The 72,089-nt window shown below is 38.4% G+C and overlaps 2 protein-coding genes and 4 long non-coding RNA genes across 10 annotated transcripts; 3 read left to right on the top strand and 3 right to left on the bottom strand.

Moving 5' to 3' along the window:
• Positions 3,615-6,278, top strand: LOC109713451. Its single transcript, XR_002217104.1, has 5 exons — positions 3,615-4,402; positions 4,505-4,750; positions 4,830-4,885; positions 5,055-5,104; positions 5,968-6,278. It is a non-coding gene; the product is annotated as an uncharacterized LOC109713451 (long non-coding RNA).
• Positions 8,374-14,182, top strand: LOC109713242 (uncharacterized PE-PGRS family protein PE_PGRS54-like). The gene is made up of 3 exons (XM_020237241.1): positions 8,374-8,457; positions 12,235-13,016; positions 14,029-14,182. The coding sequence occupies exons 1-3, from the start codon at positions 8,374-8,376 to the stop codon at positions 14,180-14,182; spliced, it is 1,020 nt and encodes a 339-aa protein (XP_020092830.1).
• Positions 32,755-35,118, bottom strand: LOC109712310 (60S acidic ribosomal protein P1-like). The gene is made up of 4 exons (XM_020235803.1): positions 34,947-35,118; positions 34,665-34,788; positions 34,474-34,571; positions 32,755-33,031 (listed from the first exon to the last, which is right to left on the bottom strand). Exons 1-4 carry the CDS (start codon positions 35,016-35,018, stop codon positions 32,978-32,980), a joined length of 348 nt encoding a protein of 115 aa, XP_020091392.1. The 5' UTR covers positions 35,019-35,118; the 3' UTR covers positions 32,755-32,977.
• Positions 40,970-50,644, bottom strand: LOC109712485. The gene is made up of 3 exons (XR_002216859.1): positions 50,608-50,644; positions 50,427-50,491; positions 40,970-40,987 (listed from the first exon to the last, which is right to left on the bottom strand). It is a non-coding gene; the product is annotated as an uncharacterized LOC109712485 (long non-coding RNA).
• Positions 42,809-43,750, bottom strand: LOC109712484. Of its 3 annotated transcripts, none has more exons than XR_002216856.1 (5): positions 43,459-43,750; positions 43,298-43,381; positions 43,153-43,219; positions 42,988-43,062; positions 42,809-42,872 (listed from the first exon to the last, which is right to left on the bottom strand). It is a non-coding gene; the product is annotated as an uncharacterized LOC109712484 (long non-coding RNA). The 3 variants fall into 3 exon arrangements; XR_002216857.1 differs by having other exon boundaries at positions 43,153-43,222; XR_002216858.1 differs by having other exon boundaries at positions 42,816-42,869.
• Positions 44,923-52,884, top strand: LOC109712483. Of its 3 annotated transcripts, none has more exons than XR_002216855.1 (7): positions 44,923-45,158; positions 45,232-45,329; positions 45,415-45,511; positions 45,594-45,636; positions 45,758-45,884; positions 45,973-46,033; positions 52,704-52,884. It is a non-coding gene; the product is annotated as an uncharacterized LOC109712483 (long non-coding RNA). The 3 variants fall into 3 exon arrangements; XR_002216854.1 differs by lacking the exon at positions 45,594-45,636 and adding an exon at positions 50,124-50,228; XR_002216853.1 differs by lacking the exon at positions 45,594-45,636.

Genomic DNA, 72,089 nt, shown 5'->3' on the forward strand with positions numbered 1-72,089 from the left:
TATTGTGAGGCATGAACATGATAATGTTAGTTGTATAAAATATATGATGATATATATATCTGTTGGATATTTGTTGGACTAACATGTTGCAGTGCCTCCTCGGACCTATCGGTCGAGCTTTTTCGTTGGGTGGCCGTATCCATTGGGAACCATGGAGTTGGTTCTCACCCCACGTTATTTTGGGGTGTTACAGGTTCGCACGTGAGTGACGCGGCGGCGGTGCGAGGAAAGGGCGTACCTCCATAGATAGCGCCGTACCCCAAAGACCAGAGATAGTGGTACCCTGAGTCGGCATAGCTTAGGGGTAGAGGGAAAGGACAAAGAACAAACTTGTAATAATCTTGCGATCATTGATTGTATTTGGAAGTAAATGTAATGTAATAATGCAAGTGCGATGTAAAAATGAATCTAACAGGAATCCTTGTAATAACATAGGATGTGTTATGTTGTTTGATACCTTTCTTATGCAATCATTGTATGAATACTGTTCCTGTTTGGAACCTCTTGTATTGTACTAATTGCGACGCCTAGGACGTACAGGGAGACTCTATCCGTTCGGCGGTCTGTCGGCGTGCCCGAACCTGACCAAATAGGCGGGGCTCGGGGTGTGACAAAAGGTTTCCTGGGTATCGACCGTACTGGCAGCATCAAGCCAGGCCGAGACCAGAACCGGAGTTCGAAGGAATGACTGAGGGAGACATAGAATTCCTTGGTCGAAGATTGGTTAACGAGTTCGGCATTCAGCCCTGGTCGAGACCTTGGGAGGGAAGAGAAATCTTAAAAAATCATTTAAGAACAGTGAAGGTACCGGCAAATGTGCCGGTAGACAAGTGGCACGAAGTTGAAGTAAAACCATCGGCCAGATAGCAAGGGCCGATATTAACAAAGACACAAAAACACCGGCAGCAGAGGATGCAAGCCGAGGCGAGGCAACAGTACGACGAAGCGAATGGATAAAGCTAAATGTGTGGAGACTGAAAGTTTTGAGGAGCCCAAGGATCTATCTAGATTGTATCTATCACCTAGAGGGGGGTGAATAGGTGAAAGGCCAAAAAAACCACAAATCTCGATGCAATAAAAATAAATGCGGAAAATAAAAAGCACACCGAGATTTACGTGGGAAAACTCCAAACTCGGAGTAAAAAACCCACGGGACCAACACGCGATAACAATCCACTAAGAATAAAAGATTACAAGGTGATTTACCGAATCCACGGACTCAAACCTCTCTTCTATCTTCTCCGGATCTCGCGCACACCAACGGGTTGTCCACGCCCCACGTCCGAATCCACGAACGCCACGTCCCGAATCCACGAAACGTCACCACTTCGAATCCACGAAGCCTCGATCACGTCGAATCCACGACGCCCACTCGAATCCACGAGCTCACGATCCGAATCCACGAACCGTCTTCGTTCACGCCGAATCCACGACGCCGTTCATGAAGAGCATCATGTGTATGGTGATCCTTCGCTTAGGAGTATCGTAGAAAACCAGGGAATAGAACTCCAAGCGAAGCGGAGATCAAATCGACATATTAATATCAAATTTCAATATCTCGATTTGATCTAAAAGAGGCTTTTTGTAGAAAATAGGTTTAAGATGAAATCCGAGCCTCTAGGGTTTCTCAAACATGTATTCTTATGATGCTTGATGTGTTAGAGAAGCCCAATAGCTTATTTATAGACTTTAGAATCAATTGGAGTCGAATTAGAAAGTTTCTTTCCAAAAACAGCACCTTGTACCGGAACAAGGAATGTTGTCCAGGGTACACCAGACGGAAGATTTTTCTGCGAAGCTGCTGTACCCTGGACAGGCTGTTGCTTGTTCCGGAACAGGGCTTGTACCGGTACAGCATGAGCTTGTACCGGAACAACCATCAAACTTCTGCGCGAACGTTGATGGCTGTACCCTGGACAGAAAAGCCTTGTACCGGTACAGCAATGCAATTTTCGCTGAAAATGCATTGTTTTGGATTTTACAAACTCTTAGAAACTTTCTAATTAATTACAACTTGAAAACATGATTCTAAGAACTATAATTAAGTATGAATCACCATAAACAAGATTTAAAGATTACCTACGCATCGTGATTCGTGTTTTGCATCCTTTCCAATTCTTCGAAGTCTTGGATTCTTCCATCTTCAATACTCCGATCCGAACTTCTTCAAGACTCCGACTCGACCCACGAAACTTGCCAACACATAGGACCTAACAGAGACGGCCTAATGAACCACCACACTCTTTTCGCCCGATGCGAAACGACCACGAGGCAGGTGGCTCATCGCCTGTCCCTTGGTTAAAATCGAAGATTGAACGGCCGGTTTTGGCTGAGCCGAAGGAGAAGATGACTAGGATGGAGTTAGAGGGCAAGATAGCCTCCCTCGAGACAATCATTAAACGAGAGAGATGGCCTCCTAAGGAGAGGGAGGTACGGATGGAAAGCGATTCCTCGGCCGAGACGGCTAAGGAGTCTGAAGAAAAAAAACAAAGGATTCAAGAAAAATCGGTTGATGAAGGACCGGCCGATGTCAACATGGTTTATATCTGGCGCAGTCCTTTAAAGCAGAGTATATTGAGTATGAGGAGATGGAGGAAGAAGTTGGGCTCAATGTGGCCCAATTACAACTAGAGGATGCCAAACCGGCCGATGTGGTGGTTTTTGAGAAACCATCGGCCATACAGACGAGGTTCGTGAGGCCTTTGTTTATTCGGGCCTTAATCGAAGGTCGGCCAGTAGGCCGAGTCATGGTGGATGGCGGAGCGATAGTCAACGTCATGCCCACTTCATTCTTCAAGAAGTTGGGTAAGGATGAAGACGAATTGAAGTCCACTGATACAATTATGACCGATTTCACTAGTAGCGATCAACAATGTACAAATTTATCTTATTTATAATTTATTTATAATTTTTTATAAATACACTAATTGGCAACCTTTTAGAGCCCTACCTTTATTTTGGGGGATGTGGGACCCACCCACATACAAATTTTTAAAATTAATTGCACATTGGTCCCTAAGCTTTCCGCTAATTTTATTTTGGTCCCTAATCTTTCTTTTTACAATCAATTTAGATCACTTGATTTAATCTTTATTATTATTATTATATAAAGATAAATTGTGAATCCTAAAGAAGGCCGCCCCTTATTTTGGAGGGCTGTGGGGCCCACAATAATTTTTTTAAGAATTAATCGCACATTGGTCCCAAACTTTTCACTATTTTTTTTGTCCTTAATCTTTCTTTTGCAATAAAGTTTCTAAATCTCTTGATTTCATCGCAATAAGAATGAACCTAAAATTAATTGCACATTGGTCCCTAAGTTTTTTGCCATTTTTATTTCGGTTCCTTTTTTTTTTACAATCAAAATTTTAAATCTCTTGATTTAATCTTTATTGTTATTATTATCAATAAAAACTTATGAAAGGGCAACCCTAATGGAGCCCTCCCCGCATTTCGCGCTCTCCGCGCTCTCGTCTACGGCGCTGCGCCCACCTCGAGCCCTCCCTCCCGCCCGACGCTCCCTCCCACCCACGCTCTCCTTTCTTCCTCTTTGTCTTCGTTGGGATGGTCCACTCTAACTTTGTCGTCCTCTCCGCCTTCGCTGCGGTGGTCGCTGTCCTCCCTCGGGAACGCAGCCGTCTCCCCGTACGGCACGGCGTTCCCCCCCTCGCTTTCCCTTCGTCCTCTCTGCGCAGCCGCGACGCCGTGCGGTATTGCGCCTCCTTTACTTCTGTCGCCCGTCAGCCCTATCCCGTCCGACTTTCCATACAATCGGGGTGGTGGCGTTGTGCTGTTGGTGGTGTGGGCTGCGTCTTTTCCTCCGCCGCACGTGTTCGGCTGTACAGTCCGGCGTGGCTCCTCCCTGTGGTTTGTGGTCAGCAGGCATTAATTAGCATTAATGCAAGGTATATATCACAGCTTTTTTTTTTCCCCCTATCTTGTTGTCCTCCGTGATCGCAGCCCGCCTCCCGTAGGGCATGGCGCTTGCGTGCTCTCTGTGTCTCTCTCTCCCTCCTGTGTGTGGTTTCCTGTGGGGCTTCCATGTGGCTGCTCATCTTTGTTCCTCTGTGCTCTCTCTCCCTGATTTCTCCTCTCTTACTGTGATCTGCTTCCTTTTCCTCTCTCTGGTTATTATAAATACTAAAAGGGCTGGTTGTCTGCACATTTCTAATTCCCCCTGATTTTGAACCCCCTGTTTTTTGAACGCTGTTGCTCTGTCGTTCTTGCCCTGTGGTGCTTTTGAGCGTTGCAGCTGATCGATAGGTAAAAACAAGCATTCGGATGCTTCGTGATTTCCTTCCCCCCTCTTTTTTTTTGCCCTCCTATAGTTACTCTTTTACGTTTTCTCCTGCATGTTGGTGTGTTTGATTTTGTGCGGGTTTGCACGTCTGTGGCTCTTAAGGTATTCTGTCAAATTTTTCTCCTATTTATTCGGTCTGGTATTTGATTTTGTGTGTGTTTAATTTTTTTCCCATTTTTCTTGCTTTGCTATTTCGCGATGCAGTCATGGCAGCCGTAGTTGTGCAAATTTGTTTCCGAGATTTCTTGTGCATTGTCTGCTAGCGATTCTCTGTGGCAGCGCCTGTGTACGAAATTCCGATTGAAAATGAGGGGTTGCTTAGCATCTACGTTGAAGTCGAGGTCCCTAAAGGAGAGACTGTTATGGAGGCAATCCATTGCTGGGGCATTCCTCGCTCTACTGTCGATGAGACAGAGGAGAATGCCGCATGTCGCTCCGTTGCGAGATTAAGTGATGAGTTTGGTTTTGAGCTGAAATTCTTTTTTATTTTGGTATGCCCTATACTGATTGTTTTACCTTTTCATGCCAGGGCTGCTGATAATGAAGTATGCGGAGCATCTTGGTTTTCATTTTACTGAATAAATGGTTAGTTGGTTTGATAGTATATGTGGGCAAAGCTTTGTGGTTCACTTGGTTATTTTGTTGATCTAATATAAAACCTAATCCCCTTTTGAAGAGTATTTCCATCTTGGTTTCCTAATTGAATATCACTCCAGTTTTTGGCTTGTATAATTCTTTGTGTTTGATTAATTAGGTTCTTTTTCTTCTACAAATTCAGATCGTCTGCCCAAATTTGTTCACGAGGTATTGAACTATAATTCTACAAATTCATATAATTCTTTTTCTCTGTTCAATATTTTTTTCTCCCCCCTAATTTTTTCAATTTTAAGCAACGATTGTAAAATAGCTTCTGTTTATCAATCCTTTTTTTATGAATTAAACTACACAATTTCCATTATGTTGTTTAGTGATTAGCTGATTGGTCTTTTTTTTCCGTAGTAATTTCTGTTAATCTTTATAAAATTTTTCTCACTATATATCTTTTGATTAGGCCTAAAATATTGGACAAATCTCTTTTATATATATATATATATACGTATAATAAAATATATATTATACGTAGCTAATATGGCTACTGTGCTATTAAAGAGCACAACAGTCCTTATGCTCCTAATTTTAACCATCTATCAAATTTGTGAGTCTTAGGTGAAAGGAGAAGAGTAATGAGAGAGAAATTGGATTTCTTAATTTCTCTTCTCTTTGAATTTATCTCCAATTTCTCTTCTCCCTTTCATCCTAACCACCCATCAAATTTGATGGGCGGTTAATAATTTAGGAGCACAAGGGCTGCTGTACTCCTAATAACACAGTAGCCATATCTCTCTCTCTCTCTTCTCTCTCTCTCTCCTCTCTCCTCCTCTCTCTCTATATTAATTTATATATATATATATATATATATATATATATATATATATATATCATAGCAATTTCTAGGTTTAATTTGTATAAGACATTGTATACTTTGCTTTTGTTTTGAATGTGGACTTTACAGAGTTACCTCTAAACATCTTATGTTTAACAAATTTGTTTCTTCAGGCTTTGTACATATAATTTATTTCCTACCTTCTCTTTTGGTTTAATCTCTGATCTCTCTTTTGTTTCTGCAGATTTTAAGGAAAATCTTCTTCCGATTAAGCCTTGAGAAATGCGTGCCTCACGAAATGCTCAGTTTCTCAAATCTTTTTTTTTCCCTAAGCATAGTTGACTTTATATGAGTAGTATGTGCTTTAATTATTCATAAATTCTATCTGAAAAAATTAGATGACAAGGTAGCTGGATGACTGTCTATCAACCGCTGTAGGCCTTAATCTTTTGTTAGGATTTGGTTGGAAAAGATGGAGGTATATGAGTTCTATAGCCTACCAAGTATTAATCCGTTTTTCTAGCTGTTTAATTCTATTGTTTATTGTTTTGCTAATCCACCATTTGGTTCATAGTAATTTCTGATTGATTTCTGCCTGATTATTCTCATTGTAAATCTTTTGATTTGGACTAAAATATTTGAACAATCTGTATGATATACTTTGTAGCAAGGCTTAGGTCTGGATTGTATTAATTTTTTTATACTTTGTTTTTCTTTTGAATGTGTATTTCACAAGGTTTATCTCTAAACATCTGATGTTTAACTTATGGGTGTTCATGTCATTTATAGCATACTGTTTTTTTTTTAGTGTTCGTTCTTATTATTTTATTGCTATGAAAAGTTTTCAATGTAATCTTATGTCCATCTTTGTACCCATTTGACCTGCAACTTTATTTATTAATTTATTTTTTTTTTTTGAGAGATAAGTAGCACGCTACTCGCTTCGTTTATTTCATTTAGAAATAAACTTAGCTGAAAATGTGAATCAACTAGGATTCGAACTTGGGTCTCGGGTACCAACCACCAAGCCCTTTGCCACTTGCTCTAGGGACGGTCAGTTTTGACCTGCAACTTTAGTTAATACATTCTGTATTTTACAGCATTTTTCTTAAGTTAAGGATATGTAATCTTACTTAAGATACTTAACAAGATACTTAGTAAGATGATATCGAGTAAAAGTTAAAGAGAAATGCGTGATTGACGTATATGATACGATAGATGTAAATTGAACTCCAAAACCTCTTTAATCTGAGAGGATTGTGATCTGACTCAATATTATTCAAAATGCTGAATATAAATATTTAAAAAATACTGACTTTTTGATACTCTGAATTTTTGAGATAAACGGCTATTTCAAATTAACATAGTATCAGAACAGACGATCTTGAGTTTTAGGTCCTGTTACTGATTGGCTTTATTACATTCTTTAACACAAAGAATTAGTTTTAATAGATAAGTTAGCTTGGATAGCTATATAGCAATTGCTGTAGCTATTCATCTTCTATAGGGGTCTGGATCAAAGAGGAGAGTATTGTTAAAGATAATGCTAATGAGATTAGGATTAGATTATTTGATATTATCTATTATTATATTCGGTTATTATTAAGATATATTCGGTTATTTAGATTATGGTTAAGATGAAGTCGAATTAGATTAGGATTCTATGTAATTAGTTATAAATAGATAGGCTGGGATTATTTGGTTAACGAAGCCGGGAGTTGCCATAATTAATTAGTGCTCGCCGAAGATTGCATATGGTGATGAGTTATTTTCTTCAATAAAGTTATTTTTAGTTTTGCTTCTAGGACAATGTACCAGATTCTTTGATTTGTCTTCTTCCTCTCTTGTCTTTTCTATTTTATTTTTTGTGGAGATCTCTATATACCATAACAAGTATATAGAACGTATTTGTTGGTGGCCCACCACCGTAACAAGTGGTATCAGAACCTGAATTTCGAGAGGAGAAGGAGTTGATGGCGTTTAACAGCGCTAATGGAGTTGCACAAGGATTCCCGATATTCAAGGGGGACAATTATGATTTTTGATGCATGAAGATGTGGACATTGCTGTGATCCCAAGATTTATGGGATTTTGTCGAAAAAGGATGCAAGGAAACAACCGGAGAGAATCTGAAAAAAGATGCAAAGGCGCTTCTCTTTATTCAACAATTAGTTGACGATTCGATATTTTCCCACATTGCCGGCGCTACTAAATTGAAGGAAGCATGGGATATATTACAGAAGAAATACCAAGGTAACGAAAAGGTATTTAGAGTTAAAATTCAAACTTTAAAAGAAGATTTAAAGCTTCTTTTATGCAAGAAAATGAAAATATTCATACCTTTTATTCTAAAGTTATGGAATTAGTTATCTTGAAGCGTACCTATGGTGAACAGATTACTGATCAAACAGTAGTTGAAAAAATTTTAAGAAGTTTAACGAAAAAATATGGTGATGTTGTTTCTGCTATAGAAGAGGCAAAAGATTTATCTAATTTATCTTGTAGCGAACTTCTTGGTTCTCTTTTAGCACATGAAGAATGAAAAATAGAACAGTAAATTTTTCTGAGCATGGCTTTCAAAGTGAATCGAAAAGCGGTGAAAAAGACGGTGCAGATTCTTCTAATTATCAAGCTTTAGCATACGGTGGCCATGGTAGAGGTCGTGGTCGTGGCCAGGGCAGAGGCCGTGGAGGTAGATCAGGTGATTTCAACAATAGAAACGATGAAAGATCTGGTAATCAAAATCAGAGAACCTATGGAGGTAACGATCAATCCCGTAATCTAAAAAATATTCAATGCTATTATTGTAAAAAATTTGGCCATATCGAGCGCTTTTGTCGATAGAAACAATAAAATACAAATTTTGCTTATGAAAAGAACGAAAACGATAATATACTTTTTGCATGTCGTTCATTAGAAAAAACTGCTAACAATATTTGGTATGTCGATAGTGATTGTAGCAGTCACATGACAAAAAAAGAAGAGAACTTTATTAATTTGGACAAATCAGTTAAAGGCCACGTGACGATGGGTGACGGCTATGTTTATGACGTGCACGGAAGAGGTACAATTGCGATAAATATTTCTGGAATGCAAAAAGTAAATAATGTCTTATATGTTCCAGGATTGAATTCCAATTTTTTTAGTGTGGGTCAATTTTTGAAGGAAGGTCATTCGCTTATTTTTGAAGATTCTAAGTGCACAATTTATGAAGATAAAGATAAAAAGAATTTGCTTTTTGAAGTTCCGATGACAGAAAATAAAGTTTTTCTTGTTCATGTTGCAATGAAAGTAGTGCTAGATGATGATTGGTTATGACACTATCGATATGTCACGCACCGGGATCCCTTTTTAGTTTAAAGTATAGCGGAAAAGCGTCTGAAATTTTTTTTTTTTTTGAAAACCTGACCCCAAGGTATGCCAGATCCGCCACAAATACAGGAGATCCACTGTTCGCACGGACAGAGTCTCCCCTATATTTGCACGGCGTCGCACAAGTACAAGAGTTCAAACATGATACAACCACAACCAGATGAACATACACATAACCAATAGTTATACATTCATACACCATTCACCACAGATTCATATTTTTACATTCAATATTTAAAAATAAATCCACATCTATCAGTTAAAATGTTTTCAACCACAGAAACAGGTTTTGGAATACTAAGATGCAAAATCCACAGAAAATCTTTTGAAAACTGTTCTCGACACAGGAACTTTTATCTTTTTAAAACGCTATCACGAGGGGTAGAAAACCTTTTATTTTACAAAATTCACAAACCAGTTTATTACATTCATGAAAACCCATATTTTCAAATGTAATAAAAATACTGAACCATATAAACACTCTAAGCTATATATCAACAAAAATAAAAAGGGTAAGAGCTAAACCGAACAACCTGGGTCGCAAGATCTATCAACCGCTACGTACGTATCTCGCGTCTCGTCCCAATACACATCGCCTGCGATACCTGAAAAATGGTGGGGGAGGTGAGAACATGTAAACATGTCCCTCCCAGTGGGTACCGCAAGCCGAAGAAGGCGAGGAGTACTCACCGGATCAGGAAGAGCTATACAACAACACGGGTTAGTGGAAATACAATAGGAACAATAGTAAACAAAAGAGATGTATAAGGTAATGAGCAGATATACTAAATACAGTAGCAACAAACTGAAAGAAAGTAAGAACTAGACTGAATAACAGCTACCGCTACTGTAACTGGAACCGAAAGCATGCATGAATATCTACTATAGCAGCAAAACAACTATAAAGTAAGAACTGTAAGTATGCATGCGACGACTGCTACTATAGACATATGCGTCAACCGGTCAAGAAGTCCAAAGGTACCCAATCTGAAACCAATGCTCTCTTGGTCAGCACCGCAGACCTCAAGCCAGTGCCACTACTACTCTCCAGTGCATATAACCTCTCTAGGGCTCACGGGTTGTCACCATTCAACCACTTTTCCGGAAAAGAACACTCTTTGCGGTGGATCAGACCGCCAGTGTTCGTGAAATGCGACGAGTATCGGGCGATCAATGCGATATGCTCAATAATCAACCGTCGGCAACCAGCCGACAATCCTGCCCCTAGGGCCCATCGACCGCATAGGTCGTCAACTGTAAGGAAGCACAAGAACCGACCACTCAGGTCAACTAGGATGGAACAACATCGACATCCTCTCAAACATATGCAAATACTGCTCAATGAACCACAAGGACTGACCACTCAGATCAACTAGGATATGAAGCTCGACCAATCATGTCACAAGTATAGGATATGAAACTCGACCAATCACGTCACAAGTATAGGATGTGAAACTCGACCAATCATGTCACAAGTATACGATATGAAACTCGACCAATCACGTCACAAGTATAGGATGTGAAACTCAACCAATCATGTCACAAGTGTAGGATATGAATAAAGTATAATCATCCGTCGGCAACTAACCGACAATCCCACCCCTCAGGGTATATCGACCTCAACGGTCATCAGACAACAAAGGTTGAGGAACTCACCGAATAGGTCACAAATACTGAATACTAGAATCGACCGACTAGATCGCTAATCTCACAGATAATTACAGAATCGCTCTACTATAAATATGAAACAGGGTATACAGAATAGCTAAGTAGAGCAACAAGGAAACATGGTATCACATACAGATAGACTATACTCCTACACATGATACTAAGCATGGAAACATCTGAGTAGAGTATAATCAAACAACGTGGGTGAAATGTAAACAATATAGGTGTAAAGCTCAACATATAACATAAGCATGGATAATAACAAAAGAGCAAGGGTAAGAAACCATCACCGAGCGTGCACCACTGTACCAACGTCGGATCGAAGTACCCACCTGTATGAATGTCGCGCCTGTCTCCTAACTGCAAAAGAATGTCAACCGGACCTATAGAGGGTCCACCAGGTTAGCATCTAACCCACAACTAATAACCACAGTATCCACACCCCACAAACAATTCACGAAGATTGGTTTCCCCATACCGATTACCATAACTCGCCGGAAGTCCCGAAAACCACACTGGGACTCCGTCGGGACCACTGAATTGTCTCGAAACGCACCGACTCATACTACGAGTCACCTGCTGCCCCAAAACATTCCAATTTGGATGTTTTGGCAGCAAACACAAGATAACACCACTACACAATTATCGTTTACGACAATTATCGTGGATAATTTGTATGAATGCCGCCGGTTCCGAAAGTAGGCTATTTCGACACCGGAATCCACGTCGCCACCCTCATCACCCAACCCACAATGTGATGAGGTGGACCAGCCAACAAGGCCTCAGCGACCACACACAAGACAACCACAACCACGTCAGAAAGAAATCGAATACCGAAACACGCATTCTTTCGGCGAATTTCGCCGAAAAAGCACCGAAATCGACTCTTCGATTTCGCAAAAGCTACGGATCATGGACAATCAGTCCAGAGGTCAAACACACTACACACACTGTCCACAGTGGCCTAGGGGCACAATTTCACAAAGGTCCCTCTAATTACATAAAAATCCTATCATTTATGCTAATTTGAGCGATCAAGCTGGCTCGGTTCACGCAAACCGAGGACTTTCAAGTCCGCAGAGACAGTACTGCAGGTCTCGAGTGTACCGGAGGCCGGTGCTGACGATCCAAGCACACACGGCTCGCTTGTGAAGCGCAGGCGGGAAGCAACCGAAGGTTCAGCGAACAGTACGCGCCCACGGAAAACGCACCCGAACAGGGTAACCGGACACTGCTGATCCAAGGTAAGGTGAGCACTGTGATCCGACACTGACCAGCGATCACCGTGCTCCACCCGGCAGGATCGGAATAGCTCGGATCGCCGAAAACGCACGCACAAACACAGAAGAACAGCCAAAAAGGCTCCACAGGGGTCGACACCGCAAAAACAGTGGAACGGGGCCTTCCGACGGAAACCAAGGTAGCACGATGACCAAGCAACTTGCCAGGATCATCGTGCTCCCTTCCGTAGAGGTCGGAGAGGCTCGGGACAGCTCGGAACAGTAAACAACCCACAAACAGCCCTATTTCGGGCTTGGCCGGAGCAAGCTTGCTCGGCCGGCTTCCGGGCCACGGGCGCGCGCGCGGGCTAGGATTGAGTGTGGGGGAGGGAAGGAACAAGGTGCTCACCTTAGGTGGCGACGAGGGGAGCGCGCGGGCGACGGCAGAATCAACCAGCCCGCCCAGGTTCGGCTCAGGTCCAGTGGGCACGCCACTTCCGGCGGCGGCCGGGGCACCTCGGGCCGACGGCGAGGGTCGCTCGAGGTCGGAGGGTGAGGAGGGAGGAGCCGCCAGCCGCGAGGCGCGGCAATCCGCGGCTCGGGCGGCGGCCACCGAGCTTGGTCGGTCAGAGACCGGGGCACTCGGGGCCGCCCACGGCGCGCACGCAGCCGGGCGACCTCTCCGACGGGGTGGGGGTGCCGGAGGTCGAGACGGAGGCCACAAGGTGGGAAAAGGGTGGCTGGCGCCCATAGGTTGGAGCTACCGAGCAGACCTGGAGCGGCTGCAGGATGGCCGCAGCGGCGGCAGCAGCCCGCAGGGGCGGCGGCAGTCGGCGAGGAGGGATGCCGGGTCTCCGGGGAAGACGGCGGGAGCCGTCTCAGGCGGCGGCGGCGCACGGGCTGCTGCTGGAACTCGGCTCGGCCGAGCCTTGTCCCAGGCGGCAGAAATCGGCCTGGGCGGCAGCGGCGGCGCTAGGCGACGATGGCGGTCGGCGGGGATGCTCGCCGGAGCACGGGGTGACACCGGCGGAGGGTCTGGAGGTGGCGGCAGTCTCGGGCTTCCTCACAACCCGAGAGAAGAGAGAGAGAGAGAGAGAGAGAAAGAGAAAGAAGGTGGCTCCGGCGGCGGCTGGCCGGCCGGGGCTCAGTCGGCGGCGGCCGGGGGCGTGCGCAGCAGGTGCAGGGAAACGTGAGGGAGCGGTTAAGGAAGAGGAGGGGACCATGGGTTAGGGTTTCCCGGAAAACCCTAGAAGCCTTTAAATACAATAGGCGATAAATCGCGCAAAAGTCCCTCCAAACTCGATATTTCGTTCCGAGACTCTCACAGCACAAGTAAAGTGCACGGATACCCCTCCACGTGCGATCTCACGTGAAACGTATATAAAATATTACGACTTTTGCGAATTTCCCGATTTTCCACTCTCGACCCCTTAGCGAACATTTCGCGTTTCCCGAAAATCCGTCCATCGGATTTTCGATCCGACAGCGCCATCGCGTTCAGCACGACGGAGACAACAAAGCTGTGATTTCGCTTCACCTCGATCAACCACGGATTCACGACACAATCCAATCTTCTTTCCAACATAAGAAAATAACACCTAAATACATATAAAACATGTATTTTTGGATTTTCTCGAAATCCGTGCGTCAAACTCAAAATCCGACAACGCCATTGGTTCCAGAATAGCTGAACTGGTCGAAACGAGCTATTGGATCGCTATGAACGGAGTCCGATACACGTAGAAAGCCAACTCTACTCCGTGGCTTCACCGAAAAACCGGAGTTACTATTCACTTAAGTGAAAACTAATAATCGCGTAACTTCTCTGTTTTAGCTCATTTTCTCCTGAAACTTGACGAGTGCTTATGTAATTAAATTACACACATAAACATCATCAACAGAGAGTTTAGTTGCACTGTAAAAAAAATCTCAGTCCTTACACGATATGGTCACTTGAGTTTTAAGGGACGTAATCTATTATATAAAAAGAATATGGTGGTTGATGCTTTGCCTTTGGTGCATAATAATGGTTCTATATGTGAAAGTTATGTGCTAGGAAAGCATCATAGGGACTCTTTTCCGAGAAAAAGCAATTGGAGAGCCAAAGAACCATTAGAATTGATACATGCAGATGTATGTGGACCAAATGCAGACACCGTCGTTCAGCAACAATTACTATTTTGTAGTTTTCGTGGATGATTATAGCCGAATGACTTGGGTTTATTTTATCAAAAATAAATTCGAAGCTTTTGATGTCTTTCAGAAATTTAAAAATTTGGTTGAGAACGAATCCAGTTATTATATTAGGACCCTCCGTACAGATCGAGGGGGGGGATTTATTTCTAACAAGTTTGAAAATTTTTGTAAGGCTAACGGTATCCACAGGCAGTTGACAATCAATTACACACCTCAGCAGAACGGTATTACAGAGCGCAAAAATTGAAGTTTAGTCGAGATGGCAAAAAGCATGTTGAAAGCGAAAAATCTTCCGAACAATTTTTGGGCAGAAGCGGTATCTACTGCAGCATACATTCTCAATAGAAGTCCAACTTTCACGCTGGAGAATATTGCACCTTATGAAGCATGGACTGGCTGGAAACCGAAGGTAAAACACTTTAAAATTTTTGGATCGGTTTCTTTTGTTCATATCCCATCACAAAATAGGCAAAAATTGGATGATAATAGTCAGAAGTGTATTTTTGTTGGGTATAGCGAAAGAAGTAAAGCCTATCGATTTTATAATCATGCTACTAACTCTTTAATTATAAGTCGTGATGCTATATTTGATGAACAAAAAGCTTGGGGTTGGAGCGCAAAAGTGCAGGATAATCCACTTCTGATATTCGAAGATGAAACTGCAACCGAAAATAGAAACAATGGTGAAAGTATGACAAGTACGGAAACAACACCACAAGCTTCACCGCGAATTTCACCAGAAACATCTCTAGAGACGACGCTAAGAAAAGTAAGATCACTTAGTGAAATATACGAACAGTGCATGTATTCACAATGTGGAGAATCGCGAAACTTCGAAAAGGCGGCAAAATCTAATGATTGGTGTAAGGCTATGAATAAAGAAAATGCAGCGTTAAGGAAAAATAATATCTATGAGTTTGATTAATTGCCTATAGATAAAGAAGTTGTTGGATTTAAGTGGATATAGAAGGCAAAAAGGATATTGAGAGATTTGAAAGGAACAAAAGACCACCGGTTGTGGTATACTAACCCTAACGATTTTTATTTTGGTTGTTTTAATAGTGATTGGACAGGTTCAGTTGGTGATCGAAAAAGTACGAGAAGGGTTCGAGTTGATACACTACGCAACCGAGGAGCAGATGGCCGATATTTTCACAAAGCCACTACCATTGGAGAAATTCATATTTTGCCAAGAGAAGATCGGTGTGAATAATATTAGCATTATGGGGGAGTGTTAAAGATAATGCTAATGAGATTAGGATTAGATTATTTGATATTATCTATTATTATATTCGGTTATTGTTAACATATATTCGGTTATTTAGATTATGGTTAAGATGAAGTCGAATCAGATTAGGATTCTATGTAATTAGTTATAAATAGATAGGCCGGGATTATTTGGTTAACGAAGCCGGGAGTCGCCATAATTAATTAGCACTCGCCGAAGGTTGCATATGGTGATGAGTTATTTTCTTCAATAAAGTTATTTTTAGTTTTGTTTCTATGACAACATACCAGATTCTTTGATTTATCTTCTTCCTCTCTTGTCTTTTCTATTTTATTTTTTTTGGAGATCTCTATATACCATAACAAGTATATAGAATGTATTTGTTGGTGGCGCACCGCCATAACAAGTATGAGCTCTTCAGCCTCCCAAATAATAGTGTTGCTATTTGAGCCTTTATTTGCTTATATTGCTTAGTGATTAGTTGATTGGCAATTTTTTCTATAGTAATTTCTGATTGGTCTTTGTAAGATTCTTCTAATTATATATCTTTCGATTAGGACTAAAACGTTGGAACAATCTCTATGATATATTTCATAGCAATTTCTGGGTTTAATTTGTATAAATTTTGTTTTGTTTGAATGTGATTTTGTAAAGCTCACCTCTAAACTTCTTATGTTTAACAAATCTTTTTTTTTTTTTTTTTTGACAGATAGGCAGCACGCTACCCGCTTCGTTTATTTCATTTAGAAATAAACTTAGCTTGAAATATGAATCAACTAGGATTCGAACTTGGGTCTCGGGTACCAACCATCAAGTCCTTTGCCACTTGCTCTAGGGACGGTCGGTTGTTTAACAAATCTGTTGCTTTAGGCTTTATACATACAATCTTTTGGCCACCTTGTCTTCTCATTTATTCTCTAATCTTTTTTTTCATTGCTATAGATTTTAAAGAAAACCTTCTTCCAATTAGGCCTCTCCTAATACGTGCCTTGCGAAAAGTTTAGTTTCTTGAACCTTTTCTTTTTCATTCTTAGTTGATTTTCTGTGACTATGTATGTGATCTAATTCGTTTCTTTTTTCTTTTTTCTCACTGACTTTCTCTTTTTTGTCTTCGTTCTCGTTATCGAGCTTTGTATACTTAACGAGTATTTTGCTTTTAGTTGTCTTTATGTTGTGCTATTCTTTGGCCTCTTATTTTACCAAATATTTTGGTCCTTCTTGCTGGCTCATAGGTTTGCTTACCTTTTCAATATATCTGTTCCGTTCTCGATACTTTGTCTTTCTACTTTAAAACAATTAGTCTCCACACTACTTTTGCTATGTAATGTAAGGCAATGATGACACAAGGGACTTTGTGATCCATAAGGTTTGTAATTTTAAAGCTCTTATTCTCTATTTTTTTTGAGAGAGATAGGTAGCACGCTACCCGCTTCGTTTATTTCATTTAGAAATAAACTTAGCTTGAAATATGAATCAACTAGGATTCGAACTTTGGTCTCGGGTACCAACCATCAAGTCCTTTGCCACTTGCTCTAGGGACGGTCGGTTGTTTAACAAATCTGTTGCTTTAGGCTTTATACATACAATCTTTTGGCCACCTTGTCTTCTCATTTATTCTCTAATCTTTTTTTTCATTGCTATAGATTTTAAAGAAAACCTTCTTCCAATTAGGCCTCTCCTAATACGTGCCTTGCGAAAAGTTTAGTTTCTTGAACCTTTTCTTTTTCATTCTTAGTTGATTTTCTGTGACTATGTATGTGATCTAATTCGTTTCTTTTTTCTTTTTTCTCACTGACTTTCTCTTTTTTGTCTTCGTTCTCGTTATCGAGCTTTGTATACTTAACGAGTATTTTGCTTTTAGTTGTCTTTATGTTGTGCTATTCTTTGGCCTCTTATTTTACCAAATATTTTGGTCCTTCTTGCTGGCTCATAGGTTTGCTTACCTTTTCAATATATCTGTTCCGTTCTCGATACTTTGTCTTTCTACTTTAAAACAATTAGTCTCCACACTACTTTTGCTATGTAATGTAAGGCAATGATGACACAAGGGACTTTGTGATCCATAAGGTTTGTAATTTTAAAGCTCTTATTCTCTATTTTTTTTGAGAGAGATAGGTAGCACGCTACCCGCTTCGTTTATTTCATTTAGAAATAAACTTAGCTTGAAATATGAATCAACTAGGATTCGAACTTTGGTCTCGGGTACCAACCATCAAGTCCTTTGCCACTTGCTCTAGGGACGGTCGGTTGTTTAACAAATCTGTTGCTTTAGGCTTTATACATACAATCTTTTGGCCACCTTGTCTTCTCATTTATTCTCTAATCTTTTTTTTCATTGCTATAGATTTTAAAGAAAACCTTCTTCCAATTAGGCCTCTCCTAATACGTGCCTTGCGAAAAGTTTAGTTTCTTGAACCTTTTCTTTTTCATTCTTAGTTGATTTTCTGTGACTATGTATGTGATCTAATTCGTTTCTTTTTTCTTTTTTCTCACTGACTTTCTCTTTTTTGTCTTCGTTCTCGTTATCGAGCTTTGTATACTTAACGAGTATTTTGCTTTTAGTTGTCTTTATGTTGTGCTATTCTTTGGCCTCTTATTTTACCAAATATTTTGGTCCTTCTTGCTGGCTCATAGGTTTGCTTACCTTTTCAATATATCTGTTCCGTTCTCGATACTTTGTCTTTCTACTTTAAAACAATTAGTCTCCACACTACTTTTGCTATGTAATGTAAGGCAATGATGACACAAGGGACTTTGTGATCCATAAGGTTTGTAATTTTAAAGCTCTTATTCTCTATTTTTTTTGAGAGAGATAGGTAGCACGCTACCCGCTTCGTTTATTTCATTTAGAAATAAACTTAGCTTGAAATATGAATCAACTAGGATTCGAACTTTGGTCTCGGGTACCAACCATCAAGTCCTTTGCCACTTGCTCTAGGGACGGTCGGTTGTTTAACAAATCTGTTGCTTTAGGCTTTATACATACAATCTTTTGGCCACCTTGTCTTCTCATTTATTCTCTAATCTTTTTTTTCATTGCTATAGATTTTAAAGAAAACCTTCTTCCAATTAGGCCTCTCCTAATACGTGCCTTGCGAAAAGTTTAGTTTCTTGAACCTTTTCTTTTTCATTCTTAGTTGATTTTCTGTGACTATGTATGTGATCTAATTCGTTTCTTTTTTCTTTTTTCTCACTGACTTTCTCTTTTTTGTCTTCGTTCTCGTTATCGAGCTTTGTATACTTAACGAGTATTTTGCTTTTAGTTGTCTTTATGTTGTGCTATTCTTTGGCCTCTTATTTTACCAAATATTTTGGTCCTTCTTGCTGGCTCATAGGTTTGCTTACCTTTTCAATATATCTGTTCCGTTCTCGATACTTTGTCTTTCTACTTTAAAACAATTAGTCTCCACACTACTTTTGCTATGTAATGTAAGGCAATGATGACACAAGGGACTTTGTGATCCATAAGGTTTGTAATTTTAAAGCTCTTATTCTCTATTTTTTTTGAGAGAGATAGGTAGCACGCTACCCGCTTCGTTTATTTCATTTAGAAATAAACTTAGCTTGAAATATGAATCAACTAGGATTCGAACTTTGGTCTCGGGTACCAACCATCAAGTCCTTTGCCACTTGCTCTAGGGACGGTCGGTTGTTTAACAAATCTGTTGCTTTAGGCTTTATACATACAATCTTTTGGCCACCTTGTCTTCTCATTTATTCTCTAATCTTTTTTTTCATTGCTATAGATTTTAAAGAAAACCTTCTTCCAATTAGGCCTCTCCTAATACGTGCCTTGCGAAAAGTTTAGTTTCTTGAACCTTTTCTTTTTCATTCTTAGTTGATTTTCTGTGACTATGTATGTGATCTAATTCGTTTCTTTTTTCTTTTTTCTCACTGACTTTCTCTTTTTTGTCTTCGTTCTCGTTATCGAGCTTTGTATACTTAACGAGTATTTTGCTTTTAGTTGTCTTTATGTTGTGCTATTCTTTGGCCTCTTATTTTACCAAATATTTTGGTCCTTCTTGCTGGCTCATAGGTTTGCTTACCTTTTCAATATATCTGTTCCGTTCTCGATACTTTGTCTTTCTACTTTAAAACAATTAGTCTCCACACTACTTTTGCTATGTAATGTAAGGCAATGATGACACAAGGGACTTTGTGATCCATAAGGTTTGTAATTTTAAAGCTCTTATTCTCTATTTTTTTTGAGAGAGATAGGTAGCACGCTACCCGCTTCGTTTATTTCATTTAGAAATAAACTTAGCTTGAAATATGAATCAACTAGGATTCGAACTTTGGTCTCGGGTACCAACCATCAAGTCCTTTGCCACTTGCTCTAGGGACGGTCGGTTGTTTAACAAATCTGTTGCTTTAGGCTTTATACATACAATCTTTTGGCCACCTTGTCTTCTCATTTATTCTCTAATCTTTTTTTTCATTGCTATAGATTTTAAAGAAAACCTTCTTCCAATTAGGCCTCTCCTAATACGTGCCTTGCGAAAAGTTTAGTTTCTTGAACCTTTTCTTTTTCATTCTTAGTTGATTTTCTGTGACTATGTATGTGATCTAATTCGTTTCTTTTTTCTTTTTTCTCACTGACTTTCTCTTTTTTGTCTTCGTTCTCGTTATCGAGCTTTGTATACTTAACGAGTATTTTGCTTTTAGTTGTCTTTATGTTGTGCTATTCTTTGGCCTCTTATTTTACCAAATATTTTGGTCCTTCTTGCTGGCTCATAGGTTTGCTTACCTTTTCAATATATCTGTTCCGTTCTCGATACTTTGTCTTTCTACTTTAAAACAATTAGTCTCCACACTACTTTTGCTATGTAATGTAAGGCAATGATGACACAAGGGACTTTGTGATCCATAAGGTTTGTAATTTTAAAGCTCTTATTCTCTATTTTTTTTGAGAGAGATAGGTAGCACGCTACCCGCTTCGTTTATTTCATTTAGAAATAAACTTAGCTTGAAATATGAATCAACTAGGATTCGAACTTTGGTCTCGGGTACCAACCATCAAGTCCTTTGCCACTTGCTCTAGGGACGGTCGGTTGTTTAACAAATCTGTTGCTTTAGGCTTTATACATACAATCTTTTGGCCACCTTGTCTTCTCATTTATTCTCTAATCTTTTTTTTCATTGCTATAGATTTTAAAGAAAACCTTCTTCCAATTAGGCCTCTCCTAATACGTGCCTTGCGAAAAGTTTAGTTTCTTGAACCTTTTCTTTTTCATTCTTAGTTGATTTTCTGTGACTATGTATGTGATCTAATTCGTTTCTTTTTTCTTTTTTCTCACTGACTTTCTCTTTTTTGTCTTCGTTCTCGTTATCGAGCTTTGTATACTTAACGAGTATTTTGCTTTTAGTTGTCTTTATGTTGTGCTATTCTTTGGCCTCTTATTTTACCAAATATTTTGGTCCTTCTTGCTGGCTCATAGGTTTGCTTACCTTTTCAATATATCTGTTCCGTTCTCGATACTTTGTCTTTCTACTTTAAAACAATTAGTCTCCACACTACTTTTGCTATGTAATGTAAGGCAATGATGACACAAGGGACTTTGTGATCCATAAGGTTTGTAATTTTAAAGCTCTTATTCTCTATTTTTTTTGAGAGAGATAGGTAGCACGCTACCCGCTTCGTTTATTTCATTTAGAAATAAACTTAGCTTGAAATATGAATCAACTAGGATTCGAACTTTGGTCTCGGGTACCAACCATCAAGTCCTTTGCCACTTGCTCTAGGGACGGTCGGTTGTTTAACAAATCTGTTGCTTTAGGCTTTATACATACAATCTTTTGGCCACCTTGTCTTCTCATTTATTCTCTAATCTTTTTTTTCATTGCTATAGATTTTAAAGAAAACCTTCTTCCAATTAGGCCTCTCCTAATACGTGCCTTGCGAAAAGTTTAGTTTCTTGAACCTTTTCTTTTTCATTCTTAGTTGATTTTCTGTGACTATGTATGTGATCTAATTCGTTTCTTTTTTCTTTTTTCTCACTGACTTTCTCTTTTTTGTCTTCGTTCTCGTTATCGAGCTTTGTATACTTAACGAGTATTTTGCTTTTAGTTGTCTTTATGTTGTGCTATTCTTTGGCCTCTTATTTTACCAAATATTTTGGTCCTTCTTGCTGGCTCATAGGTTTGCTTACCTTTTCAATATATCTGTTCCGTTCTCGATACTTTGTCTTTCTACTTTAAAACAATTAGTCTCCACACTACTTTTGCTATGTAATGTAAGGCAATGATGACACAAGGGACTTTGTGATCCATAAGGTTTGTAATTTTAAAGCTCTTATTCTCTATTTTTTTTGAGAGAGATAGGTAGCACGCTACCCGCTTCGTTTATTTCATTTAGAAATAAACTTAGCTTGAAATATGAATCAACTAGGATTCGAACTTTGGTCTCGGGTACCAACCATCAAGTCCTTTGCCACTTGCTCTAGGGACGGTCGGTTGTTTAACAAATCTGTTGCTTTAGGCTTTATACATACAATCTTTTGGCCACCTTGTCTTCTCATTTATTCTCTAATCTTTTTTTTCATTGCTATAGATTTTAAAGAAAACCTTCTTCCAATTAGGCCTCTCCTAATACGTGCCTTGCGAAAAGTTTAGTTTCTTGAACCTTTTCTTTTTCATTCTTAGTTGATTTTCTGTGACTATGTATGTGATCTAATTCGTTTCTTTTTTCTTTTTTCTCACTGACTTTCTCTTTTTTGTCTTCGTTCTCGTTATCGAGCTTTGTATACTTAACGAGTATTTTGCTTTTAGTTGTCTTTATGTTGTGCTATTCTTTGGCCTCTTATTTTACCAAATATTTTGGTCCTTCTTGCTGGCTCATAGGTTTGCTTACCTTTTCAATATATCTGTTCCGTTCTCGATACTTTGTCTTTCTACTTTAAAACAATTAGTCTCCACACTACTTTTGCTATGTAATGTAAGGCAATGATGACACAAGGGACTTTGTGATCCATAAGGTTTGTAATTTTAAAGCTCTTATTCTCTATTTTTTTTGAGAGAGATAGGTAGCACGCTACCCGCTTCGTTTATTTCATTTAGAAATAAACTTAGCTTGAAATATGAATCAACTAGGATTCGAACTTTGGTCTCGGGTACCAACCATCAAGTCCTTTGCCACTTGCTCTAGGGACGGTCGGTTGTTTAACAAATCTGTTGCTTTAGGCTTTATACATACAATCTTTTGGCCACCTTGTCTTCTCATTTATTCTCTAATCTTTTTTTTCATTGCTATAGATTTTAAAGAAAACCTTCTTCCAATTAGGCCTCTCCTAATACGTGCCTTGCGAAAAGTTTAGTTTCTTGAACCTTTTCTTTTTCATTCTTAGTTGATTTTCTGTGACTATGTATGTGATCTAATTCGTTTCTTTTTTCTTTTTTCTCACTGACTTTCTCTTTTTTGTCTTCGTTCTCGTTATCGAGCTTTGTATACTTAACGAGTATTTTGCTTTTAGTTGTCTTTATGTTGTGCTATTCTTTGGCCTCTTATTTTACCAAATATTTTGGTCCTTCTTGCTGGCTCATAGGTTTGCTTACCTTTTCAATATATCTGTTCCGTTCTCGATACTTTGTCTTTCTACTTTAAAACAATTAGTCTCCACACTACTTTTGCTATGTAATGTAAGGCAATGATGACACAAGGGACTTTGTGATCCATAAGGTTTGTAATTTTAAAGCTCTTATTCTCTATTTTTTTTGAGAGAGATAGGTAGCACGCTACCCGCTTCGTTTATTTCATTTAGAAATAAACTTAGCTTGAAATATGAATCAACTAGGATTCGAACTTTGGTCTCGGGTACCAACCATCAAGTCCTTTGCCACTTGCTCTAGGGACGGTCGGTTGTTTAACAAATCTGTTGCTTTAGGCTTTATACATACAATCTTTTGGCCACCTTGTCTTCTCATTTATTCTCTAATCTTTTTTTTCATTGCTATAGATTTTAAAGAAAACCTTCTTCCAATTAGGCCTCTCCTAATACGTGCCTTGCGAAAAGTTTAGTTTCTTGAACCTTTTCTTTTTCATTCTTAGTTGATTTTCTGTGACTATGTATGTGATCTAATTCGTTTCTTTTTTCTTTTTTCTCACTGACTTTCTCTTTTTTGTCTTCGTTCTCGTTATCGAGCTTTGTATACTTAACGAGTATTTTGCTTTTAGTTGTCTTTATGTTGTGCTATTCTTTGGCCTCTTATTTTACCAAATATTTTGGTCCTTCTTGCTGGCTCATAGGTTTGCTTACCTTTTCAATATATCTGTTCCGTTCTCGATACTTTGTCTTTCTACTTTAAAACAATTAGTCTCCACACTACTTTTGCTATGTAATGTAAGGCAATGATGACACAAGGGACTTTGTGATCCATAAGGTTTGTAATTTTAAAGCTCTTATTCTCTATTTTTTTTGATTTTTTTTTTTGACAGATAGGCAGCACGCTACCCGCTTCGTTTATTTCATTTAGAAATAAACTTAGCTTGAAATATGAATCAACTAGGATTCGAACTTGGGTCTCGGGTACCAACCATCAAGTCCTTTGCCACTTGCTCTAGGGACGGTCGGTTGTTTAACAAATCTGTTGCTTTAGGCTTTATACATACAATCTTTTGGCCACCTTGTCTTCTCATTTATTCTCTAATCTTTTTTTTCATTGCTATAGATTTTAAAGAAAACCTTCTTCCAATTAGGCCTCTCCTAATACGTGCCTTGCGAAAAGTTTAGTTTCTTGAACCTTTTCTTTTTCATTCTTAGTTGATTTTCTGTGACTATGTATGTGATCTAATTCGTTTCTTTTTTCTTTTTTCTCACTGACTTTCTCTTTTTTGTCTTCGTTCTCGTTATCGAGCTTTGTATACTTAACGAGTATTTTGCTTTTAGTTGTCTTTATGTTGTGCTATTCTTTGGCCTCTTATTTTACCAAATATTTTGGTCCTTCTTGCTGGCTCATAGGTTTGCTTACCTTTTCAATATATCTGTTCCGTTCTCGATACTTTGTCTTTCTACTTTAAAACAATTAGTCTCCACACTACTTTTGCTATGTAATGTAAGGCAATGATGACACAAGGGACTTTGTGATCCATAAGGTTTGTAATTTTAAAGCTCTTATTCTCTATTTTTTTTGAGAGAGATAGGTAGCACGCTACCCGCTTCGTTTATTTCATTTAGAAATAAATTTAACAAGAAATATGAATCAACTAGGATTCGAACTTGGATCTTGGGTACCAACCATCAAGTCCTTTGCCACTTGCTCTAGGGACGGTCGGTCTCTAATTCTCTATTTTGGAACAATTTTTTATATGGTACTTTTGCTATCTAATGTAAGGCAATGATGACACAAGGGGCTCTGTGATACCAAGTTTGTTTCCATGCAATATCTCTTAAAAAGTTTTACTTTCCAGAGGCAGATATGTTAAGAAGAATTAGAGATAAATCTCCACACTGATATTCATTCATAGTTTATGGTACATATATACAGGTATGATAACTATGTTTGTTACATTCAAAACTGAATAACAAATCAATAGAGTTGGTTGAGATATTTTCTCAAAACAGGTAGAATAGATTTGTCCTTCTCCATTATCTTTAACAAGATATGCTTAATTTTATGCTAATTACTAAAACTAACAATTGCTCCCACAATATTTTTTTTTTTTACACTGATGTTGAGAGTTCTCTTTTTTCGTTGTAAGAAAATGAACTCGAGTTTTAGAAAGAAAAACTGAGCCTTGATTTTAATATTTGTTTTGATGCAACTTGCTATTTATGGAGTGTGACGAAGCTCTTATGTAGTAACATAAGAGAATTTTTTTTATCCTTTGTCATTTTGCTAGTGTTGACGTTTTTCCATTCTTTAGCTAAATTTCTAACTCATTTTTCTTCTCATACTCCTATTTCAACTAAAGGCGAGGCCTACATAGTGTGCTCTGCACGCAACCATCCAACTTGGCTAGCAATGCAGAACAAGAAGTAGAAAAGTAATAATGAGAACATTGAATCGATAAGAAGGAAATCTTAGTTTTCAACATTATTAAATTGTATGGCTACTCTTTTAGTACTATTGCATTTCAGTAAGTGTTCTATACGGATTTGTCTATAGAAATAGTATGCATGTTTTACTCTCTTTTTGCTTTATTTTTTTTCATTGTTGCTTTCAAATCACTTTGGCCCCGCCGCAGCGCGCGGGTTTTTTATATACTTATTATTTGGGAACCCAAAGGAAGCCTCCCCGGGTTTGGGGGGGCTTCCGGTGGGCCTTTTTTTTTTTTTCCTTTTTCCTCTCTCATTTTCTTTTTTTATTTTTTTCTCAACAACTTTCTTACAACAAGTGTAAAATTTTATCGCATGAATCAATCCTATTTTTTAATAGTCAATATAACAAAATTAAAATTTCATCTGATAAATATCAACATCTTTTTTTTTTATTTTTTTCTACATCAAGTATAAAATTTTATCGCATAGAGAAATTCTATTTTTTAATAGTCAAGATAATAAAATTAAAATTTCATCTAATTAGGAACCCAAAAAAGACCTCCCCTTATTTTAGAGGGTTGTGTAACCCATAAATTTTTTTAGAATTTTTTTTAGGATTAGTTGTGTAGTGCTTCCCAATCTTTCCACAATTCTTTTTTTTTTTGTTCCTAAATTTTTTCAAACCTCTTAATTTCATCGCGATAAAATAGCAACCGTTAAAAAATATTTTAGAATTAACGAAATTATCATGCCATCGCCTATTTAACTTTTTTTTGCATGCCAATTTTGACCTCTAAATTTTGCATGTTTTTCACTTTAGTCTCCAAAACATATATGAATTGACAACACTAAAGAATGCCTCTCCTTATTTTAGAGGATTGTGGGGTCCACACAATTTTTTTAAGGATTAATTTATATAATAATAATATAATAATATTAGATTATTTATTTGGTAGTTGAATTTTTTTACTTTTATTTACAAAATTATAATTCTCTTATTTGTTATATAAATTTGCTTTTCTATAAATTTTAAAAAATATTTTTATATAAAAATGAATTGTGAACCCTAAAGTAGGCCTCCCCTAAATTTGGGGGTGGTGGGGCCCACAGTAATTTTTTTTAAAATTAATCGCACATTGGTCCCAAACTTTTCACTTTTTTTTTTTATCCTTAATCTTTCTTTTGCAATCAAATTTTTAAATCTCTTGATTTCATCGCAATAAAATGGCATTGTTAAAAAAAGTTTTAGATTTTAATGATATTATCATGCCATCGCCTGTTTAGATTTTTTTTTTTACGTGTCAATTTTGGTCTCTAAATTTTATTTTTCACTTTAGTCCCAAAAATAAAAATATAGTATCTTCAAATTAATCCAAAAATTTATGAGTAAAAAGAGGTCTATACTCATAAAATATAGTATCTGAACTATATATTGTAATAATATCTTCCCGTCGCATCGCGCGGGCCTTAACTAGTATTCATATAGTTTTGCACACAAATTTTTATAGAAGTAGCATATACAATTTTAGAGGTTTTCAAGGAATCCTTGCATAAAGAGTTCATATAGGGGCTAAACTAGGAATCTAATAGCCAGCCTATTATAACAAACATTATTATAAATTTGATTCATGGATTCTATGTACAAAGTACATAATTTTAAATAAACTTATATATAAATACTTTATTACGACAAAAGATTAAAATTATATATAAATATTTTAAAAATATTTATTTGTAGAAGTTGCACATAAGGAAGTATTTATAAATTATTAATTTTAAAAAAAATCTTAATGTAAAAACTACATGAAAGGCAAAATGGCAAAATTTATGTGTCAACATTTAAGGCAGGGGCACTACACTAATAGCAATGGACCCCATTATATATAGACTATAGTAATATTCTAGCGATGCACGTGTGCTTTGCTGTTGTTACGATTGATATATTCTTAATTATATTTATAAAATGTAGTATATTTTTTTATTAAATATATATATTAAACACATATTTGTATCAATATATATCTGATTCTAAAATATAAAATTTTGTTACAGATTTTGTCTCTAGGTATTTGATAGTTCTTATTTAGATTCATGGGGTTTCATAAAACTTTTAAAATTTTCTATAGTAAAAACAAAAAAGTTTGTAATATTCTTATTTTTAGGCCAGTTTGTCCGAAAGATACATATCTTCTTTTTGTGTGTGTGTTTTTTTTTAAAATTCTTATTCTTCTAACTCTATTCGGATCATTGTTATCGATCCATGCAAGCAACATCGAGAATTGAAAAGATTACGATAAAATAAAAAGTAGTTATTTGATTCGCAGGTTTTTAATTGTCTGGATTTATAATTTTTTAAGAATTTATGAACATATATTTAATTTTGTAAGAAAATTTTAAATTTAGCACAATTAAGCACCAACGTGAAGAAATTAGATATAATTTGTTTTAAAATTTGAACTTACAATAGAAAAATGACAAAAGATGTAGAAGTTTTCTAAGTGGTTTAATAGTTGGTAGGCAATGAAGCAAATCAATTTAGAAAATAAACTCAAAATTTTATATAGTTTAGGATTTAAAATTTTAAATTTTGAAGTTGAAAATTTGAAAATAAATTAAAATTTTGATATCCAAAATTTAAAATTTTATAATATAAAATTTTAAAAAAACTATATATATATATATATATATATGAATTAGGCTGGAATACTATTAATAGTAAAACGCTCTTTTTGCTATCAAATTTTTAACCCTTGGATGAAAAATTGTAGGGTCAGGATAATATTAGTCGGTTAGAGTTGAGTGGTCCCGCCGTTAGGGTTGGGTTGTCGCAACCTGGTCTATAGTTTTAAGTGCCAGAATGATTAGAAATATGAAAAGACCAGTACTGATCTCAAATGCTAAAAACTGGGGCTCAAGCATAATGTGATTTTCTTACTAATAGTAGCCAGTCCAAATCTATTTATATATATATTATCTAGTATATATATAGAGTTCGGCTTATAGTAGTATTAGACCACTTAGCGTTAGGGCTAGAATATTTTACAAGTATCACCTAAGTGCATGCTTGTGTGTTCTCGCCTTTGGATGGAAGTGATGGTGAGGTTTGAGATGATGGGGTAGGTGGTGGTACGGTGAGTGGTAGGTGAAAGTAAATGTTTGATTAATGGCTAAAGGGTGATAGCAATTTGAGGATGATATTGGTAAATATCCTAGATCAACTCGCACACTCTATTATATTAATATATAGAGTCCAACTCCTAATATTATAAATAGTAGCGAGAGAGAGTTGGACTGCGGCTGATTTAGTTAGTAAAATCACATGTTCGCTACAGTTTTTTAGCTATTGGATCAACCTATTTTCAATTATGTCTAATCATTGATTAGAATATACTACTAACCCAGTTGGGACACTCAACCCTAGCGGGACCAAACGTTCAACTCTACAGCGCAACTAATATTATTCCTGACCCATACAATTTTTCATCCAAGAGCTTAAAAATTGATAGCCAAAGAGCGTTTTAATTTTAATTGTATTCCAACCTAATTCATACTATACTATATAATATTTAGTATATATTACTATATATATATATATATCTATATATACTGATAGCAGCTAGCATTACTATTGGAAGCAGCACCTACTTGGTGCTTCTAGTTTCTGAATCCTTTAGATCTATCCTTTATTACTATAATTTTGGATTAAACCTATTCCATCACACCATCTACCACCTCATCTTCATCTTACATATTTCTCAATCAAGGGCTAAAAAAAACTTAAAGCCACCAAACGATTGGTGTTTGAGAGTCATTCTACTTACTTTATATATAAGTTAGGCTGTATACTATCGGTGTCACGGAGGCCTCTGTGCTACCAAGTTGTTTTTAAGTTAATTAGCGGCTTATAACTCGAACGAATCGGCTCCGTTAGACTTGAATCTCCTATGCAAAGTATGTGGCAAATAAATTTTATAATATTTTCCAGTGTACATTACCACATCAAACGTTGTCTCAATGAACGTGAAATAAAAATATCATAAAAGATCAGTGAGAAGAGAATTCAAATTTCAAATCGGAAGTATTGGTCTGCTATTGATGTTAAGCTAAATTTTCTATTAAATTTTCACTCGACTTCAAATAGCTTCTACCCGTTGAACATAAAACGCAATCATGATCTTCCCTTAAAATTGATTAATTTGGAACTTTGTTGATTACTAGCAAATGATGTTCCGCAAAAATTATGAATTAGTTTCCAATACTTTATAGTGTATGATCAAGTCTAATGGCGATCATGATTTGAAAAGCCGTCATTCTTGAACACAACTTGGTAGGCGGACGGCCTCCGTGTACCGTAGCTTTATCCAGTCCGTATATATATTATACTACCTATAACATAATACATATATATTTATATACAAATGTATATACTATATATATATATATATATATATATATGGAGAGAGAGGAGGGGAGGGTTTCGGGGATAAGTGTAATCTCACAATTCCTCTTTTAATATAGAAGAAAGAATAAATGGAAGTAGACAAGATGCACTCAAAATTCTCTCATAAATTATACATATGTTCACAATCAACGGTCTATGGTGCATCGGGTGTATCGAGTAGTTGAGCTAGATCCATGTCAATAAAAGAAAAATACCCCAAATAGTTTAGTAGATAGTAATAGATAATAGATTATGCTAATTGCACGTGGCTTCCTACAAACATATCAAATAATAAATATATTTCTTCAAAATTTAAATTATCAAATTTATTTTTTCAAAAAATTCTTCCGCCTACATATATATCCTTCTATTACTAAAACTTAACTAACCATAAGATAAAAAAATTAACCACAATTAGCTTAGAGATAAAATAACTTTTTTATCCCTTATATATAAAATTTGTATTCTATTGTTGAATCTCCTCATCTTTCTCACCCTCTCCTCTTTATACATGGCAATGACAAAGGTGAGGCTTCAGTCGCGGCAAAAATGAAATACATCGCATGTGCCACAACGAAGGCGAAGAGAGAGAAAGAAAGATAGTTTTATATAAAATTTGTAATAGCAAAATAATTATTTTATGCATCCATAGTTAAAAAACTAACAGTAAATTAAATGGCAGAAACATCCGGCAGCAGCGCTAGCGCATCCCACCACACATAGATAAACCAGCCAAACAAGCACAACAGGGCATAGGTCACCACTACAAAGTAAAATGTAACTCGCAACAAAGCATAAGCCACCATTCAAAAGCACAGTTAAACTTCCAAAATAAGCTCATCATCATCATCAACATTGGACAAACCACTACCCCTTCTGAAGCTAGATACACGGAGCAGAAGTAAAATAACAGAAAGAAAACACAGCGAAACTTCAGAAATTGTCCTGGTTCAAATAAATTACAGTCCCATCAACTGGATTTACATCATTCATCCGCAAGCAACCAAGTTCGAGCAACAAAATTAATTTCAAACTAAGGACTTAAAAGAATCCCTCAGCTTAAACTTGTCAACTGTAGAATTTCCCTCTTTCAAGAGCCATAGCACGAGGAATTATTGTTACAAATCCTTTGTCAAGTTTTTAACCTGCAATTTACACCGCACAATAATTGCACCTTTTTCTTATTTCATACTTATTTTCTTCGGGCGTCGTTTGGATGGTTGAATAACAAACATTATTTGAGATAAAGAACATCTTAGTTTCAACCCCTTATAAAAGGATAATTTTCATATCCTCCTAGAGGTGACTAAAAGTTTACCCAATTCCAACCAAGAGTGAAAAATGCCAACAATCTGAACCAAAAGAGACACAAACCCAAAGAGAACCTAAACCTAAACAACTTAAGACCAAATGATCCAGGGATCAGGGATTTGAATAACCAAAAATTCTAGACTAAAAGTCCAACAGTACCAAATTTTAAATGGCTCAAACCTGTTAAGTAACCCAACAAGGGATGCAACGCGACAACAAACCAATAGCATCTCAAATCAAAGCATGAGAAAGCCCCAAATACATGACCCAGAACACGAACAACCTGATAACAAGTAACATAAAATCCAGATGATTAGAAACCTGAGCCAACAAGAACCCAAACAACCAACTCAGATGAAACCCTAGGGCAAAGCTTTAAGTGCAGCCATGTGCCTACCGATGTGTAGTTAAGAACGGTGTGACCAACAGGGGATTTTTTTTAAAAATTTATACTTCCCAACCGTGTCAACTGAATATATAGGGGCAAAACTTTAAATACCGCTGTTGTGGCTTTAGAGCATTTGCATTTCCTTACCTTGTGGTCTTATTTGTTGCACCTAACTAATTCTTGGCCTACTGCTTTGGGGTGGCATATGGACAGATCTAGTAGTAATGACACATTTGAAAATGACACGCAGAGGTCATAAAACAACTCAAAATACATAGGCATAGGTCGGAATTGCAATCACCTTGTTGTCCAAGGATGCTTCTTCTAATGAGCCATTTAACAATAGATCCTTGCAGCATTACTTAAAATCGACCACCGGTGCAACAAATGTAACCACAAGGTAGTAAAATGTAAATGTGGTGAACAATGCATTTGCAAGTTAAAGTTTTTGCAATATAATTCCACAACTATAAAAGTGAAAAGTGAACAAATGAAAGATATTTCAGCACAAATTGAATACACAGTAAATCATCACAAAATAGAAAATGCTTTCAAAATGTATTATACATTCCATTCAACATTTTCCTTTGAAAACCCATTTAACTTATTGTTTCAGGACATACATAACACCATCTCCAGCCTTGCAAATAAAGGAACACGGGCAAGTTTAAGAATCCAAATATCACATCTGCGACTTTTGTAACAAAATGACTGCACTAGGTTAGGAAGGTAAAATAATCGCAGAGCAAAAAGGTTGGCGTCATCAGCATAATAACAAAAATTATAAAACCAAACTGTTCGTATGAATCATTGTGAAAATACTAGACAGATTTGCACTTACTAGCTATGGAGAATCGATATAATCTGAGTAACACTTAATTTGATAACAGTTTGATGCATTCAATTGAATTTTATGTGTATTTTCTGTAGAGATAATAAAAGCTAGCTTTCACATTGCATCCATTCCCTACTGAGAAGACAGCAAGTTGGTGGCACCGAAACAACAGAAGAACTCAAAATTTAATGAAATAGGTTCTGTAAGCTACTTTTGATGATCATGTATCAACTTTTAAGACCACACATCTTCAGACCTGTTTATACTATTCTGATAGAAACCAAAGTGTTTCAGTGATCCCTAGTTTCAGTTTCATAGTTTTGCTTACACTCCACAACATGATTAATCATTGTTAGGACGAAGAAAATACAATCCAATTTCAAGCAATCTGCCATGAATAATAATAAGAAAAAAAAAAATCAGCATCCTTACTAAAATTCAACACATGATCATTCCAAAACTGCAAAATAAAGCATACGAATTAAGAGCAACCAAATCTCAATAACAAAGAAAAACATACATCCCATCAATATTTAAGATAGGAGCACCTGAAAACACCAATGTCTTACCTAATACTGATATAGAGAAAAATCTAAAAACTACAATCCTCTCCTCCTCTCTCTAATCAAACAAACTGAAGCCCATATCGTCATCGCTCTCTTCCTTTGGTTCCTCCTGCAAAAGGCAACAGAAAGCCATATAAGAAGTGTATCCGAGAATACATGACGTAAAAAGAATAGAACAAGAAGGATAAAACGAAGAAAACCGTCCAACCCTGTGCGTAAATTTTGTGGTACAACGGAGTAACTTACTCTGATATCAATTATACTCTTAGAAATGGTGTGAGTGCATAAGAATTTTTTTTTTCTCAAATCAGGTAAATTTATGAAAAGAGATACACTAAAATTTACTAATTAACTTTCCCCTTTTTTTGCCATCATTTCTAAGATTAAAATGGATATTTCAGTAATTGCCCGGTTAAAACGTACAATCTATGCATCAAACAACGGTAAAATAGTAAAAGTTCGGGGAGAAATTTTATTAAATAATACGAAATAATCATTATTATCTAAAAACTTAAGCCAGCATAGAACGGTATTTAAATAATTTTACATTCCCACTCATGTCGACATGACTCAAAATATTTTACCAGACCCATAACATGGCCTTAAATTAAATGGGAAAAAATTGATAACAGTATAACCAAACCTGACATGACTCAAACTCGGGAGCTCGTGCGCTGATACCATATTATTAAATAATACGAAACAACGGTTATTCTATAAAAGCTTAAGAGCTTAGAAAACAGTATTTCAATATTTTTATATTTAACAAAATTGAGATTTCTTTTAGGGTGCGTTTGGTTCGCGTTATCTTTTAAAGATTCCTAGTAATCCAATGGGAATAAAAAAATATGACGGTGTTTGGCTAAACGCACTAAGTAATCTAGTTGGTAATATTGGATTCACTTGGGAATAAGATTCATCCCAAAGTACTAATCTCATTCCCTTGGGGGATGGTGGGTATCCTCATATTAATGGATTGGGGTAATCATAATATGTCTAATCTCTTTCTTTCTTCTTAACCGCCGGCTAATTGATATTATTTTTCTTTACACTCTAACCTTATATCTCTCTCTAAACTTATTTTTCTCTCTAAAATTCAACTTTTTTTTCTCTCTCTAAACTAAGCTTTCTCTCTCTCTCTCTTTCTAAAATTTCAACTCTCTCATTCCCTTTAATTTTGACTATATTTTTCTTTCTATTTTTTTAATTATGCTCTCTCTCTCTCTAACTTGTACTCTCTCTCTCTTTTTTCTAAAAAGATGTTGAAACTTTTGGTAACATTATCTAAAATTAAATTAATTAATTAATTAATTAATTGTATATTTTTTGTAATATTAAATAACATGGCTAATTAATATTACCGTGCGAACCAAACACAAGAATTCCACATTCTTAGTAATAGGATGAATAGGAATAAGATTCTCGGATATCTTTTATTCCTAGTAATCTTTCATAATGTGAACCAAACACACCCTTAAAGGATAGGGGGTTAAAGTGCAATCGCAGATATTTATAGGGGGCTTTCTGCGTGAAGCCAAACATAACACCAACCTTCTTCTCCTCGGCCGCAGGAGCAGCAGCAGGGGCGGCTGCGCCAGCAGCGCCAGCGGCCGGAGCAGCGGAAACGGCGACTGCAGCACCACCTCCGCCTACAAAACCATCATCGAGAGTGTGAGCAAAATACTTCTCCGTATCTGCATTCGCGGAAGAGAACGGGAAAAGAAAGGGCAAAGAAATCGAACCGGATCCGACGCTCAAGATGAGGTCTTCGACGTTCCTCTTCTGAAGAAGCTTGGCGAAGAGTGCGGGCCAGTAAGAATCGATCTTCAAGTTCGCCGCCTTAACAATGGCGGAGATCTTCTCCGGCTGCTCGTTCCAGATCGAAGGCAAAGAGAACGAAAGAGGATTCGATTAATTACGACCTCGATAGGACTAAAAACCTCTAAATAAAGAAAAAAAAAAAAAAAAAAGGAGAGAAAAAAAAGAAAATAGAGGGAGAGGAGGGTTGAGGCGAGGAGGCGGACCGTGATGGGAATGCCATCGTCGTGAAGGATGAGCGCGGCGTAGGTGCAGGCGAGCTCTCCCACCGCAGCCATGGATGATGATTGGAGACCGAAGAGGCCACGGAAATATTATTATTAGGGTTTCAGAGCGGCGGCAAGGGTTCTGACTTCGGAGGAGGCGGCCTTATATATATATAATAGTGTGGGATCGGGGAATCGGATTTCCTTCTTCCACTCTAATAATTCAACCAGGATGTAAATGGACCGGGTCTTGTGGCCCATCCAGTCATCGGGCCGACCCGAACTATGACGAAGGGCCCATCACATTGTTCGCCCTATCAGTACGGTTTGGGCCTTCTATGTCCGAACCCGATTTGACCTGATATGACCAATTATCCGATCGAATCTGAATTCTGAAACTGAAATTGAATTCGTATTAATATTTGATCCAATTTGACACTGTAAGTCAGTTGAAGCCAGATTTGGATATCAAAATTGACTATACTACCCGATTCAAATTCAAATTCGGTAATAATAATAGATTTTTTCTTTTCAGATTCAAACTAAAATTCAGTTTTTCTCTAGATATGGATGCCTGATTCAAATTCAGATACAAATTCAAATAATTGCGCGCATTTAGGTTTGTTTTCAACCTGCAAGCTGAGCACCAAGAAAAAAGAAAGCTACACATATGTAGAGCTTGTTATAGTAAAATTATAAAAATATGAAATTAAAGGAATTATTAATTTTAAATGAAATTTTCATAAAAATTTGAATCCAAATTAATATATGGATTTGATTCTTTCATAAGGTGGTGGGTATTGTTGAGTCTTGTTGTTGGAGAGAGTGAGGGTCAGAATTGTACTTTTTGGTGCAGTGCAAGGGTTGCTGATACAACTTCTTTGGTTATTGAGCTTAAATTGTGGTGTTCAGTTAAATTGTTGATAGGGCCAAAAGCCTAAGATACTTTTATATGAAATTTATTGCGGTTTGTTTTGAGATGTGGAGTGAAAACTAAAAGGGTTTAGGATTTAGGGTTTAGTTGGTCAAAGAATAAAATCCAATCCTAGTATGGAATAGGGTTAAATCACATCCTGAGCATTGTATCTTAACCGGATACAAACGCTCCAAGTGAGCTTTCTCATGCATGTTATATATATACTTGAAAGCTCAAAATTACTCGTGAAAAAACACTCCGAGTGATCTTTCTCATGTTAATTGTAACTGTCTGTGCTACTTACTTTCTTAGTTTTCTTTTGTTTTGAGGCAATAGTAGGAAATGAAATGACTAGTAGTAAAGCATGAATAATTTGCGAGAATTTAAAAGTTCTAGCACTACTATGCCTCCAATTTACAATATTATTTAACATGTATGAAACTATCCTTTCACATGAATGAGCAATTAAATAGCTAATGCATATGTCTAAATGCTATGCACTATCTAGTAGTGATGTCCAATCATTAAGTTTAATTGTCATTACCCAAATTAACGAGCACTTACACAAAGTATAGTTCTGGCTTGCGCCGTGCCTAATGGCCCCGTGGTAGTCAACATTTCCCGCTAGGAATGAGCCTCCCCCACAGCAATCCACTTCGGCGTCCAATCCCGCACGGGCGAGTATAATGTCGCATAGGCCAACTCCGGAGTGCCGGCTTGTACGAAGCGACCCTCACAAGCTAGTGCGAATGAGCACAATGGCAAGTAAGCGTAATCAACAACATAAGGATCTCATTTGTCATGTCTAAAATATGGTATGTTAACTAACGACCAATAGGTCGGGTACTATGTCACATTGTTGAAGTCTAGTTGTTCAACTAAGTTAAGTACAACATGATTCTGCTAGTACCATACTATATGTCGTATTTATCTTGTCTATAACAAGTATGTAGATTATCATGCAAGTTGATTGCACTAACTATGTACGGTCCAAGAGACATATCATTTATTCATTTCTAGCATACTTTCAATTGTTGCATAAAGGAAAATACTATTATGTATCATTTAGAATGCAAGTCCATATTATATATCTCTACTACATAGAGGATGAAAACTTCTACATGTAACATGTATGCCTCATGCACTAAAAAATTCTATTGTGTTATATCTAACATGAATATGCATCAATTTAAGTCTTATATCAAAATGGAAGACATAGAGGGAGTTCACCCATTTCGGTGAGGTCAAACTCACTGGATACCCTTCGAACTCTTTCGTTTCTCCGAACAAAGTTGTCCATGAAACTCCTAATACTCAAAGAAAAATTCTAAGAGGGTTACAAGCTTCTAACAAGCTTCCCATAAAATTCACCAAAAATCACATATGAAAGAGGTGGAAAATACCTTAGACCAAGAAGAACTTGTCCAAAGCTCAAATCAAGGTTAGAAAGCTTTAAATCCAACCTAAAAGAGAGTTTCACATACATCAATTTAACTCCAAAAGCTCCAGAACAAGGAACCCCAAAATAAACCCTAGTTTTCTCAAAACTAGGTTTTATTTCACAATCTTCACAAAATCCACAATCAAAGGTAGTAAGAAGACTACTAACCTTAATAAAGACTCCAAACCAAGCTAAGCAAAGCTAGGGTTGAAGATTAAACCTCCAATAAGCTCCCTTCTTCACTCCCAAGCCTCCTTTAAGGTCCAAGTAGCAAGCTTCCATGGAGAAGAGGAAGAAAAAGAGGTCAAAAGCCAATCTAAAAGGGTTTGGAAGAAGAATTCAAGAGAGAGGGAGAGGAAATACCTACCTCTACTTCTCTCTACCTTCAGCACAAAGGCTGAGTGAATGAGGGGTGAAGAGGTATATACATGTTGTAACAATCCCTACTAAGCCCCTCAACAACTCACAATTTGCAAATTGCACGAAACTGCATTCTGCAGCATTGAGTACGAGTACTCGAATTGGAGTACCGGTACTCGAATTGGAGTACCGGTACCTGCAGTTCCGGTACTAAGTACCCAGTCCCGCAAAACCCGTACGTTGGAAATTCAGGTTTATACTACATTTCGGTACCAGCCCGATGCAGTATCGATACCCAGCCCAGTACCGGTACTCACAACCCAGTTCCTCAAAACCTGAGAGCTGCTCATTTTGGCACTCTATAGGGTTTCGGTACCACAATCTAGTACCGGTACTTAACACTGAAATTTACAGTTTGCAGATTTTGATGTCGGGAACCCTTTCTCGCGCCTAATAAGCACCAAAAACAGGTCGACCCTCAACCAACAACCGTCAACACATCCAGAATAGTTCAAATTACTATTCCTACACTAGAACTTTACAATTTACTAAAGTTTAGTGTGCTACACACTATCCCAAAACACACCTATTTGGGTGTTCGGACAGCAAACACAAGTCTCCAAATCAACTCGGTCCTCGCCGATCAACCGTTCACTACTGGGTTTCCGGAAGTGTCAACTATGGCACCGAAAGCCTCCGCCGCTCGTCTATCACCTCCGAACACACGAGGCGACCCCGGCGGGCAGCTAATGAGACTAGGCGATGATTTTTGGGGCAACCACATGGCCGGAAACTCATCGTGACTCGAAACCGTGTTCTACCCACGATTTCGCCAGAAAACACACCGAAACCCATCCGCCGCTCATCTACCATCTCCGGACATCGAAGGTGGCGGTAATAATTAGCCAACAAGGCTTGGCGGGGTCTCCTGGGCATTCGAATAGGCAACGTGTGAAAACCGCAACATAAATCGTGTTTGATCAGTGAATTTTTGCCAAACGATGTTGTGGCACCTCGTTTTCACTCCGCAACGGTTCCCGAAACTTCGACGATCAGTTAAAAGGTCGCTAACAGTGATTACACGCTATTTGAGGCTATGCCTGAGGTCCTCATTGCATGAAACTTGCAATCAGCCCAACATTACATTAATTACTATGTAATTAATACAAAAACACGAGTTTTGAGCTCGTTACCCTGATCCACGTCGCAGTGGATGCATCCAACCAGTCGATTTGATTCGACTTGATGCGATGAAACTCGTACTCACTGTCCAGGGCACGATCGGCAATCGAACGGCTTTGAAATAGCAAAAAAATCCTCCAAAAGTATACTCCCGGAAGCGGCTAAGTCTCGCACGCGTACCTGAGCTTTCAGATAGCAGCGAAGGCAAGCACGGGTCTCCTCAAGACCCCAAGAGTGCGGTGCTCATCTCTCGAGTGCTTGCTAAAGTCGCCGGTGGCTGAAAAATGGGGCTCAACCAAGGCTACCCCTGAAATCCACCCTGGGCAGCATCTAGGTGGGGCTAGGGCATCAAGGGGGTGACGACTGGTGGCATGGCAAGGTGAGCCCCGGCCAGGGGAGAGTCGCCGCACTCAGGAGAGTCGATTAGGACCCCTGGCCGTCTGCGGGAGGCAGGGACGGCGCGGCACGCCGACAGCATCCTAAAATGGACCCACGGCTACAGCATCGTAGATCCATGTAGTGGCGGGTCAGGATGGCGAGGGGCAGCGCCGGTGGACTCCCTGGGACCTTCGGAGTCGCCCAGTGGTGGCGTGGCGTGGCGTGGTGGTGGCGGCGGCTGGGTAGTTCCCCACGACCGTAGGTGTCATGTGGAGCTCCACCTCAGCTGTGGGAGGGTCGCCAGAGTTCGGGAGGACGGTGGTGGTGGTCCTGGTGGCCAACGGCAGGGGTTACAAGGGTGCTCAGGCTCCCCCCCTCTTCACTCCACCATAATAGAGAGAGGGGGGGGAAGAATAAGTCATTTCTTCTTCTCCGGCGGCCGGCGATTGGTGGTGACGGCGATGGTGGTAGAACCCTCTCTCAGGTGGACAAGGAGGAAAAGAGGAGGGTTGGGGTCTATTGTTTGGGATCCAAAATTCCCAAATCCAACCTTAAACCTATATAGCACTATTCTTGGAGAATAATCTCTCCAAAGTTTTCCAACTCTTAAAATTCGCATTCTAATGCCTCTCTATTACGTTCCTCTCACAGAAAGATCCCTGCCCATGAGTTTTCACGTAAAACGGGAGCACCGATTGTTTCTAAAAAACAAAAACAACACAGAATAAATACCTTTCCAGTGATAAAAGCTATTTTTCTCGAAAACTGTGCATCAAATATAAAATCCGTTAGCGCCATTGGTCCTGACATAGTCGGACCATTGAAAATAAGCTATTGGATCGCCTGAAATGGAGTCTAATTCGTGTCCGAAGCCCACCTCTCTCCTTGGTCATCGCCGGAAAAGCAGGTTACTATTCACTTTAAGTGAAAAGTAATAATCACGTAAAAATTTTATTTTAAATCTTTTTTCGCCGAAATTTGTCGAGTAAGTATAAAATTAAAATACATAGAATAATATTAAAAAGATGTCAAACACATCTAGAGAAAAAAATCTCAGTCCTCATAGACTTATGAATGACCATTACATATATTTGAATTTGCCCATGATGATCAATAGTTTGCAATTGTATGTACAATAGAAAAACATTGGTAATAAAGGGTAAGCAAAACCAACTAGAGAAAGCCCAACTAATCTAAATCGATCAACGATTTAGTAAATGCGTAAGCGCGACATCCTTGTTTCAGGAGCAAAGCAATCTCAAACTGATAAGCAAAAGGCTTATCATGAGGGGCGAGATCACCACAGATACATGTCTTTTTTCACTTCAACTCCCACATCACAAGGAGCCACACGTAGTGGCCTAGTAGCAACATAAGTATACGACAAGTAGGGGTGGAACTGGGCCGAGCTTGGGTCAGGTAATATGTCATGCCCGGGTACCAGCAGAAGCATAACCAGTCGCGTGCACAGACCCGCCGTGTACACCACAACATAAGTATACACAAGGCGTCTACAAACCATAAAGTAAAAGAATACAATTCTAGCCAAGTAATCAGAGCAAGACTTAAGGAAAAAATTAAACTTACACATTCCAAAACTTTATTATAGTAAATAAGAACAAGATACAATTTACAAGAACTTAATATTCATCTCCGTACTAAACTACATAAACGGATGAAGGTTGTCAAGTACACGTCCAAAAAGGCTCTAGCTAACCGCAGACCACTCGCCATGAACCCTAGCCTTTCCCGCTGTGGAAGGCTCTGTAAAAACAACAACAAAGAGGGCGTGAGAACTATTAAACAATAGTTCCCAGTGGGTAAGCCGCCGAGAGTGGCGAAGTACACCACTAGGTCAACTGTGGCATGAGTAGATAACAATAAATAAGCAGTAAAATGCAATAAGCAAGTAAATACAACAAGTATGAGAGTAACTACTCATGCTATTTGCTCAACTAATAATAAATAACAATAAGCTGCAGGTATTGAAACCAATTAATCATACTATTTTCTCGAAATTCATAAATAATCACATGACCACAAATTGTAAGTACCAATTCATCATGATAAGCTTTATCATTCGTGTTTATTAACAGCTTAACTAGTAAAATGTCAAGTGGTATGCAAGATAATTCATTATCACAGAACTAATAAAGAATGTCATGTAATTATTCCAACATTAGTAAGAATGTAACGCACTGTCACTCACTGACTAAGATGTCAACTTTTTAGCTTGCTCAGCAATAAGTTCACTTGTCCAATGACATAATCATTCTTGCTACTATATCCATTTGAGGTTAAGGTGACTTATCACAACCCAATCCATAATTGACTTACCCGAGGTAAAGTCATAGCCACACCGTGCCTAATGGCCCCGTGGTAGTCAACATCCTCACTCTAGGGATGAGCCTCCCCCACGGCATCCCACTTCGGCGCTCACTTCGTACATTTGCGAGCATCTGTCGCTGTGCTGCCCGGGAGTGCTGGCTTGGGGAAGCGACCCCGCAAGCGTGTGCGAACACGCACAATGGCAAACAAGCCGTAGTCCACAATATCAGTCTCACAACAGCATCATGTCCTCGACATGGAATCTCAACTCAAGCCACTCCGGAGCGCGAGGCTTGGGGGGCGCGACCCCCGCAAGCATGTACGAAAGAGCACAATGGCATGCAAGCTGTAGTCCAGGGTACAAGTATCTCAATAGCATCATGTCTCTGACATGGAATCTCAACTCAAGCCAAGGTCGGCACTGTAGTACCCAATCATAAGTATAACTTAACAAGTGAAAGCTTTACATCACACTAGTGATTCTATCAGGCTATACCTGGACAGTCACTCACAACTCTCACTACTCCTTACAATAAGGAAAGTGGTTTACTAATGTTCTGTTCAAAGACTCATGGCACATAACCTGTAGTCCAATATAAACCTCTACTTGACTATACAAGTATGATATCATATCCAAGTCTAGTTATCCACTAGATTATATTCAGTTGAATAATCATTCAATTATGTCATCATATAAAATTCTAGTTACTTACTAGAATATACCATAACGTGAACCTATCATGTGAAAATAGCAACTAGCAGAGTAATGCAAGCAAATAAAATAAGCGATAAAATACTCTTCACATGATATCTATGCCATTCATTCTACAATTAGAAATGCATATACAAACGAATGCTTTTACCTGAGCTATTCAGAGTTTAGCCATTATACTTGTTATATATAACATTACATAGCTCAATCCCAAATACATCAATCTCTTTGTTGTTCAATCGAGTTAACAGGCACATTCACGATCATACCGTTATATCCACTTGAGTGACATCAAGTGAAAGTGCTTATACAAGCTATTAATATCATGCAGGCATAGTAATCCACAAGTGGCTATGTAAAACGAACAAGTCATAAGTTTTTCATTACCACTTCGAAAGGCAATCATATCCGATATGATCTATACTTTAAAGTATGTCTCAATGCCTTGAACTATACATGTATTCATATGGATATGCAATAACTTCAACTCAGATGTCAAAGGAGACATAGAAGGGATTCACCCATTTCGGGAAGGTCAGACCCACCTATCACTAGCTCAATCCAACCAAAAGAAGCCTCCAAACTCGGCTCAACGGAGTCCCAACTCTGCTGAAATCGAAACACGAAAAGCGCATCAATCTACGACCGAAATGTCCAATTTCGGCACAAATTATACTTAGTACAAAATAGTAATATAAGTCCCTGTTTTGGTGCACTTTAGTACCTCAAGTTCAACTTCCCGAAACTCTCATAAGTCAGCTGAAGGCGGTCCAAGAGTCGATCGTACTCTCGCTGCGAACTACACCAAGACGGCACCAAAACACTTATATACATGTCAAAATAGCCGAGATCTTGTGAAATCAGTTTTCTAACTGAAATTCTTGCTTACCTCAGGTTAGAACACTTTCTAAATCAGTCCCCAAGGTCTCCAATTAAGTGGAATTCAATTCGCAAACCTGCTGCGAAGATCGATCCCAAAATCAGCCTTATATTGTCGAAATAGTGCCCAACAATGAAGAAGGGTAGTAATTTACCTTCTTGTATCATAAACTCAGTCCCAACTAAGCTAAACCATCATACCCAACCCCGTTACAGCAGCAAAACCTCTTTTCTCTTAGCTGGAACAACAAAAACCCGAAATCAAAACTCGATTCAACTAATAGAACGTCGATAACGGAATAGATGAGCCAATTACCTTCTCAAGCTTCCAACCAGTGGGCTACTGGTCCAGAGCTGCGAAAAGCTCTCCAAAATGCTCTCTCACATGCCCACGTAAGCTCTGCGACACCCGCAACCAGCGAGGATTGAGCGCGGCACGAAAACGGCGCAAAACGACGAATACTATGTAGAGAGAGAAAAAAATCCTAGAGAGAGAGAGTGGAGAAGGTGCAAAACCCTTCCTCTGAGCTCTAAAGCCTTCCACAGGGGTCCAGGGGTCGTGCTGGGGTGATATGGATAGAGACAAGAGGTGAAATTACCAAATTAACCTTGCTGCCACGAATCTGCCACTGTGTACCGGTACACGATGATGGCTGTACCGGTACACAATGCAAAATTTCGCCAGCAATGCAATTTCTTGCATTTAGCCATTCAATCACTCCTCTATCTTATCCAAAAACTTGTCTAAGCCCTTTAGAATACGTAGGGTAGTTCCATTTATCATTTCCCACATTCAAACTTCGAACTTGATCAAATTTAGAGCATTGCAAATTGATAGTGCATTTGCAATGCAATGCACTTTTCCATTTCCAGTTACTTCCTCACTTTATTAACTTATCGAAACCTTTCAACAGTCTTTCAAACATCGTAGACTAGTTCCAAAAGCCAAGCCAATCCTCGAACTTGCCCATAGGCCCAAATTCGGTATATTACATAATACTATGCCCAAGCCCAGCCCAAAATAAAATGTTGGGCTCGGGTCAGACTTTTACCCCTTTTTTTTTTTTAAATAAGGCCCGGCCCAAGCCCCAGCCCAAGCCAAAGCCCAATGCCCAATACCCATCGTGCTTTGTGGAGGCTCATTTTATGCATTTATCATATAATACATAAATATTTTTATTTGTATAAAATTAAAATAAAATACCTATTTTTACTCGGGTTTGATCACATCAAAAAAATTAATATCTAACATCAAATATAATACTATTAATGGCTACCAATAATTATCCATCAATGAAATAAGACCAAACAAAGAAAATTAATAAACTAAAACTAAAACTTAACAAGTAGAAGATGTGCATCAACAATCTTTACTCATACTCCGATACTAGCAATCCTACAAAGTAAATAATAGGATAGAAACTTCTCGCATAAGAACATTTAATTAATTAGAGTATGTGTGGTTTTTTAAAAGAGCATTGTGTTATGTACTGTAGTACACTGAACTTTGGCAAATTGCGAAGTTCGAGTGTGAGAATGGTAATTGAAACTATTCCACAACTTTTGAAGGGTTGTCGAAAGGTTTTGGCTAGTTATTGGAGCGAGCAAGAGGCCGGAAGCGGACAAGTGCATTGCAAAAATGCAATTTCAGCACCTTGCACTGGGTACCGGTACTAGTGTGCTTGGGTACCGGTACCAGCACAAGCAGCTGCGAGACAGGAGGGTTCTTTTTGTCTTTTCCCCCTCCAGCTCTATCCTTATCCTCCCTAGCTCGACCCAGCTGATGCTTATTTGTATAAGCTCAGAGAAATAGGGTTTAAACCCTCTCCTCTCTTTCTCTTTCTAGGTTTTTCTATTTGGAAGTGAGGTTGGTGATTTGAGCTCACTATTTTTTTCCCTTCTCTTGTGTTAACTGGTTTAAAGACTTGAGGATCAGCTCTTGGAACGTGGGAGATATGTTTTGCTGAGTTTTCTCAACCCTAACGCAGCTGGTAGTTGAATTGAAGTGGTGATGAGGTGAGCTAATCAACTACTCACTAGTTTGAAGTATAGCAATGAATTTATATGGTTTTGGTTCCTTTGTAACCAGCTGGTTTCGGGGATGCTTCCAGCAACTATAGAAGCAAGTTTTTGCTGTAGTTCTTCAACTCTAATCCAGGGGAAAAACTGAAGTGAAACTTTAAGAAGGTGATTAGCTCACTACTTGTATTATGTTAATTTTATAGTAGGTTGTTGGTGAAGTAGTGATGCAGATTTTGGTTTATGTTTACAGCGGTTTAGATATTCACTTTGAGCTGAATATTGGGGCTCTTGTGAGCTAGTTTGAGGTGTTTCAACTGGAGGTTGAGCTGAACTAAATCTGTGGGAAGGTAAATTGCCTCTAACTCTTTAATTGAAGGGATTGGTTGTACCTCTAATGTAGTTTTTGTGCAATTCGCCACATATTCGCAGCAGGGGATTGGACCCTTTTGGGCTGAGTTTGTAGTCATTATAGGTGAGATTAGGGTGCTCCAACTAGAAGGGAAGTGAAGGTTTAACCTGGGTCTAAACCTAGGTGAAATTCTAACCTATATATACTAAGTGGTTATGCAAGTGTGTTGGTGCTGTTTTTGAAGGTAGATCGTGGCAGGCTTGCAGCGAACCATTTGATCTTTTTCGGGTGAATTTTGGAAGCTTTCAAAGGTTGAAATTGGTGTTCTACCCTAAAACGAAGTGGTGATTCAAGTATTAGCATTATACTAGGTAAGAATTTACCTAAAGAAGATGATTATGTGAGGTTTTGCTACAGGTATAAATTCAGCTCTTAGCTGATTTTCGATTTGATTATTAGGGTACTCGGAGGCTACGGATTATCCTTGTTCGTGGGGTCGACACGAGTCGTCGATTACTTGGTGGGTTTGACCTTACCGAAATTGGTGAATTCCCCCTATGTCTACTTTGACATTATGATATTAGAATTCCTACATATTTATGTTAAGTATATCTCGAATGGGACTAAGCTTGCATATTTATGTGAATATATGTTTGGATATCTTGAGGCATGTACAACATGCATATTAAGTTGGATTAAAGGAAACCTCTATGTAGTAGAGCAGTAATTATAAGATTGACTTAGCATGTATAGATTGCTTGTTTATTTAACATGCATTATATGATAGTAGCATACTTGGTATAGACAAGTGAAATATTACATCATTCAATGGTAATTAAGTGTAAAGTTGTGGTGGTGATACTTAGTGTAGATTCTATTTGGCAAGGCTATTATTCTTGATGATGGAATGAATTGTGTAGACTTCATGTATAGAATATCTTATATGATATTTTGCATTCACAGGTTAACCAGTTTGTTATCATGCTACATGATAAATATAACATGAATTGCATGTTCTTATAGTTATGTTCTAGTTAAATAACTAGAATTGGGTATCATGACATAATATGAATGTGATCTAGTTAAATAACTAGAAGTGGATATGACGATATACTTGTATAGTCATTACATAATGCTTACTTACTCCAGGTAGTGGAGGTTTATGTAGAACTGTAGAATATGTGCCATGAGTTATATGAACACTAGAATGAGTCATTGTGTATGACCTTAGTAAACCACTTGTCACGCCCGGATACCAGCGGAAGCGTATCCGGTCGCGTGCACAGACCTGCCGTATACACCATTTCTCTATTTATCAAGTTCACAATTTGTGACTTGTTTAGGAATAGCACAACCACTACTCAAGAACTACCCTTCACTTTGAGGGTTCTTACAATTTAACAGTATCAGCCAATTAGGCTCCAACCTTCTATAATTACCTAATTTAGGTAAAATGACCATTCTCGCAATCGGCGAAGCTAAACCCTTCAAGATGCATTGCATAATGTTCAAAGTTCCAAGCGAATCAATTTAGTTCGCACAAACCATGGTATAAAGTATCTCCCAACTAAATTTCAATCCAAACTAGTCTATTAAAGCAATCCTACATGCATTAAGGAAGGAAATAATGCTATGCAACTCGGCCAACAGCCGATCAGAGATGCAACTAAAGCAATCATTATGATCATATCGAATCATAGGAACATTGCATAAAGTACTACCTGCAGTAGTTATCCCTGCCGTCGTATCTGACTCTATGATTCCGTCGGCGTACCTCCACTGGGTACTTTTTGCAACAAAGTCGGTGCAGATACCTTAGTCAACATGTTATTTCTTGGGCACTCAGAGCGAAAGTGACCCTCCTGACCACATACAAAACACTTTCCTTTCCGCTGAGGACACTTTGGGGGAACATGCAAACCTCTACAAATTACACATGGCCGAGGTAATCGTCTCCTCAATCTTCTTTGCTAAGAAAAAGAACCACGTTTCCAAGGTTGATTCTTCTTTAATTTCCTTGATGATTCTCCAACATGTAACTAATCACCCTTGGTAGCCTCTTTGCTTTTTCAGTGCATTCCACACCTTTTCTTGCGGTCAATGTACGATCCGAAATCTCGCGGAATTTCTCGAGATCAGCTGTCTGCTGAATCAACAGGTTCTCCAACTGTCTGATTCCGTTATCTTGTCGGCGCAAAGCCTCGGCTTGAAGTAGCGTCACATTCGCTTGTCGCTCCACCACTCCAACTAGAGTAGCCAGCTGCTCTTTTAATTCCCGATCTTCGCTAAATTTAGAAGGTGCACGTCTTTCTGGGTCGGATGTCTCAGTCGCCGTAGGGTGCATCTTTGACATTGCAAGCTGCAACAAACAAAATAGGCACAGGTTAAAACAACCCATACTATCGTAGCCCCACTCATAATTATAAGATCCCAATCATGCGAAAGTAATGAAATGACCACCCACTATTCCCCAATATCACGTTGTCGGCCGCCAACGCGATCTTAGAAGGACATAGAGGTTATTCATTTTAATCGAACTCCAACAATTTTGGAGTTATAAGTATGACCCAATCATAATACTTCGCTCAACATAGTCGCAAAAGATCCCGTCTCTCACGCTCCTAATCCTGATCGTTCAACTGGCCTAAGGTTTACTAGGTCCACTAAGACTCCACCCTAGGCTCTGATACCACTATAATCTGTCACGCCCGAATACCAGCGGAAGCGTATCCGGTCGCGTGCACAGACCGGCCGTATACACCATATCTCAAGTATACACAAGGCGTCTACAAACCATATAGTAAAAGTATATAATTGTAACCAGGTAATCAGAGCACGACTTTAAGTTTAAACTTATACAATCCAAACCTTAATACAAGAAATAAGAATAACATACAATTAACAAAAACTTAATATACATCTCTGTACTAAACTATATAAACTGCTTGAGGTGATCTAGTACATGTCCAAAAAGGCTCTAGCTAGCCGCTGACCCCTCGCCAGGAACCCTAGCCTTTCCCGCTGTGGAAAGCTCTGTAAAAACAACAACAAAGAGGGCATGAGAACTATTAAACAATAGTTCTCAGTGGGTAAGCCGCCGAGAGTGGCGAAGTACACCACTAAGTCAACTGTGGCATGAGTAGATAGTAATAAGTAAGCAAGTAAATGCAATAAGCAAGTAAGTGCAATCAGCAAATGTAAAAGTGAGCTACTCATGCTATTTACTCAACAATCAATAAATATCGATAGACTGCAGGTATCAATTATCACGATGAATTTTATCAATTATATTCTTGACAATTTAACCAAACATATACCAGATTGCAAGCAAGATAATTCATTATTACCGGAATTACAGATAATATCATGTAATTACTTTCTATATTAGCAAGAATGAAACATTCTTTATGTCGCTAACCAAACATGATGTCAACTTCTAGGTTATTCCGCACTAAGCTCACTTTAGATATCAACTTTCTAGTCTGTTCATCAATAAGTTCACTTAACCTAAGACATATAGTAACTTTACTACTCTGTCCAACTAAGGTTAAAGTACTTAACATAACCCAATTTCCAATGGACTTACACAAGGTAAGTTCAAGCCGCGCCGTGCCTAATGGCCCTGTGGTAGTCAACATCCCCACTCTAGGAATGAGCCTCCCTACGGCATTCCATTTCGGCGCTCACTTCGTACATTTGCGAGCATCTGTCGCTAAGCTGTTCGGGAGTGCTGGCTTGGGGGGGAGCGACCCCGCAAGCGTGTGCAAACGCGCACAATGGCATGCAAGCCGTAGTCCACAGTACCAGTCTCACAACAACACCATGTCCCTGACATGGAATCTCAACTCAAGCCACTCCGGAACGCGGGGCTTGGGGGGCGCGACCCCCGTAAGCATGTACGAAAGAGCATAATGGCATGCTAGCTATAGTCCAGGGTACAAATGTCTCAACAGCATCATGTCTCTGACATGGAATCTCAACTCGACCCAAGGTCGGCACTGTCGTACCCAATCATAAGTCACTATCAACAACTTGTTGATAAGATTCTACCAGTCGTTAATACAACTTGACAAGTTAAAGCTTTACATCACACTAGTGATTCTATCAGGCTATACCTGGTCAGTCACTCACAATCTCTCACTACTCCTTACACATAAGGAAAGTGGTTCATTAAAGTTCCGTTTATAGACTCCTGGCACATAACCTGAAGTTCAATATAAACTTCTATTACGTGAAGCAAACAAATATGACACAATCATCTCTACTTGACTATACAAGTATGTCATCATATTTAAATCTAGTCATCTACTAGATTATATTCAGTTGTATATCATTCCATTATGCCATCATATAAACTTCTAGTTACTTACTAGAATATATATCACAATATGAATCTATCATGTGAATATAGAAACTAATAGAGTAATACAAGTAAGGAATATAAACGATAAAATACTTTTCACATGATCTCCATGCCATTCATTCTATAATTAGGAATGCATATGCAAACACAAGCCTTTACCTGATCTTTTAGAGTTTAGCCATTATACTTGTTATATAATATTGCATAGCTCAATCCTAAGTATATCAGTCTCTTTGTTGTTCAACAGAACTAATTGGTCCATTCACGAATTTATCATTCTATCCTCGTGGATAACATCAAGCCAAATTGCATATGCAAGCTACTAATATCATGAATCCATAGTACTTAACAGGTAACCATGTAGAATGGACAAGTCATGAATCTTTCATTACCGTTTAAAGATGCTATCATTTTCAATATGATCTACATATCAGTGCATGTCTCAATGCCTTAAACTATACATATATTCACATGAATATGAAATAACTGCAACTCAGATGTCAAAAGAGACATAGAGGGAATTCACCCATTTCGGGAAGGTCCGACCCACCTATCACTAAGCTCAATCCAGCCACAAGAAGTCCCGAAACTCAACTCAACGGAGCCCCAACTCTGCTGAAAACGAAACACGAAAAGCGTATCAAAACTACGACCAAAATGTCCAATTTCGACATAAATTGCCCTTAGTACAAAGTAATAGTTTGAATCCCTGTTTTGGGCTAGTTTAGTACCTCAAGTTAAGCCTCTAATTGCTCTCACATATCAGCCAAAAATAATCTGAAAGGTCAATCTCAATCTCGCTGCGAACAATCGTCAAACGGCATCAAAACACTTATTTGCTAGCTAATAAAGCCGGAATCTTGCAAAATCAGGTTTCTAATACAAATTCCTGCTTACCTCAGGTTAGAACACCTTCTAAACCAGTCCCAAAGGTCACCAATTAACTCAATTTAATTCGGAAACCTGCTGCGAGCCACGATCCCAAAATCAGTCTTTTATCGTCGAATTCGAGCCCAAACAATGAAAAAAAAAAGTAGTTTACCTTCATAAATCATAAACTCAGTCCCAACTGAGCTAAGCTACAATATCTGACCTTGTTACAGCAGTAGCAAATCCCCTTTTTCCTTCAGCTAGAAACCACAAAAACCAAACTCAGCTAGAAACCACGAATAAAGCTTCGATTAGGGAAAAATTGAGTCGATTACCTTACCAAGCTTCCAACCAACAACCTACTGGTTTGGTGCTGCGAAAAAACCTTCCAAAATACCCGCTCACACGTCCACAAAGGCTCAGCGACACTCGCAAGCAGCGAAGAACAAGCGAGGCGACGAAATCGAGCTAAATCGTTGATTCTATGTAGAGAGAGAAAAAAATTCTAGAGTGAGAGAGTAAGAGAGGTGCAAGGCTGCTTCNAACCTACTGGTTTGGTGCTGCGAAAAAACCTTCCAAAATACCCGCTCACACGTCCACAAAGGCTCAGCGACACTCGCAAGCAGCGAAGAACAAGCGAGGCGACGAAATCGAGCTAAATCGTTGATTCTATGTAGAGAGAGAAAAAAATTCTAGAGTGAGAGAGTAAGAGAGGTGCAAGGCTGCTTCTCAGAGCTCTAGCATCATCCACAAGGGTCCAGGGGTCGTGCTCGGGTGATATGGATAGAGATAAGATGTGAATTTACTGAAATAGCCTTGCTGCCACGTATCTGGCACTGCGTACCGGTACACGATGATGGCTGTACCGGTACACCATGCAAAATTTCGCCAGTAATGCACTTTCTTGCTTCCGGCTGTTCCATCACTCCTCTAACTTATCCAAAAACTTGTCTAAGCCCTTTAGAATATGTAGGGTAGTGTCATTTACCATTTCCCATTCGAACATGTCAATAGGCCCAGATTCAGTATATTACACCACTTTTCCTATGTATAGGGACTAGTAAGAGGACTCTAGGTGAGTTTGCGGGTATAGCCCATTAGAAACATCGATATGAGATAAAGCATATACTTATTTATGTCATACTATCTATCAGTAGAATTATGTCAACAAGTAGTTGATAGTGGATTATGGCTGTTACAGTGTCGACTATGTGTCGAGTTGAGATTCTATGTTAGAAACATGATGAATTTGTGAAACCTATGCTATGGATTACGCTTGCTTGCCATTGTGCCCATTCGCACTTGCTTGTGAGGGTCGCGCCCCACAATCCGGTACTCCGGAGTTAGCCTAGCGACAGATTGTTCGCTTCTGTACGAGACTAAGCGCCGAAGTGGATTGCTGTGGGTAGTGTTGACTTCCACAGGGCCATTAGGCACAGCACGGGTTGGGACTTTACTAAGTCTCTTATTAATTGGGTTATGGTAAGTTACTTTAACCTTAGATGGACATAGTAGTAAAGACTCTTTATGTCATTAGTCGAATAAACCTAGTAATGAACATACTAGGAGGTTGACATCCTGATTAGTTAGTAGTATAGTGATAGTATGTTTATCCTCTTGCTAGTGTAGAAAATAGCTACATGACGACATCAGCTAGTTCAATGATAATGATGATATTTGGCTTACAGTCTGACATATAGCTAGTTAAACTGTTAATTAGTATGATTGTGGAATTTGTCATGTTGAACTAGTACATAAAATATGTTAATAAACAAATCTTGAGAGTCATGTTATAATCGGTTTACTTCTTTTACTTGTTGCATTTACTTTGCTTTCCTATTGTTGTATACACATGCCTCAGTTGACCTAGTGGTGTACTTCGCCACTCTCGGCGGTTTACCTACTGAGAACTATTGTTTAATAGTTCTCACGCCCTTTTGTTGGTTGTTTTATGCAGAGCCTTCCACAGCGGGAAAGGCTAGGGTTCTTGGCGAGGGATCAGCGGCTAGCTAGAGCCTTCTCGATGTTAAATAGATGAACCTCTACTAGTTTAATTTGGGTTTAGTTCTGTGTTGTATATTGGACTTATATAAAATATACTTTACTTTTAAGTTGTAATAAAGTTTTGTATTGTATAAGTTTACGAACTTTTAAGTTTTGCTCTAATTAGCTGGTTAAGATAGCATGCTTTTACTATGTTGATTGTAGACGCCCGGTGTATACTTGAGTTGTGGTGTACACGGCGGGTTTGTGCACGTGACTGGTGAGCTTCCGCTGAAGTCCAGGGCGTGACATGTACATGGAACGTCTAATTATTTTTTTGAAATTTATAAAATAATATTATTTAGGAAGTGTTATGTCCATAACTAATTAGGTATATATAATAATATGTACCATATATTTACTCATAGATATGTATAATTAATTAATTATATATAATAGTACTATTTAATATATCCTAATCATAGTTAGTTAATTCGGATTCGGCAAAAATTCGGTACGGGTATAATTTGGATAAAATTCGTCTTCTAATTTTTAAATTCGTTGAAAAATACGGCTAAAAAACGGATTCGTCAATTATTCGGATACGTGATTTATACGGATATTATACGTTCATCAATTAAAAATTCGGGATAAAAAATTCGGCTATTAAATTAAGTTTTTTTTCTCTCAAAATTTATGCTATTAGCATAAATACTCATATTTCTTAAGAATATAAGAAAAAAGAACTACAAAATTAAGCCAATTAAGTAAAAAAAAAAAAGCAAACTATATTATACCTCAAAATAAATAATAAATTAAATAAATAAGAGATTAAAATAATACATAAGAGATTAAATTTTTTTGATCGGAGTTTTTTTTTTTTGGGTGCGAGGTTTGGATTTTGGAAATGGTTTTTTTTTTTTCACCTCTCTCTGTTTTGGGCCGCAAGGGGTGCGGAAGCGAGTGCGAGTGCAAGCGCGGACCAGGGTGTGAGCTCAAGCCCGGGCAAGGGCGTGGGCCCGGGCGCGGGTGCGGGCCAGGGCGCAGGCGGGAGCGCGGGCGTGGGCGTGAGCGCGGGCCGTTTTTTTGGGCGAATAATTCGCGAATCATGAATAATTCGCGAATAAGTATTTTGTCCCAAAAAAACCCATTTTTTCTGAATTTTTCCAAAAAATACGAATTTGGCAGTTTAATTCGTTTTCTCAAAAATTCGAAAAAAATTCGCGAATAATTCGCGAATTAACTAACACAGATCCTAATATGGAACTAAATATTTTGTTAATATATAATATATTCTCATATATATAAATATATATCATTAATAACAATATACACTATACATGATATGCTATATCATTTATTCCTTTTATAGATAAATATTATATATATAATTAAATATTTTATTTTGATAATTAAGATATTGGGCTTTTGGGTTGGGCTCGGGCTGGGCTTGGACATGCCCAAAAAGGCCCAAAATTTTTTTGGGCCTAAATTTTTAAGCTCAGTCCGAATCCAAAGTTATATTTTAACACTCAAAGTCTGGCTCAAACATGGCCCATTAGGCCAGGCCTTGTTTAGACCGGGACCCAGTTACACCCCTAACAACAAGTCAAAATTGGGCTAATATCATCACTAACAACTCTATGTTTGAAAGTATCTAGCATGAATTCAACAGTACTGAGACTATAATTAGGGTTCTGAGAATCGCGGCGGCGCGATCAGGTGAAGTGTGATAAATTTAGAGTCAATGAGGGGGAAGAAATGGTGGGTGTTCGGGGATCCATATGGTATCAACGTAGTCGTGACCACGGGAGAGCTACATGTAGATGATGGCAGTGGAGGCGACGCGGAGAATGGGAATCGACTCTCCAATATCGGAGACACAATCAAGGTGCGTATGAAGTAGTAACTCTATTAGCACCTTTTTTATTATTGTTATCCATAATTTATTTGTTGTTGTAAGTTTTGCTAATATTTGTACATATCTATTTTATATTTTCTATTTGTATTTATTGCTGTCTCATGACAAGTTAAAAAATTTTAAAATTTTAATTTTGTCAATCTTTTATCTTTTATAGCATTAATCCGCCGCAGTGCGCGGGTAACTTCACTAGTTATACTAGAGCATGTAATTAATCCATGGCATCATATACAACAATGGTAGATAAACAATAAAAGCATGTACTTATAAAATAACAACAAGGCATGTACTGAGGATCATGAATTTAATCAATGACAACAAATGCATGCATGATACTACAAGAATTGCTAAAGTTTATCATAATGTATGGAAAGAGATTTCAACTCCAGGCAAAAATCCGATCTATCACATAGAGGGATCAGCCGTAAAAGTTTCGGCGCATGCGCTCGTGGTACGTAAAATATAAACAATGAATAACTCCATTAATCTTTCGTTATTATCTTAACTTTAGTTGATTAAATCTTAATTAAACTCATTATTTTAACCCTCGTGCTATTTGTTGGTGAAAAACTCAAAATTTGAATTTGAATTTATTTTATTTAAACTTTAAATTTATTTATTTATTATTTTATTTATTTATTTATTTATTTTGTTTATTTATTTTATTATCTTTTTTAATGAGAAAGAAACTAATGGAATATTTTCCGTTCCGTTTCTTGCGCCAAACGGAATTCCATTCCGTTCCATTGCGCGGGTTGCGCTCCTTTCTCGTAATGAGAAAGAGCGTGAATTCTCCTTTTTACTTTTCCTCCCCTGTTAAGATAGATATCAGATAATTAGTTAATCCTTATCTAGTCATCATTTTATCTTCTAATATTTTTTCTTATCTACTGGGTGTTGAAAGAATCTTCGTCAACCTCCTTCAAGATCTTCCTCACAGGAGGAGGAATTCCGGTCGTATCTTGGGGTGTTATTTCCGGTTAATCTTGCACGTAAGGACGGGAATATGCCTTAGGGGAGTGCCTCGCGCGCTTCCGGATAAGATCAAATCGTTAGTAAGATATTTGCGTTTATCTGTAAGTCTGAGTTTATCTTTATTACAAATTAGTTAGATTTTTAATCACAATCGGGTTTTTGTTGCGGTATTTGTTCCAACACTATTCTCGGATCAAATTAAAAAATTTCATTTTGGGAAGAGCGCAACTTGCCCGAAATGCATAGAAACATCAAAATAACTTGCCCATTGACAAACACTACCTAATTGAGAGGTTTATGCCATCTGCAAATTAGTTGGAACAATCGAACACGAGAACAGCATAAAAATCGACAAGAATGTTACAAGATTAATTTTAGATTATTGAAATGACTTATTCAAAATCATGGAATATTCATAACATGATTAATACCTATTATTTAAAGAATTATTCAAAACCAACTTAATAGATCAATCTCATAGTTGCTCAAAAATCCCATATTGCTCATAAGGTTCTAACTCGAAACTGTCAACAACCTAATCTCGTATTTGGATAAGAAAAAACCCCAATTTGGGGCCTTATTATTTACCCAAAAAAACTATGGCCAAATCTAGAGAATGATTCAGAACCTTCATAAAGCGAAAAAGAATACATATGCAATATCAAAAACACATCTTTTGATGTTCATAAAGCATAGAAATGAGAATCTACTCAGTTCTTTATCTAGAATTTCTATCTTGAGAATGAGTTTTCTCCAAAGAATCTCCTCCCAAGTTCCTTTAATTTAAAGGAGGAAACTTCCTTCTAGTTGCTGAGAGAGAGGAAGAGAACGGGCTGGTTGGGAAAGAAAATGAAAGGTTTTCTTTGCTCCGATTCAAACCAGGCTTGTATTTCACATAGGATTTATTGGCAAATTCAAATTTGAACCAATGTATACTCAACCCTATTAAATCTATTTTAGTTTTAATTAGTAAATTTACCAAACTATGCTTGACAATGCTTAAAATCTCGAACTAGCTAGCTCGCATGCAGCTCATGACGTACTACATCAATAAGTTTTAGTAAAATTGTGATATCTCTTTCATTTGATGTCAGGTTAAGACGATTCAAGATGCATTGAAAAGCTAAGTCGAAAATCTTTCCAACAAGACTAATTTCGCCAAACCAGATTGTAAAAAAACATAATCAAATGTTCCCTCAAATTGGCTGCATGTGTAGCAGCAATATATGTTCAACTATCTTCGACATTTTTGTCCTCCTATAACTCTTTCAATTTAGTTCAGTTTGAGTTCAAATCAAATAAAACTTGGCAAGATTTGTATAAATCATTTTGAAGCCTTTCAAATATATTTTGAGCTTGTTTGATTCAAATTTGAGTCCATTGAATCAAATTGGCATTTAACTCACTTGACTTTTAAGTCATTCAGAGTGTCAATTTAACTCAATTTTATTCAAATTGACTCAAAAAGTCTTTAAAATATTTTTATACCTTTTTGATACTTTTATGATCGAATTTTGGAGTGTTACAGTAAAATATGTAAGTGATTTAATTAAAAAAATGCCGAAACAAAATGAAAACTACTGCTACAACTACTTCTGAAAGTTATTCTTATGGGATAATTGCCAATATACCCTTCATGCGTCTAGAAATATCCGATCTATCCCTACTTTTTTTTTCTTTCTAAAATACCCCTTATATGTTCCACCGTTATTCCAAATTACCCCCGCAGTTATCCTCTGTTAGCTTAACTCGGGTTAAACATAGGTTAAATATATACTAGAGTTAAAACCTATATGAAATACCTATTTTACCCCTACCTTATTATACTAATTCTTTAAGTTATCCTCTCTTTCTCTCCTAAGTCCCTCTTTCTCTCCCAAGTCCGGCGCCGCCTCCTCCGGCATCCAGTTCTGGCAGCCCCAGCCGCAGCTCCCTCCCCCACATTTCCCCCAAAACCCTAACCCTAGCGGACCTGCAGCCACCATCTCCCACATGAGGAAGCCCGTCCCAATGTTCGACGCACCGGGCATCCTGAGCGGCGCGGGGGTCGGGCTGGCGGGGTCGTCATCATCATTGTCGACCTGCGAGGACTGCGGCAACCAGGCGAAGAGGAGGCGAAGGCGGGAGTGGATGGAGAAAATGGCGCGGGCAAGGAGGAGGACGGCGGAGTCGAAGCCGCGACCATTGTTGCTCGAAGCTCTCCCCCGACGACCGCGGCTTCGAGCAACAATGGTTTTCGCAGTCCTCTCATACCCTTGGAATTGTTTCACTTTAATAGTTGTTCTATGTGCTGCGAGGATATGAATTACTCTGTACTTGTGTGCAATGCTATCATTATTCTATAATCGTTGTTTCACTTTTTTCTTGTGTGCATCGTCGGGGGAGAGCTTCTTGGCGGACTGCTCAACGTCGGCGAGTGCCTCGAGCTCGGCGTAGAGGGCGGCGGTGGCGGCGGCGAGGCGGTCGATCTTGCGGAAGAGGTGGGGGACGGCGGAGGGCGGGAGGAGGAGGGAGGGAGAGGCGGGGAGTGGGCAGCCGAGGTCGGAGTGCATGTGCTCGAAGCCGCGGAGGGCGGGTAGGGAGCAGCGCCNGTTAATTAGGGCGGAAGAGTTAATTATTTAAGATTAATTGGAATAAATTAATCTTCACATCTGCACAGATCTATGTTTATTAATATTTTTAAATATATAACTCTTATATATTATTAATATATGTTTATTATAATTTTAAATATATTTAATCTATATATATAAAAATTATAATAATAATATATATAGTATATTAATTATTATATATTTATTATATTTATTAATTATATTTAATTGATATTTGAAGGGCAAATAAGAAAAGTATTTATTATATGAAGGGTATATAAAAAAAGTTAGTTATAATACGAGGGTATATACGAATGGGCAAAATGGTAATTTTTCAGAGATAACGGCAACCGTTAACCTCTCACTAACGGAATTTAACTCTAGGGGTATATTAGAAAGAACTTGGAACATAAGAAGGGTATTTTCAATATTAGCCTTCTAAGAGGGGTAAATAAGAAAACTGGAAACTTTTTAGGAGTATATAAGCAATTGCCCCTATTCTTATATACTTCTGATTTACTACCATTGGTAATGCAAAGAGTAACTTGTTGATGCACATACTTCAAAAATATCTATGAATTTACTTACAACATATCAACGATCAATAAGGAATATATTTTGCAAAGCCAAACTATTTCTGGAGCCCAAAAAAAAAAAAAAAAAATCCTATAATTTTATGCTAGCCCGACCAAAAATGAGGCACGTTTAACATTGTGTAAATAAGTAAAATATAATTATTAGATATTCATTCTAATAACTAATATATATTAATATTAATTTAATATTTAGTCGGTTTCTAGTAGGGTTTTTGGATTTTTACTTGTTACTTGAATTCAGTCTTGAATTTTAGATCTTTATAACCAGTCGTACGTGTTCGTATACAGTTTTAAATTTCGATTTTTTATTTGGGTTCGATTTTAGGCCAGTTTTGCAAAAATCATTCTCAAATCGGTTTGTTGACATTCTTAATGACTCATCTTATGAGTAGTGAACTCCGATCTAGATGGTAAAGGCGTTAGCAGTATTTACTTTATATCATACATGAACAACTTAATCCGAAGAGCACAAGCAATTAACAAAAGAAAAGAAACATAGGTACGTACTTTACTCTTGAATTGATGCTTTTCCTTCTTTTGTTGATGCTTTACCTTCTTTTGTAGCCATTCTCTCGTGCATGCATCTTTCCTCTCTTGGCTGGAAAGAAATGAAAAAAGTTTTGTTTCTGGATGGATGTATTGCAGGTCGGTTTTAAAAAATAAAAAAAGAACAACAAAGAAAAAGCAAGAGTAACTTGTTTGCTTTTGCTTGGAAAACTAAATTCTAAGGATTAACTTTTTGTTATTCTCAAAAATATAAAATATCGTGTTATTCACAAAATTAAAATATCGAGATCGTTGGAGAAACAATAAATTCACCTAAAACGTACAAATACAGTATCCACGAATCTCGATTATGATTCTATCCAACCAGGCTCACGCCATTTCGTACATGACTCTGCCCAACCCAGCATTAAGCCACAAGGCAAGATGCTGGCCAATTTAAGCCAACAATCACTTCGAACATGATTCGGCCATATACTCATAAGTTGTTTTGTAGCCCTACTCCATATACTCATAAGTTGTTTTCGATGATGGAACTTTTGAATTGACGATTAATTCCGTTAAATATGATTTAGAGTATTTGAAACTTTTAAAAAATACATTTCGTAATTTTTTGAAATCATAATAAAGTCCAACAAGCGGGAATAAAATGAATGGTCAAAATTAAACGACGTCATAAAAATGGATAATCAGATTCTTCAATTGAAAACCGGCATTATTGATCTTTATCTAGATAGTGAATAAAATATTTTATCAAAAATTCAACATATTCGAAATTTTTTACATCGTTAAACTAGCAAGTATCCCATACCGGCCGTTAAAAGTTATCAATTTTGTGAGCTTTTGATCGTGAGGTAAATGGCGTAAAAAAATTCTGAAATTAGATTTATAGAAGTTTTAAATGCTTTAGATTTTCGACCGTTAGATCTACCAATTTGATCATTTCCATCCGTTAGATCATACTATTCAACCAACAACCCGCTCAATCCTAGGAGATCACTATCATCCTAACCAGAGAACACTATAATCCTAATCGCATATTCCTTCATCCAACGGCCGAAAATATATGAGTACAAAAAGATTTATACTCATAAAAGTATAGTAGCCCTAGCCTATATATATAAGCTAGGGCTACTATACTCTTATGACTATAGAGTTTTTTGTAGTCATAAGTTTTCGGCCGTTGGATAAAGAGATGTACGGTTATGATGACAACAGTCCCCGGTTAGAATGATAATGGTCCCCAAAGATTGAGTACGTGGTTGATTGAATAGTATGATCTAAAAGGTGAAAATGGTCAAAGGGGTTGATCTAACGGCAGAAACTTATGAGTACAAAGTACTCTATACTCATAAGAGTATAGTAGCCGAACTCTATATATATACATGTACATATGTACATATATACGTGTATATGTGTACATATATGTATATATATGTAGAGTTAAGCGGGAATGCTATTGATAGCAAACAGGCTCCGTTGCCACCTATTTGTTTTCGATGATGGAGCCTCTAAATCGACAATCGGCATGGTTGAACATGATATTTACTACTTGAAGTATGTAAAAATCAAACTTCAATTTTTTTCGACATCATTGGCCTAATAATCAAAGGGTTTCAAAATCTGTAATTTTAATGGTCGATATGAGAAGTTTTCTCGTTTAACGGTGTAAAGATATCCAAATTAATTGAATTAATTAATTAATGGTTGGGATACTATCGATAGCATCAAGTGCTTGGTGCTATCGAGTTTTCTGTCGTTAGATTTAATCATTTGACTATTTTCATCCATTAAATTACACTATTCAGCCAATAACTTACTCAACCCTAAGGGGTCCACACCATCCTAACCATACATTTTTTTCATCCAAGGGCCGAAAACCTAATAGCACCAATAGCTTCGTGCTATTGATAGTATTCCAGCCTAGTTATATATATATATATATATATAGTCCGGCTACTATACTATCGGTAGCACGGAGGGCTCCGTGCTACCAAGTTGTTTTTGATGATGCGGCTTCCAAATCAACGATCGGCTCCGTTAGACTTGATCTACACTATTGAAAGTATTTGGAAACTAAATTTCAGATTTTTTCGACATCATTTGGCTAGTGATCAAAAGATCTCAAAATTGACAATTTTAATGGCCGATGTGGTGTGTTTGTGAGTTTAACGGTTGTAAAACAATCCAAATGCGATGAAAATTTTATGAAATTTTTTTTTCACTATTAGAGTAAGATCAGTATATTTGATCTTGAATTTAAATCTTTTTCATTCATTTTGTTATGAGATTTTTATTTTCAGCACATTCAATTAGACTACTTGTGATAGGTAAATGATATTGAAAAATTATGAAATTTAGTTTAAAATACTTTTAATAGTGTAGATCAAGTTAATGGTGCGATCGTTGTTTGGAAGCCGTATCATCGCGAAACACTTGTAGCACGGAGCCCTCCGTTGTACCAATAGATATAGTAGTCTCTAGTTCTATATATATATATATATATATAGATGTCGGCCTACTATGCTATTAATAGCACCGAAGCTACTTTGTGCTACAATTTTTCCGCGTGGTAGATTACCCTTTTGATCATTTTACCCGTTAGATCATACTATTCAACAACCACCCACTCAACCGTAGGGCCCACATCGTCCTAATTCGCACATCTCTTAAATCCAATAGCCAAAAAACTTGGAGCTCCGCCACCAAATAACTTGGTGCTATTAATAGATATTAGTTTATTCTTTATTATATATATATATATATATATATAATATATACGTATATTATATATATATATATATATATATATATAGAGGAGAAGGAGAGATGGCGAGAGGGAGATTGAGATCAGAGATTGAGGGACGGGAGAGTCGGGAGAGGATTGACACAATGCCGACTACTTGATAGGAGGAGATGTTCTGAGGGAGACGCGGGTCAGACAGAATCGCTGTTATCAGGCGAGCATGGACATTCATGAAGAGACGAGAGATGGAGAGGAGAGAGAGCAGAGTATGGTCTTGTGTGCCGATTGGAGCCACGGTGGCCTCCGCTGCCTCTTAAGCTGTTTTCGATGAGGAGCTTTCGATTGACGTCGACTCTGTTAGACTTGATTTAGCGCATTTGAAGTATCTAGAAAATAAATTGCAAATTTTTCGATATTATTACATAGCGACGAAGGTGTTCAAACATGACAAGTGAAAAAAAAATACTTCAATAAAAAAGTCGGTGATATAGCACTAAAACTTTTTATCAGTGCTAATTGATCTTGTAGTAAATAGTACAAAAAATTTATCTATCAAAATTCTCTGATTTGAATTATTTCTATACTGTTTAAACTTAGTAAACGAAAAATCACCATTAAAATGGATTGAATTTTTAAACCCTTTTGATCGCTGGATAAATGATACCGACCAAACCGCAAAATTTATTATCTAGATACTTCACATATGCTATATCAAGTCTAAGGAGCCGATTTAATCGATTCGGAAGTTCCCATCACGAAAAATGGCCTTACGAAGCATAGAGGCATTTCGTGCTCCTAATAGCAATGCAAGACTACTCTCTTTCTCTGCTCTCTCTCTCTCTCTCTCTCCTATATATATTATAATATAGAGAGAGAGATGAGAGAGAAAGAGAGAGACGGTTCGTCGTATGGTTCGGTGCGACTTACCGATGCGGAGGCGACACCTATGACGATCGAGGACGATGAGAGAATAGAGAGAGAGAGGGTCGAGAGACGATATCAGTGAAGGAGTGGTCGATCGACGATGAGAGATGAGAGAGCAGTTGAGCTGGGAATGCTTACGCTAACAAATAGACTCCAGTGCCTCCCATTTGGTTTTTCGTGATTGGAGCCTCTTAAATCGACGCGGCACCGTTGAACTGATCTATACTAATTAAAGTATCTAGAAACCAAAATTTCATGCTTTTCGATATTGTTCTCTTATCCAATCAAGTGACCGCAAAAATAAACGCACTGAAAATAAATATCCTCTAAAAAGTGATGATTAGATTTTGTAATCAAGATCAAGAGTATTAGATGTGTTTAAATAGTTTTAAAGAATTTCAACCAAAATTAATTTGGAATTGGATAGTTTTATGCGTTAATGCAGAAAACGTGTACATATCTGCATTAAAATTATAAATTTTTAAAACTCTTTGATTCATTATGGCTCTAATGATGTCGAAAGATTTTGAAATTTGGTTTCTAGATACTTTCAAGTGGATACATTCATTTGTAATTGGTGACGATCGGTCGATTTGGAGGCTCCATCATCGAAAACAAATTAGAATGACAATGGTGCCATTTGGTATCGGGTATAGCATTTTCCAGTCAACTCTCTTCTCTCTCTCTGCTCTCTCTCTCTCTCTCTCTCTCTATATATATATATATATATATATATATTGAGAGAGAGAGAGAGAGAGACGAGAGAGAGAGTAGAGGCAAAGAGAGACAGAGAGATGAGAGAGGCAGAGTTTGACTGGGCGACTATTGGTAGTAAACTGCTCGGTTTCCACCGATTTGTTTTTTTATGATAGAACTTCCAAATGACATCAGCACCGTTGAACATGATCATAGACCATTTAAATTATCTAGAAAATCAATTTCACGCATTTTTTGGCCATCACTAACTGAACGATCAAGCGGTCCAAAATCGTATAATTTTAATGACCGATTATTGGTGTGTGTTGCTCGTTTAACGCTATAGAAGAGTTCAAATCAACTAAATTTTGGTTAAAAATTCTTTAAACTATTTAAAATAAGATCTAGACTCTGATCTCAAATAATAAAAATGTATGCATCACTTTTGAAGGATACTTCATTTCCAGCCATTCATTTTCTGTTCACTTGATGGACAAAGAATCAATATCGAAAATATTATGAAATTTTGATTTCCAGATAGTAAATAGTTTAGATCATGTTTAACTGTGACGATCATCAATTTGGAAGCTCTATCATCGAAACAAATCGTGTAAACCGAGCCGTTTACTACCATAGTATTCAAGTTTTTCTCCGCTTAGATCTACCTTTTTAACCATTTCCATTCCGTTAGATCAACTGTTCAACCAACCATCTACTCATTCTTAGAAGACCACTGTCATCCAAAACAGGACCAGGACCACTATCATTCTAACACACATCACTTAACATCCAAGAGCGAAAACCTAATAGTACCAAGTGATTGGTACTATAAATAGTATAGGTAACGATCATATATATATTATATATATATATTATTAGAGAGAGGAGAGAGAGAGAGAGATGAGAGAGAGAGAGAGAGTCCGGCATACTATACTAGATAGACCAAGCTCCTGGTTACATTGCGGTTTTCTGCTGTTAGATCTCCTACCTTTGATCATTTCACCCGTTTAGATTATGACTATGTAAACCATACAACCGCTAACCTAGGGGACCACTATCAATTTAAACCGGGGACCACATCATCTCCTAACCGCACATCTTTTCATCAACCGGCCGAAACATCAACGTTCTGGTGGCCAATTTTCTCAGTAACTCCGCCGAATTACATCGAAATCGCATGCTATCGGATTATCCCAACGTTCAGGGTGCTCCCTTTGAGTCTCCATTGTCGCTAATAGGCCACACATCCATCTTTATATTTGTGCGTCGCCCTCGCCGCCGATACGGTTCCGCGAGCGTGGCTTTATATGCGCTGATTGTCACGGCCCGGAGTGTACCAGCAGAAAGATATCCGGTACTGCCCAGACCAGGCATACACCTGCAGTATATAAGGGTCTACAAGAAACAAGTCGATTAGGACGTAAAAATATAAATATCCTATCCTTGATATTCAGAGACATAGTAAAAGTTCACATAAGACTATCAATCAAACAAGGAGTATATATAATCACAACTCGACAAAACGTTAAGTATCACAACTTATATTATTTGTCCAAAGAGAATAAATATACATCACGGAGGGTAATACAAAAGGAATAGTACAATGGTGGTCTCTCGCTATAAATAGGAACATTACCCTCGGTGTAGCCCGGTGTAAGGTGTCGACTGCAATGTTTCAGCATGTCTAGCTAGACGCGCTCCTTTGCACGACCTTTAGCCTTTCTGCTTAGATGGCTCGTAAAAAACCGACCAAAAAGGGCGTTGAGAACATATAAACAAATATTCCCAGTGGGTAAGCCGCCAACCTCGGCCGAATCACACCATAGGTTCATTGAATTCGTTTACTAATGAAGCAAAAAACGATAATTGCATGATATATAAGCATGATCTAACAAGTATGGATGTAATCAACATGTAATAGCTTTTACAGTAAATGATCATTTGATAATATAGCAATCTGAATCATTGACATAATATGAATATTAGCACGGAATGTGAAAGTAATACTGTACACTTTAATAGTAAGCTTCAATTACGTCCTTTATCATTTAGCTACTTTCACTCTCAGATAGGTTTTCCTTTCATTACATCGGACCTACCAAGAATCCGGCTTTGCGCCGGCCTTAATGTTCCCATGGTAGTCTGCATTCCCCGGCAATTCCACTTCGGCAACCCATCCCGCGGGCGAGCACTTTCGCATAGGAATCTCGGTAGTGCCGCTTGTAGGGAGCGACCCTTCACAAGGTGTTGCGAATTGCAGATGCAAGGAAGCATTTCCATGTCCACATGTCTCAAACTATTATATTTCATTTTGCAATTTTTACCCTCGATCCTCTGATCGGATTTCCAATATATCAAATAGTAACTAAGAACTTGAGTTCCACTATGATTGAAATGTAAGAGTAATGCTAAATCACATGGCCTTATAATATTTCCCTCTTATGGACTGTAACATAGTCATAAGCATGATTATAAGTTCTCTTTTTGAGTCAAGAGAATGTCATTGTTCTCTACTTTATAAAGTGCATCCTACACTTTGTTGATAAGTCCATTCTACAGTATTTAAACATGATCATAAATACTTTTATGCATGCTACTCTTCTAATCATCTCTTACTCTCATAGAGGGACAATGTCAACATATCAACATTGTGGCAAAGATGTCAATCATATCAATGAGCATAGTCCAAAAAAGCGCACTACAAAACCCATTCTATAGTGACATATAAACATAGGGGAGGCTTCATTCTTGGAGGTCAAACCACCTTTTCACTAAGCTCAAAACGGCCGATCCAACAGAAGCTCCAAACTAGCTCACCGGTCTCTGCCTGCCTGAAAACAAAGTATCAAAAGACCCTTCGAAACGATTACTTAATAATCATTTCGGTCCATACACACTAGTACAAGAAGTAAACTTAATTCCGTGCTTCGGGCTAGCTTTTACCTCAAGTTGGTCTTCAAGAGCTTTCACAAGTTCAGCTGAAGTCACTCCAAGAGTCGATCGCCACTCTTGCTGCCGAAACAACATTCAAACACGGCTTTAGAATGCTAGTTTATCTGCCTAAATAGCCCCAAATTTCTTGTAAAATTAAAGTTTCTAGCAAAAATTCCTGCTTTACCCTGGGTTAGGAAACACTTCTAACTGAGTCCCATAGTCACATTAAGGTCAGATTTAATTCAAAACTGCTAGCGGAACAGGCGAACTCCAAAATCAACCACTATATCGAGTAATTAAGCCTTGATTCGGAAAAAAGGTTGAGATCGATTACCTCTTCAAGCTTTTAACCAGTAAACTACTTGGTTCAGATGTGCGAAATTTCCAAAAATACTCTCTTACACGTCAGTTAGGTTCAGCGACGTCGCAACCAGGGAAACTAAACGTATGCGAACGAAAAGAGCGAAATCGGCGATTTCTTTGTTAGAGAGAGCGAAAAAACCCTAGAGAGAGAGAGAAGAAGGTGGAAGAACCATTCCCCTGAGCTCCAGCAAACCCTTACTGGCTCTGCAGTCGTGCTGGACTAAGGGATAGAAGAACAGAGCAAAAGACCAAAAGAACCCTTATGCACGCACCTGCTGCAGCTGCTTGCTGTACCTACAGCATAATGCCTGCTTACAGTACACAATGCAAAATTCGAAGGTAATGCACGCAAGCACTCTTCTTGTTTTGGCAATCTAATCATTCTCTAACTTGTCTGAACTTGTCCAAGCCTTTGAACATGTAGGATAGTTCCACAAACTCATTTCCACACACTCAAACTTCCTGCAAATTGGTAAAGTACTTCAGGTTTACATTCCCCTTCATAAAAAGAAGTTCTCGTCGCTGAACTTGTTAAATACTTCAAGATTCTGTTCGAGAGAGATAGCGAGGTAGCTGCTTTGCATTGCACTTTCCGTTCCAAGTGGTTCTCGTTCATCGTGATCATCCAAAGTTTTCACGTTACGGTATCTGCTGCGATTCGAAGCCGTTTCACTTCTCGAGCTAGTTATCTCCGGATGTTCTCAAACTCAAATCTTTTGCCGCTTACTGCAATACTTTCCAGTACGTGTTGAATCAAAAACAATACTTCCGTAGTGTGGCTACAGAAAAAATTGTTGTACTTCCTGATAGACTCGGCGGCAAGCAAGCCGATTATGCTACGGGGTCATACCGTTAAACCTCGTAGGTCCAATGAACGATGGACTCAACTTTCTCGAATGCCAAATTCTTATCCTTTCGTCGGGAAAAGCCTTTAGGAATATATGATCGCACTTGAATTCCAGTTCTCGCCGCGTTATCCGCATAGTCTTTTGTCGACGTTGTGCTGTCAGTAGACGTTCTCGTGTCAGTCAAACTTAGCTTCAGCTTCTTGCAGTTACATCTTGGGCCCAAAACTAATCTTTCTCTCCACTTTGCTCCAATGAAGTCGGTGATCTGCACTTTCTACCATAAAGGGCTTCAAAAGGTGCCATCTGAATGCTTGCTTGATAACTATTGTTATAAGCAAATTCAGCCATCGGTAAGAATTGTGGCCAACTGCCCTGGTAATCAATCACGCAGGACTGCAACATATCCTCGAGGGTCTGGATGGTACGCTCGGACTGCCCATCATTCTGGGGGTGGAAAGCAATACTAAAATCCAATCGGGTACCCAGAGCCTCTTGTAAACTCCTCCAGAAATGTGAAACAAATCGGGTGTCTCGATCAGAAATAATAGAGGCTGGTACTCCATGTAATCGCACAATTTCATCAAGGTACACTTGTGCGAGTCTCTCCCCTGACCAGACTGTATGGATTGGGATAAAGTGGGCAGATTTGGTCAATCTATCCACAATTACCCAAATGGCATCGTGACCTGCTTGTGAGCGAGGTAATTCAACAATGAAATCCATAGTGATCCTCTCCCACTTCCATACTGGTATGGGTAAACTTTGTAGTTTCCCTGCAGGAAGTCGATGTTCAGCCTTAACCTGCTGACAGGTTAAGCATCTGGCCACAAAATCAGCAACTTCCTTTTTCATTCCAGGCCACCAGTAAGTTGACTTTAAATCTTTATACATTTTTGTACTCCCAGGGTGTAAAGTATATGGTGCCCGATGTGCTTCCTTTAAAATCTCCACTTTAATATCTGGATCGGCAGGCACACAAATTCTATCACCGAATTTTAGCAATCCCTGATCATCCACTCGAAAATCGCCAATTGGATCAACAGTGATCTTTGCTTGAATCTTTTGCAGGGATTCATCTTGAGCTTGCTTTTCTTTAATTCGATCGATCAGGGTAGATTGCACCACTAATGATATAAGTCTTCAAGGCGTGTCAGGAGCTACAACTTCCAAATTCAACCGCTCTATTTCTTTTACCAACAGTGGTTGCATAGTTATCGACATCGCTAAACTTTTCATCGATTTTCGACTTAAAGCATCTGCTACGACATTAGCTTTTCCTGGATGATAGAGGATGGTCAAATCATTATCCTTGAGCAACTCCAACCATTTACGTTGTCTCAAGTTTAATTCCTTCCGAGTAAACAGATACTTTAAGCTTTTATGATCCGTGTAAACTTCGCAACGTTCACCATAGAGGTAGTGACGCAAGAGTTTCACGGCAAAGACAACAGCTACCAGCTCTAGATCATGTGTAGGGTAGTTCTTTTCATAATCCTTTAATTGACGAGATGCATAAGCAATTACTCGGCCACTCTGCATAAGAACGCACCCTAATCCATTCAGCGACGCATCGCTGTAAATCACATAATCCATTCCAGTAACCGGTAGTGCTAAGATCGGGGCAGTAGTAAACCGTTCTTTCAGCTCTTGAAAGCTTCTTTCGCAGGCTCCATTCCACAGGAATTTAGCTCCTTTATGAGTGAGTCGAGTAAGAGGAGTAGACATCTTCGCAAACCCTTCTACAAATCTTCGGTAGTATCCCGCCAAACCAAGGAAACTCCGAATCTCTGTAACATTTGTCGGCCTGGGCCAATCTTTAATCGCTTCAATCTTCTTTGGATCCACAGCTATCCCAGTCTCTAAAATGACATGTCCCAGAAATGCTACTTCTCGAAGCCAAAATTCGCATTTTTTTAATTTTGCAAACAGTTTCTTTTCTCGAAGTACTTATAACACCACTCTTAAATGGTTTTCATGCTCCTCGTCACTTCGAGAATATATCAAGATATCGTCGATAAACACGACCACAAACCTGTCCAAATAGGGCTTAAAGACACGGTTCATTAAATCCATAAAGGCTACTGGGGCATTTGTCAATCCAAATGGCATAACTGTGAATTCATAATGCCCATACCGTGTCCTAAAAGCGGTCTTGGAAACCTCTTCCGGCTTGATCTTAAGCTGATGATAACCTGACTGCAAATCAATCTTAGAATATACTTTCGATCCTTGCAGCTGATCGAATAAATCATCGATTCTGGGTAATGGATATTTATTCTTGATTGTGACTTTGTTAATTTCTCAATAATCCACACACAATCGAAGCGATCCATCCTTCTTCTTAACAAACAACACCGGGGCTCCCCAGGGAGATACACTCAGTCGAATAAAATTCTTATCTAATAAATCTTGCAATTGTGCCTTCAGCTCTTTCAACTCAGCGGGTGCCATCCTATAGGGTGCTTTTGAGATAGGGATAGTCCCAGGGACAAGATCAATCACAAACTCAACTTCCCTATCAGGTGGCATACCCGACAACTTAGCTGGAAACACATCCCTGAATTCTCGCACAACTGGGATATCTTCAATCTTGACGGCTCCTCCGTCACTCACCGAAATGCTTGCCATATAGGCTATACACCCTCTCCGAATCAACTGTCGTGCTCGTGAAGAGCTAATAGTCATTGCGAACAATGAACTCTGACACCCCTTATAAACAAACTCTTGCTGACCTGGTTCCCTAAAGGTCACCGTTCTGTTCGTGCAATCTATAGTGGCATAATACTGTGTCAACCAATCCATACCCAGTACTACACCAAACTCACCAAGTTTGTGTAGTGCCAAAAGATCCACTGGCATAATCCAGTTGCCTACCCTAACGGGGCAGCGAGGGCAAAACTCATGAACATCTAGGGTATGGTCGGGCACGATCACTCGTCCCGGATGCAAAGTAGGTACTACCTGAATGCTATGCAACTCGGCGAACTGCCGATCAATAAAAGAATGCGAAGCACTAGTATCAAATAATGCACGAATACGAATATCATAAAGCATAATGATACCTGCTACGACCTCCTCTGCTGCTGCGGCCTCCTCTGTCTGGGCGGCATACATACGCCGACTCGAACCCTGCCGAGAACTCTCAGACTGCCGCTGTCCCGGTGGTCGTCTGTACTGAGAGGGTGCTGTCGGGGTTCCCTGGCTCGGAGCTGAAGATGCAGGTGCTGATGCTGATGATGGTTCAGGTGAAGAACCTCTCGGGCACTCTAAACGATAGTGATCGTCCTGGCCGCAGATAAAACACTTGTCCCCACGTTGTGGACACTGTGGGGGAAAATGAGGCCCACCACAAATGACACAACGTGGTTGTCGACGACGCTCAGGTGCTCCACGGGGTGTTGAAGAACCTCGACCTCTCGACTGGCCCGGCTGGCCCCTCGGATATTTTGGCGGTCTCCTGAAGTGTTGCTGACCACTGCTCTCAGCTGCTGGCCTCTTTCGTTTGCTTCGATCCACAACATCTCTTTCTTTCATAATCTCTGCTCCCTTCTCAACAATCAGTGCCCGGTTTACCACTCCCTGTAAGTAGAAAGGTTTGACGCCTGGACCAATCTGAAAATCGCAGGCCGCAAACCCACCTCAAAAATTCGAGCCTTGTCCTCATCATCTTTGACCACAAAAGGAACACAATGTAGCAATCGGGAAAACTCTCGCTCATACTCAGCCACTGTCCTGTCCCCCTGTCTCAGGTTTCTCAAATCCCTTTCCATTTACCTCTTTACACTCTGAGGAAAATATGTAGTCAACAGTAATTCCTTAAACCTCGTCCAGGTAATAGCGGACAAATCAGTATGGGGATCCTTACGGATATCCACCCACCGCCTATAAGCTTCGCCATCAAGGTGGTGTGTCGCAAACCAAACCCGATATCGCTCCTCGACAAAAGTATCATAGAATAGCTTCTCCATATGCATTAGCCATTTCTTGACCACCCAATGATCAGCTTTCTCCCCGTCAAAGACACGAGGGTTGCAATGACGAAATTCATTCAACCTTTCCATCATCCGCTCTCACTCCTCAACCGCCACCATCTCAGGTAACATTGTCCCTGCCGCAGCCACATGCACGGGTGGTGGTACAACTGTCTCCTGTCGGGGCTCTACCCTCGGAGCTACTGGGGGTGTGTCTGGGACTGGTGACTGTGCTCTCACTGTCGCATCAATATCTGGTACTGTAGGTATAGGATCAGGAATCTCTCT

Source organism: Ananas comosus, linkage group 7 (assembly GCF_001540865.1).
Source record: "Ananas comosus cultivar F153 linkage group 7, ASM154086v1, whole genome shotgun sequence".
In the NCBI taxonomy this organism is placed as follows: domain Eukaryota; kingdom Viridiplantae; phylum Streptophyta; class Magnoliopsida; order Poales; family Bromeliaceae; genus Ananas; species Ananas comosus.

Excerpts from the sequence above, each read along its gene's own strand:
- LOC109713242 (XM_020237241.1), top strand. The coding sequence starts at position 8,374 with ATGGTAGAGGTCGTGGTCGTGGCCAGGGCAGAGGCCGTGGAGGTAGAT. Across the intron at positions 8,458-12,234 it reads TAGAAACGATGAAAGATCTG|AGGTCGGAGAGGCTCGGGAC; the intron begins GTAATCAAAATC and ends TCCCTTCCGTAG. Across the intron at positions 13,017-14,028 it reads CGGGGTGACACCGGCGGAGG|TTATGTGCTAGGAAAGCATC; the intron begins GTCTGGAGGTGG and ends TATATGTGAAAG.
- LOC109712310 (XM_020235803.1), bottom strand. The coding sequence starts at position 35,018 with ATGGCTGCGGTGGGAGAGCTCGCCTGCACCTACGCCGCGCTCATCCTT. Across the intron at positions 34,789-34,946 it reads ACGATGGCATTCCCATCACG|CCGGAGAAGATCTCCGCCAT; the intron begins GTCCGCCTCCTC and ends TGGAACGAGCAG. Across the intron at positions 33,032-34,473 it reads CTGCGGCCGAGGAGAAGAAG|GAGGAACCAAAGGAAGAGAG; the intron begins GTTGGTGTTATG and ends TGCCTTTTGCAG.